The sequence below is a fragment of the Odontesthes bonariensis genome, chromosome 17, assembly GCF_027942865.1.
Source record: "Odontesthes bonariensis isolate fOdoBon6 chromosome 17, fOdoBon6.hap1, whole genome shotgun sequence".
In the NCBI taxonomy this organism is placed as follows: Eukaryota; Metazoa; Chordata; class Actinopteri; order Atheriniformes; family Atherinopsidae; genus Odontesthes; species Odontesthes bonariensis.
The window spans coordinates 29,802,072-29,866,348 of NC_134522.1; the positions used below are offsets into that span (position 1 = coordinate 29,802,072).

Genomic DNA, 64,277 nt, shown 5'->3' on the forward strand with positions numbered 1-64,277 from the left:
TTTTGTGTCTCTTTGCGTCTCCTTGATGTTGCTTTGCATCTCTTTAATGTTGTTTTGTGTCCCTTTGATGTTGTTTTGCATCTCTTTGATGTTGTTTTGTGTCTCTTTGCGTCTCCTTGATGTTGCTTTGCATCTCTTTAATGTTGTTTTGTGTCTCTTTGATGTTGTTTTGCGTCTCTTTGATGTTGTTTTGTGTCTCTTTGCGTCTCCTTGATGTTGCTCTGCATCTCTTTAATGTTGTTTTTTGTCTCTTTGATGTTGTTTTGTGTCTCTCTGCATCTCTTTGATGTTGCTTTGCGTCTCTTTGATGTTGTTTTGTGTCTCTTTGATGTTGTTTTGTGTTCTTTTGATGTTGTTTTGTGTCTCTGTGTTTTGTCTCTTTGATGTTGTTTTGTGTCTCTCTGCATCTTTTTGATGTTGCTTTGTGTCCCTTTGGTGTTTTTTGTGTCTCTTTGAAGTTGTTTTGTGTACCTTTGATGTTGTTTTGTGTCCCTTTGATGTTGTTTTGTGTCTCTTTGATGATGTTTTGTGTCTCTTTGATGTTGTTTTGTGTCTCTGTGTCTCTTTGAAGTTGTTTTGTGTCCTTTTGATGTTGTTTTGCTTCTCGTTGATGTTGTTTTGTGTCCCTTTTGTGTTTTTGGTGTCTCTTTGATGTTGTTTTGTTTCTATATGATGTTGTTTTGTGTCTCTTTGCGACTTTTTGATGTTGTTTTAAGTATCTTTGATGTTGTTTTTTGTCCCTTTCATGTCGTTTTATGTCCCTTTGATGTTGTTTTTTCTCTTAGCGTCTCTTTGATGTTGTTTTTTGTCCCTTTGATGTTGTTTTGTGTCTCTTTGAAGTTGTTTTGTGTCCCTTTCGTGTTTTTGGTGTCTCTTTGATGTTGTTTTGTTTCTTTTTGATGTTGTTTTGTGTCTCTTTGCGACTTTTTGATGTTGTTTTGCGTGTCTTTGATGTTGTTTTGTGTCTCTTTGAAGTTGTTTTGTGTCTCTTTGCGTCTCTTGGATGTTGCTTTGCGTCCCTTTGATGTTGTTTTATAATAATATAATAATAATCAATTACATTTGTAAAGCACTTTTCATTTCATATGGAATCTCAAAGTGCTATGCTGATGGTGGCAGACTACTGGATTGTAGCCACAGCTGCCCTGGGGCACACTGTATTGTCTCTTTGAACTTTTTTTGTGTCCCTTTGATGTTGTTTTGCGTCTCTTTGATGTTGTTTTGTGTCTCTTTGCGTCTCTTTGATGTTGTTTTGTGTCTCTTTGATGTTACTTTGCATCTCTTTCATGTTGCTTTGCGTCTCTTTGATGTTGTTTTGTGTCCCTTTGATGTTGTTTTGTGTCTCTTTGAAGTTGTTTTGTGTCCCTTTGATGTTGTTTTGTGTCTCTTTGCGTCTCTTTGATGTTGCTTTGCGTCTCTTTGATGTTTTTTTGTGTCCCTTTGATGTTGTTTTGTGTCTCTTTGAAGTTGGTTTGTGATGTTTTTTTGTGTCTCTTTGCGTCCCTTTGATGTTGTTAGGTGTCCCCTTGATGTTGCTTTGCGTCTCTTTAATGTTGTTTTGCGTCTCTTTGATGTTGTTTTGTGTCCCTTTGATGTTGTTTTGTGTCTCTTTGAAGTTTTTTTGCGTCCCTTTGATGTTGTTTTGCATCTCTTTGATGTTGTTTTGTGTCTCTTTGCGTCTCTTTGATATTGCTTTGCATATCTTTGATGTTGTTAGGTGTCCCTTTGATGTTGTTTTGTGTCCCTTTCATGTTGTTTTGTGTCCCTTTCATGTTTTTTTGTGTCCCTTTCATGTTGTTTTGTGTCTCTTTGCATCTCTTTGATGTTGTTTTGTGTCCCTTTGATGTTGTTTTGTGTCTCTTTGAAGTTGTTTTGTGTCTCTTTGATGTTGTTTTGTGTCCCTTTCATGTTGTTTTGTGTCCCATTGATGTTGTTTTGTGTCTCTTTGATGTTGTTTTGTGTCTTTTTGCTTCTCTTTGATGTTGTTTTGTGTCTCTTTGAAGTTGTTTTCTGTCTCTCTGCGTCTCTTTGATATTGTTTTGTGTCCCTTTCATGTTTTTAGTGTCTCTTTGAAGTTGTTTTGTGTGCCTTTGATGTTGTTTTGTGTTGTTTTGATGTTGTTTTTCGTCTCTTTAATTTTTGCTTTTTGTCTCTGATCTTGTTTTGTGTCTCTCTGCATCTCTTTGATGTTGCTTTGCATCTCTTTGATGTTGCTTTGCGTCTCTTTGATGTTGTGTTGTGTCCCTTTATGTTGTTTTGTGTCTCTTTGAAGTTGTTTTGTGTCCCTTTGATGTTTTTTTGTGTCTCTTTGCGTCCCTTTGATGTTGTTAGGTGTCCCCTTGTTTTTGTTTTGTGTCTCTTTGATGTTGTTTTGTGTCTCTCTGCATCTATTTGATGTTGTTTTGCGTCTCTTTAATGTTTTTTTGTGTCTTTTTGATGTTGTTTTTTGTCTCTCTGCATCTCTTTGATGTTGCTTTGCGTCCCTTTGATGTTGTTTTGTGTCTCTTTGATGTTGTTTTGTGTTGTTTTGTTGGTGTTTTGCGTCTCTTTAATTTTTGTTTTTTGTCTCTTTGATGTTGTTTTGTGTCTCTCTGCATCTCTTTCATGTTGCTATGCATCTCTTTCATGTTGCTTTCAGTCTCTTTGATGTTTTTTGTGTCCCTTTGATGTTGTTTTGTGTCTCTTTGATGTTGTTTTGTGTCTTTTTGCGTCTCTCTGATGTTTTTTTGTGTCACTTTGATGTTGTTTTGTGTCTCTTTGATGTTTTTTGTGTCCCTTTGATGTTGTTTTGTGTCTCTTTGATGTTGTTTTGTATCCATTTGATGTTGTTTTGTGTCTCTCTGCGTCTCTTTGATGTTGTTTCGTGTCCCTTTGATGTTTTTTGTGTCTCTGATGTTTTTTTGTGTCCCTTTGATGTTGTTTTGTGTCTCTTTGATGTTGTTTTGTGTCTCTTTGATATTGTTTTGTGTCCCTTTGATGTTTTTTTTGTGTCTCTGATGTTTTTTTGTGTCCCTTTGATATTGTTTTGTGTCTCTTTGATGTTGTTTTGTGTCTCTGCGTCTCTTTGATGTTGTTTTGTGTCCCTTTCATGTTTTCAATTCAATTCAATTAAAAAATACTTTATTTATCCCAGAGGGAAATTAAATGTTGATGTAACTCAATTAAATCAAGGAGTTATTATAGATGCTGATGGCTGTGGGCAGGAAAGATTTCCTGTAGAGGTCCGTTTTGCATCCAAATTGAAGAAGCCTTTGACTGAAGAGACTCTTTTTTCCGATAACAGTCTCATGGAGAGGATGTTCAGGGTTGTCCATAATTCTCTTGATTTTATGGAAAATCCTTATTTGCATTATTGTCTCCAGAGGTTCCACAGTCGTCCCCAGAACAGAACCAGCCTTCCTTATCAGGTTTTTGAGTCTTTTTAGGTCCCTGGTTCTGATGCTGCTGCCCCAACAGATGACGCAAGAGGAAATGACGCTCTCAACAACAGACTTGTAGAATATCTGCAACATCTTGTTGCAAACCTTGAAGGACCTTAGCTTCCTCAAGAAGTACAGTCTGCTCTGTCCTTTCTTGTAGATGGCTTCAGTGTTGTGTCTCCAGTCCAGTCTGTTGTCCACATGAACACCAAGGTATTTATATTCCTCAACCACCTCCACTTCTTCTCCCATGATGGAAACAGGGTTTGATCTGACCTTGTTTCTCCTGAAATCTACAATCATCTCCTTTGTTTTGTTAACATTCAAGATGAGATGATTGTTCCCACACCATGCCACAAAGCGGTCCACCAGCTCTCTGTACTCAGCTTCTTGTCCATCTCTGATACACCCGACAACTGCAGAGTCATCTGAACATTTCTGTAGATGACAGGAGTCTGACTTGTACTGGAAGTCTGAAGTGTACAGAGTGAAAAGGAATGGTGAAAGTACAATTCCCTGTGGTGCTCCTGTGCTGCTGATCACCTGGTTAGACACACAATTCTTTAGTCTGACAAACTGTGGTCTGTTTTTCAGGTAGTCATTAATCCAGGTGATTGTTGAGGCCTCCACCTGAGTCTTCTGGAGTTTCAGACGAAGCAGATCAGGCTGAATTGTGTTAAATGCACTGGAGAAATCAAAGAACGTGATCCTCACAGTGCTGCCTGCTTTGTCCAGATGACAGTGGGTTTGTTGAAGCAGGTGTATGATAGTGTCTTCAACTCCTACTCCATGGCGATAAGCAAACTGCAGGGGGTCCTGATATGTGCTGGTTTGCTTACACAGGTGGGTCAACAGGAGTCTCTCCAGGATCTTCATGATATGGGATGTCAGGGCAACAGGTCTGTAGTCATTGATGACTGAAGGATGAGTTTTCTTTTGTACCGGAACTAGACAGGATGTCTTCCACAACAGTGGTACCTTCTCTTGGGTCAAGCTAAGGTTGAAAAGGTGTTGCAGAATCCCACAGAGCTGCTCTGCACAGGCCTTCAGGACTCGGGGGCTGACACCATCTGGACCTGCAGCCTTGTTCCGGTTCAGTCTCTCCAACTGCCTCTTCACCTGACTTCTAGAAACAGAAAAGTGGGAGGGGGAGGCAAAGGGGACAGCAGCATCTCCTGATTTGGTTGAAGACAAACTAGTGGAAGCAGAAGAATCCATGACTGAGGTGGAGGTGGAGATGTTACAGGAAAGCTGTGGGTCAGAGGAGGGTGGGATGTCTCTTTGGCTGGGAACAGGAGGGGAGGATGGTGAGCTTGTTCCTGAACTGAACCTGTTGAAGAATGTGTTCAGCTCATTTGCTCTGTCCAGACTTCCATCCATCTGATCCTCCCTCTGCTTGAGGCCTGTTATCTTCTTCATTCCTGACCAAACATCTCTGATATTGTTCCTCTGCAGTTTACTCTCAAGCTTCTTTCTATACACCTCCTTGCTCTCTCTGATCTTGACTTTGAGCTGCTTCTGTATACTCCTCAGTAACTCCCTGTCTCGCTCCCTAAAGGCTATTTTTTTCTTGTTCAATAGTTCCTTTAGCTCACTGGTGATCCAGGGTTTGTTATTAGGGAAGCATCTCACTGTTCTGGTGGGGATGGTGTTGTCCACACAGAAGTTTATATAGTCAGTCACACACTCAGTCATGGCATTAATGTCCTCTCCCTGTGGCTTACAAAGAGAAATCCAATCGGTTGCATCAAAACAACCCTGTAAGGCTTCTTCAGCTTCATGTGACCACTTTCTAACAGTCCTTTTTGTGACAGGTAGTCTCTGGACAAGGGGTTTATATGCTGAACAGAGAAAAACAAGGTTGTGATCTGATTTAACCAGGGGAGGTCTTGATTTGGAAATGTATGAATCCTTGACATTTGTGTAAAACAAATCCAATGTCTTGTTTTCTCTGGTAGAGCAGCTGACAAACTGTTGAAAAGTTGGCAGTGTAGCAGAGAGTGAGGCATGATTAAAATCACCAGATATTGCCACAAAAGAATTGGGGTGTTGTGTCTGTATCTGAGTAACAACAGAACTGATGACATCACATGCAGTGTCGGCAACAGCTGAGGGTGGAATGTAAACAGCCACCAAAACAACACTGGTGAACTCTCTTGGCAAATGATATGGACGAAAACTTACTGCCAATAGTTCAATGTCAGGACTGCAGAGACAACTCTTCACAGTAACATGTCCTGGGTGACACCATCTGTTGTTGACAAGCACTGCCAATCCACCCCCTTTACTTTTCCTGCTACTCTTTAAATCTCGATCTGCTCGTACAGTCAGGAAGCCCGGCAGAGAGACGCTGGAGTCGGGGATATGATCCTGCAGCCATGTCTCAGTAAAACACTTTGAAATATTGGAATGAACATTTTTCTGTCTTTAACAAATATTCAAACAAGTTGAACGGAGGCGGGTTTGTGTGTGGTCGGTACAGGAGTTCGTCAGTGTCTTTGGACATGTTGACGGAGCTGATGGTGCTTTAAAGACAGAGGCAGATATACTATCTGATATACTACAGATATAGATATACTATTTGGGGTTTGTCACAGAACTTCTGAGCTTTTTGTCTATTTTGTTCGTTTCACTGTCTGCACATTCACCAGTTTTCTTCACCGTGAAGTTAAGTTTGTGAATGACTCACCGTTGGTGTAGAAGACATCTTAATTCACAATGAAACAATCGCTACCTGTGAGGAAATGATAAATAAGAAATATGATGATCCTGTAAAAGTCTGACATGAGTGCAGTCACTCTGACGTCAGCAATGAAACACAGGAGTGAAATCATGACAGGGTTTCTCCTTTTAACTGAACTGAGAGTGATTTTATGAGCCAACCGATGTGATGTCAAGAGAGGAGTGGCTTCCTGTGGCTGTAAACCAGACTGATGGCTCCCATTGTTGCTGCAGTTATTCATCATTTACCTGCATTCTTAAACTTTTGCTTTTTCAGAAAACATGAAAAAGGCTCATTACAGTTTTTTTAAAACCCAAAGTGCTGCCTTGTGTAGTGAGATCTTCCAAACTCGAAGATGAGGAGACGAAGAAGAAAGAAGTCATTTATGGCAACGTGTCAAAAACACGTGACATCACATTTCCAAACGGAGCGGCCAACAAACAGTAAATAAACTTCAACAATCAACAGTGCGAGACATGTGATGTGTGTCTGGTGGGAGCGTTCCAGAGGTGAGGGGCAGCTCATCTGCAGATTCTGGATGCCATAGGGTACCAACAAGGAGACTTCTGTTTAATCACTATTTCCATGAAGGAAATGACATGAAACCTAAGATTTAATTCCCCTTTTTTTTTCTTGGCAAACTTCATTACATTAGAAATTCTGTTTGTCTAAAGGATCTAGCATTTATACCCTCACACCCCATTATTATAAAACCACTTCAGCAGGTGTCCCAGGGCAGTTTTTTTCATTTTCTAAAATTCAAAACCACTGAAGTTGATAAGTCGTGTGCAGTTTTTGTAGAGTTCAGAGGGGATTTGTGTCATTGTGCATCTGGTGCAGCACAGTAGTAAACTGCACTGTGCTTTTGTTGGTTTGCTTTGTTTGTAAGAGAACTATTCTTCACTGTATCCCCGCTCAAATCTCCATAGATGTTGAATTCCTCTTTATATGGATCTTCCATTGTTTTATCTTTTAAATACAAATGTCCGATGAGTTTCATAGCTGTGTTTCCAGGTGACTGCTGGTACCAGAGCATTATCCAGTAGTCACTTTTATTGTGGCTGTAGAAAATCTGCACTGTATCACCAGGATTTGCGATGACATCAGAAGAAGACTGACGGACCTCAAGACCCAGACTAACAGCTGGAGCAAGAGCAAAAGAGAACTTTAGATCAGGATAATGCATCAGAAAAACATCCACATGATAAAGAAGGAATTCTTTTTCAAATGATTACCTGGCATGCAGCAAAAAGTGAGAAGGCAGAACATTTTCTCCTTTAACAGCACAGATGATTTGTTTAAAAGCCTTGAAAAAACAACTTATAAAACTATGTTTCACAGAGTTTTGCAGATGTTGATACAGTCAGAAAGGTCTCAGCATCTATACTTGTGTTAAGGCTCAAATCATGGCTCAAATGAGATGAGTGAGGTTTAAAGAGGAATGAAGAGGATGAAGAAACACCATCACTGTAACTGATGAAGTGGAAGGAGGGAGTGGCTTCACATATTCTTGCTGCTGTAGATTGCCTTCCTGGATGTATAAATCGTGCTAAAGTGAGACACCAAGTTAAAGTGTACAGAAACAGTGTTACTGAAGTGTGCTGCGAATGCATCAAACTGAAAGGCAACCACATAGCAGCTGCTTTGGGAGCCCCTCTAAAAAAACACCTGCAGAAAAAAAACTGTGTGCAGTTTTTGTAGAGTTCAGAGGGGATTTCTGTCATTGTGCTTCTGGTGCTGCACAGTAGTATCAGAATCAGAATCAGAATAACTTTATTAATCCCTTGCGGGAAATTCTTTTGTTGCAGTGCTCTTATTTACAGGAAAATAAAGATTAATAAAAATAAGATAGGGAAAAAAATAAAATAAAAATAAAATAAGAATAAAAATATCGATATGTACAAAAATAGAATAAACAGTATTTACAATGCTACTCAGTAGCTAATTATTATTGTTATGACCGGGTTATTGCACATGGTGAAGTGATGTCAGAGACTGGAATTATACAGTTTGATGGCCACAGGCAGGAATGACTTCCTGTGGCGCTCTGTGGTGCAGCGTGGTGCAATCAGTCTCTGGCTGAAGGTGCTTCTGTGGCTGACCAACACATTATGAAGAGGATGTGCAGGATTGTCCAGCATGGATTTGATCCTGGACAGCATCCTTCCGTCTGACACTGCTGTCAGAGAGTCCAGCTCCTCTCCGACAACGTGGCTGGCTTTGCGGATGAGTTTGTTCAGTCTGTTGGCGTCCTTCACCTTCAGTCTGCTGCCCCAGCATGCAACAGCGTAGAGGATGGCACTCGCCACCACAGACTCATAGAACATCCGCAGCATTGTCCGACAGATGTTGAAGGACCTAAGCCGCCTCAGAAAATAGAGACGGCTCTGGCCCTTCCTGTAAAGGGCGTTTGTGTTTTTTGTCCAGTCCAGTTTATGACCCAAGTGCACCCCTAAGTATTTGTAGTCCTCCACCATGTCCACGTTGACCCCACAGATGGAGACAGGGGTCACTGGGGCCTTACTCCTTCTCAAGTCCACCACCAGTTCCTTGGTCTTTGTCACGTTGAGCTGTGGATGGTTCTGCTCACACCAAGTGGCAAAGTTGTCCACCACACCCCTGTACTCCGTCTCATCACCATTACTGATGCATCCAACTACTGCAGAGTCGTCAGAAAACTTCTGAAGGTGGCAGCTTTCTGTGCAGTAGCTGAAGTCCGTGGTGTACAGGGTGAAGAGGAAGGGAGAGAGGACGGTCCCCTGCGGGGCCCCGGTGCTGCAGATCACCTTGTCTGACCCACAGTGCTGCAGGCGCACGTACTGTGGTCTGCCAGTCAGGTAATCCACAATCCAGGACACTATGGGGGCATCCACCTGCATCGCCGTCAGTTTCTCACCCAGTAGAGCCGGCCTGATGGTGTTGAATGCACTGGAGAAATCAACGAACGTGACTCTCACAGTGCTCGCTGGCTTGTCCAGGTGAGCGTAGACACGGTTGAGCAGGTAGATGATGGCGTCCTCAACTCCTAGTCGGGGCTGGTATGCGAACTGGAGGGGGTCCAGAAGTGGTCTGACCATGGGCCGGAGCTGTTCCAGGATGAGTCTCTCCAGGGTCTTCATAATGTGTGACGTCAGTGCCACGGGTCTGTAGTCCTTATGGCCGCTGGGGCGCGGCACCTTCGGCACAGGAACGATGCACGACATCTTCCACATCACGGGGACCCTGTGAAGACTCAGGCTCAGGCTGAAGATGCTGTGGAGGACTCCACATAGCTGGGGGGCACAGACTTTGAGCACCCGGGGGCTCACACCATCTGGGCCTGCAGACTTGCCTGAGTGGAGTCTGCTCAGCTGTCTCCTGACCTGATCAGGGGTGAAAGTCAGTGGAGAGGTGACAGGAGGGGGAGGGGTTGAGGTGTTATGCCGGAGAGTGCAGTCAGCCTGGGAGCCGGGGGAGGAGGTGTGAGGGGGGCCATCACTGGAAGATGAGAGGCTGTGGGACGGGGGAGGGAGAGAGTGGGGGGTGGGTGCTGGCTGCAGGTGAGCAAGGTTCACAGAGTCGAATCTGTTGAAAAACAGATTCATCTCGTTGGCCATGTCCACACTGCCATCCACTCCTCTGTTGCTGGATGGTCTGAAGCCAGTGATGGTCTTCATTCCACTCCAGACCTCTCTCATGTTGTTCTGCTGGAGTTTCGACTCCAGCTTCCTCCTGTACTTATCCTTGGACTCTCTTATCTTCACTCTCAGCTCCCTCTGGATCGTTCGCACTTCTCCGGAGTAAACAATGCGGACTCGATTCGCTGCGATACCGGAGTGAAGAAGTATCACAGCGAACAGAACAGCAAAAACTTGCACTATCCTCATGTTGAGAGTTTGAGGTTTAAGTTAAATAAATAGTGTAAAATAAAAGTATAGAAAGACACAAAAGTAACAAAAGTGGTAAAATACGCGAAAGTAAACGGGAGCGACTGCAACAGGCTGCACACGAGTTGACGCATGTGCACTGTAATTCACTCCTGCATCTGGGATGTGCAGAGATTCATTCTTTGCTGCGTCTCCACCCAAATCTCCAGCGAGACTGAAACCATCTTTATATTTGTCTTCCAATGTGACAGTTTTGTAGTTCAAATATCCAATGAGTTTCATAGCTGTGTCTCCAGGTGACTGCTGGTACCAGAGCATCACTCTGTAGTCAGTTTTATTGTGGCTGCAGAAAATCTGCATTTTGTCACCAGGATTTCTGATGAGATCAGAGGGAAACTGACGGACCTCAAGACCCAGACTAACAGCTGGAAACAGAAAGACAATAGAACATTTTAGATAATGATAAATGGTAAATGTCATGAATTTAGTGATTTCAGACAAATTATTGTAATGTACTTTAACTGGGCCGACAGTTGTCCATTACTGCAGTGATATATTTCTGTGGCTTATCTGTCATCAATGCCCACCCAAAAGAATTTTAAGACTCAAAGAGCTAATTTACAGCATCGAGCAGTTGGTTGTACTCACATCATCGTCATCATCACTGAAGGGCATCATCTTCATTCAAAACTGAGAGATGCAATGGATGTCTGCAAGCTGTATATCAACAGTGCTGAAGTTAGTTAAAGGCTTTCACAAACTACTGAAACAGGTGTTACTCTGCACCGGTCTGGTAAGGATCCCACTGCCACGGGTTTCGTATTCTGTACATTAAGGGGGTTCTGTGTGATGTCACAGGGGGCTCAGCGAATAAATTAGAACATTCTGGGGTTCTAATTCTGCACTATGAGAAAGGGTCATGGAGTAAAGAGGTTTTTAAATCAAAACAAACATTTCTGTCCAGGCTTCTCATGTGGGAAGCTGAAAATCTGCTATACTTGTACACACTCGTTCAGGTTCACAGTTCACACCAGTGAGCAGCTAACAACTACGTGAAAACAGCGTTATATAGTGGCCATCCCCCTCTATATTCTCACCATTATCTGTTGGACAACCCATAATAAAAGTGGTGGTTCTTTTGACTCCAGGGATTCATTTGATGTTGATCCAAAACCTTCTACATACATCAGTCGGGCAGAGAACTTGAAACTGTTGATGAACTTGCTTCGAGACAACAGCCGAAACATCCAGTTTGAAACCTAACCAACCCAACCTTTGTGCAACAAAGTTGTTGAATACTGATCTCTTAAATGTTAGCTCCTCTTGAGTTTGATGGCGTTAGCACGGCTGAAAAACGTTTGGGAAAGGGCCACGTGTCGCACCGTGTAGCATCCCCTCTTCTTTTGACCTCAGTCTGTAAACACCTGGGAACTGATGAGAGCCATTCTTGGACCCTTGACCCTAGTTTTTATTCCCATTTCACACACCGTACCAACACACCCACCTTCTGGAATTGGCATTGTAAAATGTCATTTTACAGTGTAATTATTTAAAGTGCTGGCTGCAGAGTCATCAAGCATAGTTGAAACCAGAGTGGTCTTTTTATAAGGCTCGGGTTGAAAGCATGTCCACAGCACAGGGAAATATTAATTCCTTTTTACACTGGGCCACTCGGTAGGCAATTTTATATGAGGCGAGCTGAGCATCTCCTGGATGCAGCTTGAGTAAAAAATGACTGTTGAGCACGTTTTTATCTGAAAACTCAACTGGTTTGTCTTCTTTTTTTCCCCCATGTCCTGTCCAGCATTATGGCAGCAGAATTGTAATCTGAATACCGTTAATGCCAAACACATTTGCTATGCCAAGGGAAGCTTTATGAATGTAAAGCTCCCCTTGATGCCCGTCAACTGCTTATTCATTTATTTTTGTTACAATACTTAACATGTGATAGTGCCGAACCGGACCGGGGGACAGGGACAGAGGGAGAGCAAAGAAAAAGAAACGGAACAGAAATAGGAAGAAACAATCAGAGAAAACAATGAAAAACCAGACAACCAGCTGCTACACCTGTAAAAACAAAACTGAAGACAATCCACGGCCTTTGTGGGGAATCCAGCCTTAGAGCCACCAGCAGCACCTGGAAGCAGACAAGCAGAGAACAAACACACAAACAAACAAACAAAAGAAACAAAAAAAAAAGCACAAGCAGCAGCAATCACATTCAACACAACTGTGGATACAGATGACCTCAAACCACAGGACAACACAACAACTGCTTTGTGGTTTGTCTTTAGCGCTTCTTCTTTTCTTTGCCATGGAAGGAAATTGCTTTGGAAGCACATTTGGCAATGCTTCATCCTCTGCTTTGCGATTACGTGGGAGCCCCATCAACAACTTGTCCATGTTATGCTAGCAGTGTCATTTATTTTCAATCATTTCCATCATCAAAGACCACACACACCCCCAGCACGGACTGTTCTCACTTCTGCCCTCAGGACGCAGGTTCAGGAGTGTGAAATGCAAAACTACCCGATTCAAAAACTCTTTTTTTCCCACTGCCATCAGATCACTGAACTCTGCCAAAGACTGAAATTTGGATCACCTACTGCAACTGTCTTTTACTCACCGTGACTACCTGAATGTACTTTCAATTTTGCACAACACTTTACTGCTGACTACTGCACAAAGACAGCTAATGTAGCGCACTACTGCACATTATGTTCACAGGCCAGATTTCTATATTTTTACTTGTATATTTCTATTTTATTTAAGAATCCTGTTACAATATTGTTGTTGCATGCTTATTTTATCTTTATCTTATCTTTTATTATTATATATTTGGACATCCAGTGCGGGCAACAATGCAAAGATTTTCATTGTTCAGGGAAACACGTTTCTAACTGCACACATGACAATAAACCTTTGAATCTTGAATATGTTGATTCATTCATTCATGCATTCCACCAGCGCAATTGCTCTGCGCCCCCCAGTTTGGGAACCACTACAGTAAGAACCTCCCATTTTATTCTAGGAGTATAATCAGAGGAGAAGTTGGAGTCAACCCTCCAACAGCATCACCAAACATACATGAAATCATCAGATGGGTGGTGTCACAGTTGTTCCTCCTCTCAGTTTGTAGATTAGCATGAAGGTCTGATGCTGCCACCTAATGGATATAAGTTACATATGTGGAGGCATCTGAGTTGTAATACACACATGGAAAATGCACATGAGGTTTTTGTATTGAGCAGCAGTGATATGTTACACTGTGGTAACTAGCAGCACAGAAGTAAACTGCACTGCTGTTCAGGCTTAGTCCTTCAATTGTTAATGTGCAGGTTTCTCCTTTATTTGCACCTCCTTTAATCTACACATTCACAGGGCTCTCAAGTTTTCAAGTTTGCTTGGAGTGAGATTCGGGTGGGGCAGGGGCCGGCCGTGTGCGCGGGGGGTTTCTTTCGTTTTTTTTTGGGGGGGGGGGGGTGGTCCCTTGCAGTATCCCATCGCCATAAACTAGCTACTTAAAGAACAAAGAAATTGTTTTATTTATACCAAAATCACAAATCTTCACTTTTACACTAAATTCTGCTATATTTTAAAATAAATTGTTTTAGGTATGCAAAGTCTTAACAAACAAAAAAACAGACAAATTAAATTAAGAAAAACAAACATAACCCCAAATGGGCCCCTTGAGCAGTCCCTCTCTGTGTGTGTTTGTTTATGAGCGTTGTAAGTGTTTGTGGCAGATTTTGATGCTTGATGACTGATATTGGGGGCTCCCATTTAAAGCACTGTGGCTCAATGTCAGTCATTTTCACAGTCATGATGGATGACAGAGTTCCATTCAGAGCCAACGTGTTCCTGGTCTTGGTTTTATTGAGCCCCACCATGGAAAAAACCCTCTCTGCATCAGCTTTTCAGTGCGGCAGAACTAATACCAGTTTGGCAATTGTAGATAGCCTTGGGAATCTGCTCATACCAGTCACCTTAACCACGGAAGCCTAATTACACTCCTACATATTTTTCATTTTTCATTAAGTTCCTCATGTCAAAGGGTGTGTGCTGAATATTTAGACCTACTACTCCAACGAACACTTTAATCGGCAGGTATTGGTCTTTTACAAAGAGTAGGAATACTATAGTAACTAATAAAAGATTCAAATAAATGAAAATGTGACCTGCTGATGATCCTGACGGTTCTCTTCCACCTCCAGCTCGTCTACAACTTCTGCACGCATTCAGAGCATAATAGGTTATGTCCGCTGTGCATTCATGAAACGCGTGCTTGCAGCTGAAAGCTATTTCAGACCTCACCCAGCAACAAGAAATTCTGTTTTCTGATTGGCTGAGAAATTCTATTTTGTGATTTGCCGATGGGTTGCTAAATCAAGACAGCTGTACCAGAGCTATCATTCTGAGCTGTACGAGCGCACAGTAACCTGCCATTGACTCGTTTATAGTATAGGCCATTAGAATTTCTGTGCGACGAAGTTGATCATTTCTCAGCGTAAGAAATGGCATGTGTGGCGTGTGAGCGTGTGAACTTGTTGAAATGCGTGTGTTTCACGCTCATTGCGTGAGACTTGAGAGCCCTGCATTCACTCCTTTCTCTACATTTACAGCGCCTACAAAACAAGTATCCAAGGAGCTGCAGGTGTGTGTTTGATTGCTTGTACCAGAGGATTGTATCATAGTTGTCAATAGAGTGTGAGCAGTGGATTTTAGCTGTTTGTTCTCTTCTTTGTACAGATCAGGTGGAGTCTGGCTGACTTTGTCACTGAGTGAGGAACCTGTGGAAAAGCACAAACAGCAAACACATAACAATATACAGTGAAGGATAAATCAAAGATTTAGAATAGAACTAAGTATAATTTAAAAAAATCATAAAAATAAGCTTAGTTCATTATCTGAGACCCACACAACATGAAAGGTTATGCAGAAGCCTGTGATGATCATGTGGTGTTTCATGGCTGAATCTAAGGACATCCTTGTTATTGCTGCCTTGTTTGCAGTTCAGCTGATTATTCAGCTTTCATGTCAGGGCTCTTATCCATCAGGAAATGTGTTTTTAGGTGGGTGGGGCCTGCATGCATTGTTCTCTTCATAAACTGTTGCAGTACTCTGCAGCCATCAGCACGGATTCCGGGCCCATACAACAAAAATAAACCTTCAACCTGCCTCATGACCCATTCACCAACAGGCAAAAACAAAAGGATGTTTCTGTGTCCAGGGTCCTTAGTACTAAACCGCCATGTTCAAATACAGTGCCAGAATCTTATTTTGAAAGGAAGGCTACTTTTTTGCGTAAAGCACAAGTCTGAAGACTACTGCACACATTTATAATCAGCAAGCAAGATAATTGTAGCTCTTTTTCTGTTCTACTTAAGAAATAAATTCAGTCAGTTACAATGAATCCAGACTGCTAAAAGGGAGCACTATTTAGACGATTTATAAAGTCTTTACAGTCGTCCCTGATATCTTCTTTCTCTTGTTTTTTAGGTGTCTCAAAAGGCTGACTGAAACCTTTTTTTGATTAAACTCTTTTGACAACAGTCTGTGAAAGTCTGGCAGAGGAATATTGTCCCATTCTTCTTCAGATATAGGATTAGTTCAGAGGACATGGTGCCAAAGATTTTCAAAATTCACTTCAAATTTTGATTCAATTGACCGTAAAGTAGTTTTCTGCTTTGAGTCAATCCATTTTAGAATGAGCTTCTTTCACAGAGACGTCTCCAGATTTTCCAAATCATTGATGATGTTATGTACTGTAGATGGTGGAATGTTAAAAATGGAACAATTCAATGTTGAGTAACATTATTACAAAATTGCTGGATCATTTCTAGAGTTTTTTGCAGATTGCCAAACCTCTGCTCACCTTTACCTCTGAGAGACGCTGCTTCTCTAATGTTCTTTTTTAATTCCCTGTCGTTTTACAGATCTGTTACCAGTTAACCCAATGAGCTGCAACCTGTTCCTCCAGCTGTTTCTTTTTGCTTGGCTTGCTTTTCCAGCCTTTTACTGCCACCGCCCCAACTCTCTCTTTAAAGAATTTGGCTAAGTGATTATTTCTGATCACATTTTTTGGCATGTATCAAGGCTCCGTACTCGGACCTATTTTATTCGATTTTTTTTGCAACATTGTAATTCAGACCACATCCCTGCACCAAGTTAGCCACTTACATGGCTTCTGGTATCCCTGCTATGCAGATGATATCCAACTGTCACACTCAATCTTGACCCATAACAACACGATTACAGCACAAACCTCAGCTTGTCTCTCTGACATCACCACATTAATGAAGGAACTCCCACCTTCAACTAAAACTCTCTGACACTGATCTATTGGTCATAGGCCAGATAATCATTTGTCCAGTGGAACATCTGATAAAAAAACTCTAATTCAACTATTTTCCAACAAACATGGTGAGAAACCCGGAAAAACGAGGCTGTGCTGGATTTAGTGGTACGGCCCATGGTCATCTCTCACCTGGACTGTTGCAGTTCTACTCCAGCAGGTGTCTCAGCATGCACAGGGAAACACCTACACATGGTACAGAACCTGGTCAACATCAAAATAGAAAATGACACTCCACTGCTCACTGAATTCCACTGGCTACCCATGGCAGCCCACATCACATTCAAGTTTTTAATGCTTCCTACAGTGTTCCTAGACTCAATGTTTTCCTAATCCCTTGCCTGTGAAATCTGACTCAGAGGTCGTCTGTCTGATTTTGACTCCTGCCTTGAGCACAAAGAGGTCTAGAGCTCCCCCTACAGATAGATAAAGACAGTGATTTCCTCAGTGTGCCATGTGACACCAACAGCTGGGTTTTTGTGCAGCTCTTTGAGTCACCTGCATAACTGTGCTGGCTCACAGCACAAAAATACACTTCGCTGTCCTGAGGATGCAGCTTCTTTACTGTCAGAGATCCAGTCTGAGCATCCTTCTTCTCTGCTGGAAAGGATGTCCTCACTGAAGCCGCTTTCATATCCATGTGGAGGAGATGGAGTGGTGAAAACTATCTGCCTCATTCCCTCCCCTGGCAGCTGTTGGTACCAGTACATCTGGTAATAGCCTCCACCCTTTGTGTGGTTACAGTGTATTGTTGCATTTTCACCCTGCTTCTCCCACAGTATGGGAGTCTGTAGACATCACTTCCATCAACATGACCTGTGAGTACAACAGAGAGAGTTTCCAGAAGTGCACATCTTAATCGTTGACAGTTTCAGAAATATTTTCTTCTTCTAACTGCTGAATACAATCTGCTGATGTCCCTGTACTTTACCTTGTATCCAGAGTACAAGCACCAACAAGTTGAGGAGACCCTGTCTGATAGTGGTCATGTTCTAAAGATGAGAGTCTCAGTTATCTTTCAGTGCAGTCACACAGATATGAAGAGATGCAGGAAGGTGTGTCACTGCAGCAGTGACGTCTAATTGTGTCATCTGAGCAGGAGGCTACATTTCTCATCTGTGATGGGTTGAGCTGTTGAATTGTGAGGGATGAGGATGAACATGAAACATCAGTCAGCTCCTTAAAAAATTTGGTTAAGTGATTATTTCTGATCACATTTTTTGGCATGTATCAAGGCTCCGTACTCGGACCTATTTTATTAGATTTTTTTGCAACATTGTAATTCAGACCACATCCCTGCACCAAGTTAGCCACTTACATGGCTTCTGGTATCCCTGCTATGCAGATGATATTCAACTGTCACACTCAATCTTGACCCATAACAACACGATTACAGCACAAACCTCAGCTTGTCTCTCTGACATCACCACATTGATGAAGGAACTCCATCTTCAACTAAAACTCTCTGACACTGATCTGTTGGTCATAGGTCAGCTAATCATTTGTCCAGTGGAACATCTGATAAAAAACTCCAATTCAACTATTTTCCAACAAACATGGTAAGAAACCCTGGAAAAACGAGGCTGTGCTTGATTTAGTGGTACGGCCCATGGTCATCTCTCACCTCGACTGTTGCAGTTCTACTCCAGCAGGTGTCTCAGCATGCACAGGGAAACACCTACACATGGTACAGAACCTGGTCAACATCAAAATAGAAAATGCCACTCCACTGCTCACTGAATTCCACTGGCTACCCATGGCAGCCCACATCACATTCAAGTTTTTAATGCTTCCTACAGTGTTCCTAGACTCAATGTTTTCCTAATCCCTAGCCTGCGAAATCTGACTCAAAGGTTGTCTGTCTGATTTTGACTCCTGCCTTGAGCACAAAGAGGTCTAGAGCTCCCCCTACAGATAGATAAAGACAATGATTTCCTCAGTGTGCTATGTGACCAACAGCTGGGTTTTTGTGCAGCTCTTTGAGTCACCTGCATCACTGTGTTGGCTCACAGCACAGAAATACACTCCGCTGTCCTGAGGCTGCAGCTTCTTTACTGTCAGAGATCCAGTCAGAGCATCCTTCTTCTCTGCTGGAAATTTGTCCTCACTGAAGCTGCTTTCATATCTATGTGGAGGAGATGGAGTGGTGAAAACTATCTGCCTCATTCCCTCCCCTGGCAGCTGTTGGTACCAGTACATCTGGAACTAAGAAGCACCCTTAGTGTGGCTGCAGTTCATCGTGGCAGACTGACCCTCGTTCTTCCACAGCAGAAGAGTCTGGGTCACATCAGTCCCGTCAGTTAGACCTGCAGGAGTCAAAGTCACATTGTGTTACAGAAGCTCCAACAACTCTTCTGTATGCAAAAGAAAAAGAACAACATGAAATTATGATTAGAAGAATAGAATAGAAAAATACTTTATTTATCCCCCAATGGGGGAAATTCAAATTCGTCAAGTAGCTCAACATTTTATTTTATTTTTTTAATATTTGCAATGATTGAATTAACAACAATAAAACAACAATAATAATACTACTACTAACTAAATAATAATAAATGAAAAAAATGGCAAAATAAACAAATAAATAAAAATCAATCAATCAATTTGAGAAGAACTCAGCAGTCACTGTTATAAAGCCTTATGGCTGTGGGAACAAAGGACCTTTACTGTACTTTACTTTACTTTTATTTTTCAGGACATTGCACATTAATGAACATATACATAGTGTACATACATGTAAATGTGCCAGATTTTAGCACAAATGCTCATTTCCATCTGGTGTCCAAATAGGCAGGCTAGGTGGAGCAAAGAAATTAAAATCAAAGACAAGCATTACAAACAAGAACACTGTTCGTAACAAAAGAAATGGTACAAATACAAAAGCAATAAGCATGTTAATAGAAACAAAGAGACCCCAAAATAGGGCTATGTATTAGTGATGTGCGTGTGTGCGGGTTCAAACTAGTGGTGTGTACATGTTTGTTGAGCTCGAAGCCACGTTTTAATCTGGCTCTTGACGGTGGCTAAAGAGGGACATTCCCTTATGTGCAATGGTATTGAGTTCCATAATTCCTTTAAGAGATAGTGCATTATGGCTAAAAGCGAAACCGCTTTTAAAAGGAACCTCCACATCTTTGTTAGTCACTGCTCGGGTAACCCGTGTCTGACGATATTTAAAAAAATCCTGTAAACAGGGTGGCGCCAGGCCATGCAAAGTTTTATAAAATAAGCAGCTGTAAGAAAATTTATAGAAATTGTCAAAGCTCAGTAGATTGTACTTATCTAAAATGTTACAATGGTGGTAAGAAAGAGGTTTTTTATCTAAGATTTTGAGAGCTTTTTTAAATACAATCTCCACTGGCTTGAGTGTGGTAGACCCCACCATAGTCCAGCTTGTGATGCAATAACTTAGGTGAGAAAAAATCATTGCATGTAAATATGTCAGGGCAGCACTATCTGACATAGCACCTCTAATGTGCTTAAAATTATGAAGGTGAAATTTAATTTTATTAGTTATCATTTTTATATGTTTTTTAAAAGAAAGATTGGAGTCTAGAATGACTCCTAGATATTTAAAATCCGTGACCACTTCTAGTTTTTCCGTACCTAAAGTGACACCAGGCAGAGCCATAAGAGGGGAAGGTTGCTTGGACAGATACATGCAGACAGTTATTTTTGCATTCAATATGAGATATGATCTGTTTAGCCATGTTTGTTCACCTTCTGAACCTCTCAGTCCTGCAAGTCAAGTCAAGTCAAGTCAAAGTTTATTTATATAGCACATTTCATATTGTTACATAGAGTCAATGCGCTTTAGTAAAAGAAAGAACAGTTAAAAATAAAAAAAAAACACTTAAATATACTTAAAACTCAATGAAATAAAATAGTACAATACAAAAATCACTTAAAAATCGAAGTAAAAAAAAGAAGTCATTAATCATAAGCTGAAGAAAATAAAAATGTTTTAAGACCCTTTTTAAAAGATATCAGAGATTGAAGTGACCTAAGTTCCAACGGTAATTTGTTCCAGAGAACTGGTGCACAATAGCTAAATGCGCCATGACCTGTTTGCGTGTGAATTCTGGGAACTGTGAGAAGATATTTATTGGAGGGCCTTAAGTGATGGGTTGGATTATGTAGAGATAGTAAATCGGAAATATAGGGAGGAGCTAGGTTATTTAATGACTTGTGGACGAGAAGTAGTAATTTGAATTCAATTCTTAGTTTTACTGGGAGCCAATGAAGAGATTTAAGAATAGGGGTGATATGGTTAAATTTGGAAATTGTAGTGAGTATTCTAGCAGCTGTGTTTTGGATAAGTTGTAATTTGTGTAGCATTTGCTTAGTTAAGCCTGGATAAAGTGCGTTGCAGTAGTCTAAGCGACTGTAAACGAGTGCATGTACTAATATTTCAGAGTCATGAAAGGACAGAATGCCACGGACTTTAGAAATGTTTCTGATATGGTAAAAAGATGTCTTTGAAATGTTGGAAATGTGCTTCTGAAAATTAAGGTCAGCATCAAGGATCACTCCTAAGTTTTTAACCTCCTCACAAGGTGTTATGAGGAGAGAAGTAAGAATTGGATTAAAATCATTTCTAAGGGCTTTAGGGCCTACCAACAGAATCTCTGTCTTTGCATTGTTTAACATTAAAAAATTATGGGCCATCCAGGTCTCTATGGCAGAGATGCATTTAGTGAGAGCATCCATAGGACTGGGATCATCAGAGGAAAAAGATATATACAATTGGGTATCGTCAGCATATGAATGGTATGAGATGTTGTGTTGTCGGATTATAGACCCAAGAGGTAGCATGTACAAGTTAAAAAGTAAAGGTCCAAGAATTGACCCCTGAGGCACCCCGTATAAAATGGGCATGGCATCAGAAAAAAGATTATCCATAGAAACAGTAAAAGACCTCCCGCTTAAATAGGATGAGATCCAGGCAAGCGCTGTACCTTGAAGGCCAACCAAATGCTCAAGACGTTGAAGAAGAATAGTATGATCAACCGTATCAAATGCAGCACTTAGATCAAGAAGAACAAGAACTGACAGATTATGATTATTATTAGCAATTCTAAGGTCGTTAACAACTCTAACTAGAGCAGTTTCTGTGCTGTGATTTACACGGAAACCTGAAAGGGATCAAAAATGGCGTTCTGAGACAGATAGGAACAAAGTTGCTTATAGACAACCTTCTCAAGAATTTTGCCAAGAAAAGGCAAGTTCGATATGGGTCTATAACTGTCACATTTCAGGGGGTCAAGGCTTGGTTTTTTTAACAGTGGTCTAACAATGGCGTGTTTCAGACAGACAGGAAAAGTACCAGATAGTAAGGATGTATTAACAATTTTAAGTATGTAAGCAGCTAAGCAGCTGAAAACTTGCTTGAACAGCTTAGTAGGTACAGGGTCAAGGGAGCAGGTAGCTGAGCCTAATTTCTGGACCACTTCTTCAAGTTCAGTTAGGTGTATTACCGAAAATTTTTGGAGAGTGGCTGTGCTAATGGGCAAAGGTCGGATAAAAGGTACATGACTGAGACCGTCAGTAATGGATGATGTAATGTTGTTTCTGATAGAAGAAATTTTTTCACTGAAAAATGATGCAAAAAGATTGCACTTTTCTTTCGTACGGAGCTCATCAGGTATCAGACGAGGAGGATTGATTAGTTTGTCAATGGTGTTAAGCAGGACATTAGAGTTGTTTGAATTATCTGATATAATCTGCGAAAAGTACTGTTGGCGAGCTTTTTTCACTTCACAATTATAGATAAGCAGATGACTCTTATAGTTCTGAAAGTCATCCTGGGCTTTGCTCTTGCGCCATTTGCGTTCAAATTTACGACAAGTTCTTTTAAGAGTACTTATGATTTCAGAAGTCCTCCATGGGGTTTTACGTTTTCTTGAGACAGACTTCAGTTGAATTGGAGCAATATTGTCCATAATTTGAGTAACAGAGACATTAAAAAACCTGACTAATTCCTCACACTCAGAAGAGAGGTCGATATTATTAAAGATACTTTCAGTAGAAAAATTCACATTTGCAACAGTGTGAGACCCAATACCATTATAAGCAGTGATAAAATCGTTCGGAGTATCTACCCCAATGTACTGTCTCAAAACTGTTTTTGGCCAGATGTACATAAAGTTGGCCAGGCAACATTGAAGAAGATACAGAGATGGTCAGAAATACCCACATCCAGGGTACCAGTTATAGAGAGGTCTATGCCTTTGGATATAACAAGATCTAAGGTGTGGCCATGATTATGAGTAGGCACAGAAATATGCTGTGTTAGCTCGAACATACATAACTGATCAGTGAACTGCATTGTATAACAGTCATCTGTATTATCAAAATGAATATTAAAGTCCCCACAGATGAGAATAGAATCATAGTTTGTTACTATAATAGACAGAAACTCTCCCAACTCAGAGATAAAACCTACTCGGTTCTGTGGTGGATGGTAGATTGTAACCATTAAACAGGGGTTAGGTTGCTTCATTGCCATTGCTAGGTATTCAAAAGTGGAGTAGGTACCAAACGAAATATTTTTACAAGCTAGAGCATTAGAAAACAGGGCAGCTACGCCACCCCCTTTTCGGTTGGAGCGGGAGCAGTGTGAAAAAGAAAAATCAGATGGAGATGCTTCAAGAAGTTCATAATTGCCTGAGGCATCCAGCCATGTTTCAGTGAGAAACATACAGTTCAATTTTTGGGATGTTATAATGTCCTTTACAATAAATGTCTTCTTAGATAGTGATCTGACATTAAAGAGTGCCATCTGTAGGCAGGGTTGAGGATAAGAGGTATTCCCTTTATCTACATGTGAGCCTACATGAGAAGGGGGACAAGGATCAGCAGGGCCCGTGCTATTAAAACTGGATAGATTAACTGACTGACTTGGGTCATGCTGAGCTGTTGGTCAGACAGAGTTAAATGCAATATAGTTTATGAAATTAGATGTCAGCATCTTGATCCCTTTTGAGTTAAGATGCAGGCTATCAGATTTGTACAGGTTATGTCTTGTCCAAAACGCATCAAAGTTGCTGATAAAACCATAGCCTGTTGTTATAGAGAAGGATTTCAACCATTCATGGAGGCTAAAAAGGCGGCTAAAGCGCTCAGGTTTGTTAGATGCGGTGGGAATGGGACCAGAAAAGAGGCAGTGTTTACCCCGGCTCTCAATAGTTACTGCGAGAGATTCAATCTCGTACTGGAGTTTGATTGACTGCCGGGACATGACGTCATTTGTCCCACAATGCAGTATGATGGTATGTGCAGAGGGGTGAAGATCTATCAAAGTTGGTGTGAGTTCAATAAAGTCCGCAACTTTGCCACCAGAGAGGCAGTAGGTTAAGGCACCAGGGAGGTCCACGAATCTTACAATGGAATCCCCTAGAACCAGAATGTCGGGGTTGTTGTTGCTAGTGTCGCCGTACACGGAGAGTTTCGTTGGGAGCTGGTGATTCACCGGGCTAGCTGATCTAGCCACATTAGCATTTCTGGAGGAAGTGAGTTCACGGCCGCTCAGCTGTGTGGAGAAGGGAGCGGGGGGGGGGGGGGGGGGGGGGTGTCAGCGGTGCTGCCAGGAGAGCGATATGAATTATTCGGGGGGACTATGGACGGGTCCTGGGTCTAAAGCCTGATTTATACTCGGAAACCAGGTCGTCTGCGTGTGTGTCGCAGTTAACGCAGACATGCCCCCCCCCCCTACGCAGACACTACGCAGACACTCTGGTGCACCTCCTCAAAATTGTAACTCACCGCAGACAGTGCCGCAGACATCGCCGCAGGGAGGAGAGAAAGGAGGCCTCTGATTGGTCAACTCTACATCCGCTCTACACTATGCGTATTTCCGGTTTGCTAACCGGCTGACGCTAACCGTGCTAACCGTGACGATTCTTTCCCTCTCTGCCAGCTCCAGTAGTAGCAATATTTCTTCTATTTCTAGATCGATGAGCTGCATCTCAATCAAAGTGCGCATTCGTCCAGTCGCCATTGTTGTTGAATGACCTCCGTAACCGTAACACCCACAATCCTAGCTTGTTCGTGATTGTCCCTCTTGCGTTGTGGCGTGGGATTAACATAGCGCAGACAGCGCTTCAAGGCATAAATCAAAAATAACTGCGTCGTGTCTGCGACAAGCTCACTGCGACACACTGCTGCGAAGTATACACGAGCCTTAAGAGACGAGGACGTTTGACACCAGGAGGACCATCTGGAGAACCGTCTCGGGATTTGGAGAAGCCTGACGAGTGACGTCTCTTGGATGATGCTGTGGCCTGTTTGGTTTTCTGCGGGGAGACAGGATCGTCGGGGTCATCCTCGGCCAGCAGTGTGAAGTGGTTGAAGAGCTGGAGGGAGTTATCTTCTCCATTAGGATCGTAGAGAGGGAGGGAGAGCTTCCTTTTTCCTTTCACCACCGTTGCCCAGGAGGAGCAGCCGGGAGCCGTGGAGTCCCAGTCCGGTTGTTCCAGGCAGGCCAGCCGGGAACATAGTGCTGACTGCCGCTGGAGGAGGTCCTCGATGAGCTGTTCAATAGACCGGAGCTCACTCCGTAACTCAGTGATCTCGGAAGCCGGAGCCATCAGTAAAACTGTAAAAATGGTAGAAGACCACAGCCAGAAAAGAATGCCAAGACGAGATAGACAGATGTGCGGGACTTTTGGCAGCAGTATGGATATCAGAGGAGCGGTGGGGAAACTTACTCGCCCGGGCTCCGATAGGAGCCCACAGCGGTGAAATGGCAGATTTCCAACCCGGAAAGAAGTGGAGAAACTTACCATCGAGGGCCCGAAAAACCGGGCCCGCTGCGATGTGTCGACACTCAGTAAGTTTCAGTGCCTTTCCATCCGGTTTTCTCTTTTCCTTCTGTTTGTAGTGACAGCTCGTGGGGGTTTGTTCTCACGCTGTCAGACTGAGGCCGGCATTGATGGGATGTTTAAAAGCGATAATTATTACTTAAAACATCCGAATGACTAAAAGATAAAACCCAGTAGAGTGGATAATAAGCAATAACTGGGGTTCAGGATAGAAGCCCAAAAGTTGCTGAAAACTTAAAATAAAACAGGTAAAAGTCGGAGTGTCGGGAGAGCACAGACGAGCCAAAGGGTGCAAAGGGTGTGGCCCTGTCTCATGTCACATGAGCCTCTCACTGCAGCTGCTCCTCTGTCCTGTCAGGATGCTGTGGAGAGGATGTTTATTGTTCTCCATCACAGAATCTAACTTCCTCCTCATCCGTTTCTCCACCACAGCACTGAGAGGGTCCAGCCTTCTGCCTACAACAGAACCAGCCTTTTTCACAAGTTTGTCCAGGCGCCTACAGTTCCTGTCTGTAGTGCAACTCCCCCAGCAGACAGCAGCATAGAACAGTGCACTCTCAATGATAGTGTGATAAAACATGCACATCATATCACTGCAGACATTGAAGGACCCGAGCCGTCTCAGGAAAAAGAGACGGCTCTGGCCCACTGGCACACTGCGTCTATGTTGGAGTGTCACATGACTGAGACATTGTCAGCTTGTACTTGAGCTCCCCCTACAGGAGAGCAGATAAATACAGATGGGAACAGTGTGCAGAGGTTTTTGTTCAGTGTTCACACGTGTTTGGATCACTGTGTTGACTCACAGCACAGAAATACCAGCCTTTATCTTCTGGCTGCAGATTCTTTACTGTGAATGTTCCTCTCTCAGCTTCAGTCTTGGTGGCTGAGAATTTGTCTTTGCTGAATTCTCCAAAGTCGTGATCTGTTTTACCTGTAGTTGTGAACACGATAAGTTTCATAGTTTCTCCAGGCAGCTGTCTGTACCAGTACATCTGGAAATAGCCTCCACCCTTTGTGTGGTTACAGTGTATTGTTGCATTTTCACCCTGCTGCTCCCACAGTATGGGAGTCTGGTAGACATCACTTCCATCAACATGACCTGTGAGTACAACAGAGAAAGTTACCACAAATGAGCATTTTACCAGTTAACGGTTTCACCGGTGCAGACACCATCTAACTGCTGAAATGAATCTGCTAATAACATACTACTTTACCTTTGATCCAGTGAACAAGCACCAATAAGCTGAGGAGCCGATGTCTGATAGAGGTCATGCTGTAAAACTCAGGGTCTCAGTTACAGTATCTCACTGTGTAGTCACAGATATGAACACTGCATGAAAAGTGGGATTTTCGTCAGTATGCAGCACTGTAGATTGTCGTGAAATTTCAGGTTTACGGCTGTTTACGGCAATTTGCAGGCAATGCAGAAAACTGCCGTGAATTTGCCGGAAATTGACTTGGGCCTGGCTTGGCAGTCATCCCCCTATGACCCCCCTGCTCCTAATTCTAGGGGAGGCTATACAAATGCAAATCAGGGTTGCAGGGGGAGTTATATCCCAGGTGAGATTTTTCTAAAAGGTAAAATCTCTGGTACAAATAGATCAGGCTAAGTATAGCCTAATTATAGACTCTTACATTTTAGCTTGAATTGATTTATTTCATGAAAGTATGCTAGATTAACTACTGTGTATGTCATTAGCAATGGCAAATGTTATGTAAAAAAAGATACACAAAATCAGAATCAGAATTAGCTTTTTTTGGCCAGGTTGGCGTAAACAAACAAGGAATTTGACTGGTTAATCTTTGCTCTCAAAGTACAACTCTCAACAATAACATAAAAAAGAATAAAACATACAGAACAGTAAGAATAGAATTAAGGCTACACATACGAATAAGACACTATTGGTGGGAATGCAATTGCCTGGAGGGGGAGTGCAGCTGGGAATGTCTGCTTTCTTGTTGTCCCTGTCATCTTAGAGCTCAACCACTGTGTATAGTGGTTGACTACAGTGACCTTTTCTTTGGTCTTACTTAAATGCACAGTGGATGTATTAACATCCACAATATTAATGAATGCTTTTGGATTTTCTCTCCCAAACTCCATTTTTGAAATAGCGCCTTCTGTGGTAATAATACTATGAGAGAGTTCATAGTTGCAATGTTCAAAGAAGCGCCGAGGTCTTTCCTTCCGTCTTGGGACTTCCATCTTTCAACAAACAAGAGTTTCACAGGCACACCTTTTAGACACGAGCCAGGGCGAGCTTGTCTCGTGAGTCCTTCCGTATAACAATAACCTCGCATGTGATTGGAGGAGCCCGACGAGCCTTCTACTCCTCATCACGTGAGAGGTCATGGCCACGGCTACTTGCACGACTAGCATATACACAAACATTATCGTACCTAGCTAGTTCTCAGACCTTCATCCCCAGTTCCTGTGGTTTTGCTGCCTTGTCTACACGCTAGTAAGGATTTTTGCTACAATGACTGGACGGCGTCTCGCATTTAGCTCTCCCGCCTCAACTCCTCTGGTTGAACGCGACCAACTTCCAGCCAGTCCGCAGACCGACCACAAGAAACTGTTGGTTGCCATCAGCGGACTGTCTCGTCAGTAGAGTCGGGTTGCTACTGGCATGAACGAGCAGTTCAGTGCCGTTAACTCCAGGTTGCTGTCCAGAGGCTAACTCCAAGAAAAGAAGACGGGGGTGCACAATCCTAAGATTGCGGTAAGAATATGTTTGATGACTGCTAGCTAAGCTAAACGTACTATAAAACCACGCCTTTGTTGGTAGCCCAAGCTAAAAGTAGCCTAGTAGCCTTGCAAAAGAACAACAGAAGCAGTGTAAGTTTCTTTATTAAAGTGTATTTTTTGTCTTGTAATTTACAGGAAGCCGTACGCCGAGTTCACAACTCGAAAACCAATACTAGGCGCTGCGATCCGGAGCAAGGGTAACTTGAAATAATATGCTTTCATTCTTCTGTATAAGGAAATTGACACGTTAATAGATATCGATCTTAACTGTATAATTTGTTTTCACAGGCGAAACTCTCCTCACAACGAGGCCGTCACTTCTTTTTTGTCCAGATTTACACAATGCTGATAATGACGAAATTGTGTGTAAGTAACTTCTTTTTTTTTTTTTTTTACTGGTTCTCCTTCCTTGCTTGATGTTACTGTGACTTACGTTTGATTTTCATTAATACCACCCTCATTTAATTTTTTTTCCAGCGGCCTGTAAGACGTCCTTTGAAAGCATACGCCAGAGTTTCCCATATAACCAGCCAGGACTTTCAGAGCAGGCGGAAGCTGCAAAGATTTCAGCTTGGAGTAGGTCGAGAAAAAGAGGGTAAGACGTTTTTGTTGACAATTTTTCAGATCCATTGATAGATGCGTTGTGTCCATACGCAGTGCATAGCACAGTGCTGATTGCCTTTATTTATTTGTTTTTTACAGCTGTTGGACGCGAGACAGAGTGTGCTAGAAGCGGCCGAGGAGGAACTCTGGAAGTCCGCTACAGTCGACCTGATGTCCGATGAGGAAGACGGCACTGTTGGCGGGGTGTCTGGATGGATAGTTCGTTCTCCCTCCTTCCGTAGCCAGGACCTCTCCAAACTGTGTACTATGTTGCAGTCGCGATTGGAGTGGACTCAGAAGTACAGAGCGACCCACCATAAGCGTCTGCAACACGGCCAGCCCTCGCACAGAACGCCGCCTACTGCTCCGAGGCTGCAGAGCGGCAGTTCACACAGTTGTACCCAGGATTTTGGGTACTCTTTTTTTGACTCTTTGTCAGCTACCTATACATGTTGTGTGGGCAGATCTCCTGTGTGTGTGTGTGTGTGTGTGTTTGTTTAAATAAAGCTCTTTCTTTGCATAAACGTGTTTCTGGTAAATGTTCCTTGCCTCAATAAATTCAATCATGTCGTGTAGTAGCCTACATAAGAGAACAATGATATACAGCATAATAGCATATAAATTAAATAATAAATATATAATAATAAATATATATATTATAATAATAAATATAATTTATTATTGGGGTTTACATTTGAGCCTGCCTACTGGTAGCTCTACCAACCAATCACGAGTGATTTTACTTGTTTGAAAAGTAGTGGTTTCATCCAATCCTGAGTAAGGAAATTCAGCGCCAGGCGTGCGGTTTCTGTATTCATATGCTAATTAGAGCCGTGAGCATGGTTCGTTCCCGACAATTTGTGGCACCGACAAACGCCACGTTCGCAGCCTGTGAATTGTCGTTAACTGCCGAAAATTAGGGAGATTTTCGGGAGTTTACAGGGACGAAAATCCCACTTTTCATGCAGTGGAAGAGATGCAGGGAGGTGTGTCACTTCAAGGTGTGACCTCTGATCCTGTGAAGCAACAGGCCACGTTTGTTATGTGGGATAAGCTTAAAGGAGAATTCCAGCATTTTTACAAACATATCCCATCTGTTGGAGACCCAGGAAAGTTGGCCAAAGGGAAAAACGCGAGAAATTTTCATGCCCGCTGCGCAAAGTTGTCCAATTGCGCTGATTTCCATGAAAGCGGGCTCTATCGGGCAAGCTTTTAACCTTTCCTGAGGCTCTTAACGTGTATCAAAATACTTTTTACCGAATTGGCCGTGGTGTCAGTAGCAATACAATTCAACCCAGGGGCTAACCATACCATTAGCTAGCACAGACATTATACATTTTGAGATTTCAAAAACTGCGCACCTACCTCTCTCAGCTTCCGTGTTCCACAGGCGTGCGCACAAATCGATCGCCGAAGTCATACACTATAGTATTCCAAAATTGTCTTTTGCCTGAGTGCAGGTGGTGATACAGGATTTGGTGTTTGGGGATGGGGACTAGCAGGTCTACTGAAATCAGGTTCTCCTCTTTCCGATGGTATCCGAGGCAACATGATCCACTCTCCTTCGTCCGAGTCATCCTCCACATCTGGCAGTGCATCTGAGACTGTGAGTGACAACATTTTGATCTGGAACATCAGACACTAATACTTTTCTCATTTGTGAGCGGTGGATTTGCCGGACTGGGCCATCTTGATATGTAGGAATGACAGAATACACCACTCCTTTCTCCTCCGGACGTTTGACCACCCTGTCGATACGGGGATCCCAGTGGTCCTGAATTTTATTTCGTCCAAGCACCTGATGGTTTCTGAGGTATACCAGTGTACCTACATCAAAGCCAGCATCTCTGACTTGGTCATTGTTGGCCTGGTTCCTCTGCTCTGCTTTCCTGGCAATTTGTTGTCTGACATACTCCTGTGTTGTCTTCAGCTGGTCCTGATGTTGTTGGACCCAGTCCTCGGTCACAACCACTTCAGCATCTGTGCCAAGCAAAAAGTCGACTGGCAGCTTAGGTTCACAGCCAAACATGAGATAATATGGTGTCAGGCCTGTGGTTTGATGAGCAGTGGTGTTATATGCATATGTTACCTGTGGCAGGTGCTGGGGCCAGCGTCTCTTTTTCTCTGGGGGCAGTGTTCTGAGTAAGTCGTGTAAAGTACGATTAAAACGTTCGCATTGACCGTTACCTTGCGGATGGTATGGTGTTGTGCGGCTCTTCTGAACCCCATACACTTTGCAGAGCTCTTGAAGGAGTTTACTCTCAAAGTTTTTTTCCTGGTCAGAGTGGATCCGGGCGGGCACTCCAAAGAGGTAGAACCAGTGTCGCACCAAGTTTTCAGCTACTGTGCTGGCCCGCTGGTCTTTGGTCGGGATGGCCTGGGTATACTTGGAGAAAATATCAGTAAGGATTAACACATTTTTCCTACCGTCATTTGCCGATGGCCAATGGCCAATATTTCATGGGGCCGGGAGGCGTGGATACTGCCTAAGTAGGAGCGCACTTTAGGCTGTATAGCTTTAGCAAGAATACATCTCTCACAATTACAACACCATGCTTCAATGTCTTTTGCCATACCTGGCCAGAAGCAGCGGCTGCGTGTGAGTTGCAATGTCCTGTCCACGCCCTGGTGGTCATGGGCATCGTGCACACTTGAAAGAACTTCCCTCTGGAGAGTCTGGGGCAGCAATAGCTGGAATATTTCCCGGTTAGTTCCAGGGTGACGACTGGATCGATAGAGGGCCCTGTTTCGCTCTACTAGGCTCTCCCACTGACTGAGCACCTTTTTGCACGGGGCAGACAGCTTGGCTCTCTCTTCAGGATTTGGTGCGTGGCCGAGGCTTCATGCCTCCCAGACAGGGCCAAGGACGGAGTCCTTCTTTTGCAGCAGTCCCAGGTCAGCCTGTGTGCGTCCAGACAAGAACACAATTACGTCGTCTCGGTACAACAAAACAGACTGGTTTCTCTGGTCTCCAAACATCCTTTCCATTAGACGCTGGAATGTGCAAGGGGCGTTACACAACCCGAATGGCATCCTATTCCATTCGAAAAGGCCGAATGGGGTGCAAAAAGCGGTCTTAGCCTTGTCGTTTTCTGCCACTGCCACCTGGTTGTATCCACTGGCTAAATCAAGTGTGGAAAAGTACTTTGCACCACTGAGAGCATCCAGAGACTCTTCGATTCTTGGAAGCGGATAAGCATCCCTGCGCGTTTTGGCATTTAACTGACGGTAGTCTACACATAGTCTCAGTGTTCCGTCTTTCTTCATTACAACCACTATCGGTGATGAGTATGGACTGCTACTTTCTCTGATTATCTTAGAATCAAGGAGTTGTTTAACATGAGTTTTCACAGTCTCATACTGGGAGGGTGGAAGTCTTCGATAGGGCTGTCTTACTGGTGTGTGTTCGGTCAAAGAGATTTCGTGTGTGATCAGATTAGTACATCCCAAGTCTCCCTCCCCCTTAGAAAACAGGGACTGATACTTTAAGAGAAGAGCTTTAGCTTCCATTGTCTCTGCGTCAGAGAGACCCTCAGAGTCAGGCAATGTAAAGGTGACTTGTTCTGCTAACTGTGATGAAACCAAGGCCAAATGTTGTGGGCATGTCTCTTGGGGTTCTGGAGCGGCGGTTACAGAGTTTGTCATCTCGACCCACTGTACTGTAGCTACCACTTGATATGGGTGTAAGGTGACATCAGTAGTGCCTACGTTGGTGACTGGGGCAAACAGGCCACCTTCAGTTGCTGTTACGAGGCATGGGGACACTAAAAGTGTGTGTGTTTGACCTTCTGGAGGAGCTGTGGACTTCTTGATTCATCCAGAATTCGTAAGCTACATTTATCTTGTGTACCATTTAGCTTTTTGCTAGATTTTTGCTAAATCTTTGCTAAATCTTTGCTAGATTTTGACTGCTAAAAAGTAAATTTGCTGTAGGCTTGTTTTTCACTGTGTGATAACAGCCCCATTGAAACTAGCTTCAGGCCTGAGTGGCCACTTGTCTTTTAATCTGTGGGAGGGGTTTGCATGACCCTAGCCCCTATTTTGTCAGCTCAGATCATATTGTGACTGTTTGAGTGTGTTTGACCTTCTGGAGGAGCTGGACTTCTTGATTCATCCAGAATTCGTAAGCTACATTTATCTTGTGTACCATTTAGCTTTTTGCTAGATTTTTGCTAAATCTTTGCTAAATCTTTGCTAGATTTTGACTGCTAAAAAGTAAATTTGCTGTAGGCTTGTTTTTCACTGTGTGATAACAGCCCCATTGAAACTAGCTTCAGGCCTGAGTGGCCACTTGTCTTTTAATCTGTGGGAGGGGTTTGCATGACCCTAGCCCCTATTTAGTCAGCTCAGATCATATTGTGACTGTTTGAGTGTGTTTGACCTTCTGGAGGAGCTGTGGACTTCTTGATTCATCCAGAATTCGTAAGCTACATTTATCTTGTGTACCATTTAGCTTTTTGCTAGATTTTTGCTAAATCTTTGCTAAATCTTTGCTAAATCTTTGCTAGATTTTGACTGCTAAAAAGTTACTTTGCTGTAGGCTTGTTTTTCACTGTGTGATAACAGCCCCATTGAAACTAGCTTCAGGCCTGAGTGGCCACTTGGCTTTTAATCTGTGGGAGGGGTCTGCACTCCTGCAGACAATCAGCAATTAGTGAATCAGTACAAAGCAACTCCTGTTGTTGGAAGCGTCAGCTTTCAAACGAAGGCTGTCATACAAAGGCACTTGACTTTTTCAAGTCCGACTTGGTGGTGGCAGGGGGGCTGTGGAACTGCCAGTCTGCTGTGCAGAAGGCTGAGTTTATCTCAGGTTATGCATCCATGCTCTTCCTTAACTTTCTTGCTCTTACAGAGACCTGGATCACCCCAGAAAACACTGCCACACCCGCAGCTCTGTCTAATGTGTACTCTTTCTCTCACACTCCCAGAGCTGCGAGGCGGGGCGGTGGTACTGGCCTGCTGATTTCCAAGGACTGGAAATACTCTCTTTGTTCCCTCTTGCAATTCTCTCCCTCTTCCTTTGAATTTCATGCTGTCACTGTCTCTCACCCAGTCAAGCTCACCATCGCTGTAGTTTATCGCCCACCAGGCCCTATTGGGGACTTCCTGGAAGAGCTGGAGACTCTTGTCTCTCACTTCCCTGATGATGGCTCAGGCCTCACCCTTCTCGGTGAGTTCAACATCCAGACAGAGAAGCTTCACCCTCTTGTTTCTCTTCTCTCCTCCTTCGACCTAGCTCTCTCCCCATCTCCTCCTACCCACAAGGCTGGCAACACACTGGACCTTATCTTCACCAGACACTGTTCTAGCGCCAACCTCTCTGTCACTCCTCTTCATCTCTCTGACCACTACTTCATGTCCTACACCCTCTCCCTCTCTTCTCCTCCCTCCCGACCTTCCCTCTTCTCGTCCCAATCTCCGCTCTCTCTCCCCCACTGACTTCTCCTCTTCTGTTCTCTATGCTCTGCCTGCCCCTGAATCTTTTTCTCTTCTTTCCCCTGACACTTCTACTGATCTTCTTCTCTCCACCCTGTCCTCCTCTCTGGACAAACTCTGTCCCCTCACCTCCAGGCCTGCACGCTCAGCTCCACCTGCCCCATGGCTGTCGGACTCAGTGCGTACTGAGAGGCGGAGCGTGAGGGCGGCCGAGCGCAAATGGAGGAAAAGTAAACTTCCTGAAGACCTTCTTGCCTTCCAGTCCTTGCTTTCCACTTTTTCCTCCTCTCTCTCTGCTGCAAAAACTGCCTTCTTCTGTAACAAAATTCAAACTTCTGCTTCCAACCCCAAAAAACTCTTCCAAACTTTCTCATCCCTCCTCCAACCCCCATCCCCTCTTCCCTCCTCCTCCCTCCTCCCTGACGATTTCGCCGACTTCTTTGACAAGAAGGTTAACGATATCCGATCTTCCTTCCCTCACCTCCCAGCTGTCCACACCACCCACACCTGTCGCCCTCCCACTCCTCCCTCCCTACCACCTTCTCCCTCACCTCCCTCTCTGTCCCACTTCTCTCCCCTCTCTGCAAATGAGGTCCTCCACCTTGTAACATCCAGCCACCCCACCACATGTTCCCTTGACCCAGTCCCTTCCCCTCTCCTTCATTCTGCTGCACCTGATCTTCTTCCTTACCTGACCCACCTCATTAACACATCTTTGACATCAGGCTCTTTTCCTTCTGCTTTCAGGACTGCCAGAGTCACTCCTCTTCTAAAGAAACCAGCTCTTGACCCTTCAGAGATCAAGAGCTACAGACCGGTATCCCTTCTACCCTTTCTGTCCAAAACCCTTGAACGTGCTGTCTTCAAACAACTGTCCTCTTACCTCCACCAGAACAACCTCTTGTATCCCTACCAGTCCGGGTTCAAGGTGGGCCACTCAACTGAGACGGCCCTCCTAGCAGTAACTGAGTCACTCCAAACTGCTCGGGCTAACTCTCTCTCCTCTGTCCTGATTCTCCTGGACCTGTCTGCAGCATTTGACACAGTGAACCACGACATCCTTCTCTCTACCCTGGAGGGAATGGGGGTTTCTGGCTCTGCACTCTCCATGTTCTCATCCTACCTGACAGATCGCTTCTACCAGGTCACACTGAGAGGGTCTGTGTCGAAGCCACGTAGGCTCACCACCGGGGTTCCCCAAGGTTCGGTCCTGGGTCCTCTTCTTTTCTCCCTCTACACATCATCTCTTGGTTCTGTCATCCACTCCCATAACTTTTCCTACCACTGCTATGCAGACGACACCCAGCTGATTCTGTCTTTTCCCCCTTCTGACACCCAAGTGGAAGCACGCATTGCTGCGTGCCTGGCAGACATCTCGGGGTGGATGTCGATGCACCACCTTAAGCTCAACCTGGACAAGACTGAGCTGGTGTTTCTCCCGGGGAAGGCCTGCCCATTCAGAGACCTGGCCATCACCATGGATGACTCTGTGGTGACATCAACCCGGACCGCGAGGAATCTGGGTGTGACCCTGGACGACGAACTGTCGTTCTCGCCAAACATCGCATCAGTGACCCGTTCCTGCCGATTCCTCCTCTACAACATCCGGAGGATTCGCCCCTTCCTCACCGACAAGGCAGCACAGGTGCTCATCCAGGCTCTTGTCATCTCCCGCCTGGACTACTGCAACTCCCTCCTTGCTGGCGCCCCGGCTTCTGCCATCAGACCTCTGGAGCTGGTTCAGAAAGCTGCTGCTCGTCTGGTGTTCAACCTCCCAAAGTTCTCCCACACCACTCCCCTTCTCCGCTCTCTACACTGGCTCCCTGTAGCTGCTCGCATCCAGTTTAAGACTCTGGTGCTGGCCTACAGGGCAGTGGAAGGAACAGCTCCTTCATACCTCAAGGCTATGGTCAAGCCCTACACCCCCGCCCGACCACTTCGCTCTGCGGCCACCAGGCGCCTGGCTGCCCCGTCACTCAGGGGTTTCTGCGCACGATCGACACGGTCACGGCTTTTCTCTGTTCTGGCACCCCGATGGTGGAACAATCTCCCGACTGATATCAGGACAGCTGAGTCGCTGCCCATCTTTCGCCGTTGGCTGAAAACCCACCTCTTCAGGAAAAACTACCCTGATCCGCCCTCTTAGGACAGCATCTGCGCCGTCCTAGTTCCTTACGCACTTATTGTTTCCTCCACCACTGGCACCCTCTATATTTTCATTACCCCCTACCCGAACCAGGGTTTGAATCCCAGTCCTGCTTTTCTTACCTGTTTTATTTCTTCCCCTACCCGAACCAGGGTTTGCATCCCCACCCCGCTGTGACTGGTGTGCAGTTGGTGAGAGGCTGGTTGGTTATCGCACTTACTCTAGCACTAGTTTGGCTCTTAGCTGTTTGGTATTAGAAGGAAATGCACTTATGATTTCTTGTGACCTGAAGTTCTTTTGCCTACCGATGTTGAACGCACTTATTGTAAGTCGCTTTGGTTAAAATGACCGTAATGTAATGTAACGTAATGTAAAAGGCCATCAGGGAGAACTCCTCCATCAGGTCCAAGTGGCTCCAGCAGCCAACAAACTGGGTCACTTAATGGTACTTGGGGACAGGTCACTGGAATCCAGGATAACATACCTGCAGAAACCCTTATCTGGGACTCCCCTTGTATTCGAACTGGAAACGGTGATGGGGCGTTGATGACAGCTTTCATCTTTTCACATGCACGCAGGGCTTGCTGCCATGCTGGGCTGGCTGCTAGCACCTGAGGGGACTGGAAAAGTGTGGGACCATATTCTTCATACAGTTCTTTAAAGCAATATGTGATGATATTCATGCCCAGTACACAATTTTGTTAATTTAGAACTGTACTAACAGGATCTTTAACAATCAGGATGCCACGTTTAGGTACAATTTTCTCAAGAACCTCAATATCTAGTTCAAGGTAACCTAAATATGGTAGCTCCAACCCATTTGCAGCTGTGAGCCCCAACCAATTGCAATCCCTTAGACCCCTGGTCCCTTTGTTAGCAAAATGTGAAAAGAAAAAACTTTCTGTGATGGTAGTAACCATTGAACCAGAGTCTAGCAGGCAAGCCACATTTACACCATTCATCTTCACATTTACTATCGGGCATGTGCCAACCAACTTAAAAAATTCTTCAGAGCCTACAGTTCCCCCTTCCAATGTGCGACTCGACCCACCGGAGGGCTCTAGTTTTCCGGCTGGTTATTTTGTATCACTTGAGTCAGGTTACTTGGCTCCCCATTTACCCATGAGTAACTGGGTGAGGTTTGATTAAAATCATGGTCAACCTCTGCTTGCAGAGAGTTAACCTGGGGCTGCCAATAATGAGGTTATGAAGAATTTACATTGGATTGGCGATAACTATTCGGTGGAGGGTGAGTCCTTTCACAATAACGAGCAATATGGCCTGGTTGATTGCATTTCAGACAAATAGGTTGACCATTGGGCGTACGTTTATACCGATTACTCCCTTTCAGCTGCCTAGTCTCTTGACTATAGCTGGGAGTGAAGTGGTTAGTAAACTGGTCTAGTTGGGCCTGTTGTTTCAGTACGGGGGCTTTAAGTTCTGTTAAATCAGACAGTTTGGCTGTGACCGCTTCACTACTAGCTGTGACTTGAGCTTCACAGGTCCGAACGGCATGTCGGGTGTACCTTTCCGGGGCAGGTTGGCCCGCCTCAACCCATCGAAGAGCTTCACGGCGAACATCAAGGAGGGACAGACCTCCATCTTGTCGCACCAACCTCATAAGCTCTCGACGCAGGCCCTGGTCACGCACATTTTCACAAAACTGGTCTCTTAACACATCCTGGGGTCTTGGCACGCCCGATGGTCTAACCTGTGAAATTTGGTCCATGAGAGCCATCAAAGCATGAGAAAATTCCTGTAAAGACTCACCCTCCTGTTGTTTCCTGTCAAAAAACTTTTGTTTCAATGTTTCAAAGGATTGTGAACGCCCATAGACTTCTCTCAATGCCTTAAAAATCTCCCCTGGGTCTTCTCTCACAGTAGTAGCCCTATATTTGATCTCATTGCGGGCTTCACCGTCCAAATGATCGTATACAAACAATGCTTTATCTACAGTTGACATGTGTCTGCCCCTTCTACAGGTTTCAACCTCTTCAACCCAGTCTTCTAAACTCAAAGAACCTTTAACATGAGCAGCAGAGAATTTAGAGCATTTACGCTCTCTGGGGAGATATAATGGTCGCTCCCACCTAGCCTCATGATTAGGAGCTGAAACCGAACTCTCAGCAGGGGTTACCCCTTGTTGCAACAGTCTGTCATTCTCGGCTCTGAGAGCCTGTATTTGTTCACGCAGGGACTGTAGGTCCTCCATTTTGTGTCCAGAAAAGTCTTAAACAGTTCAAACGTTGAGGACCTTTTTAGCCCCAGTCAGACCTCTGCAGATAATCCTGCTCCTCACTCCGTGGTCCTCTTCGGGTTGCCAGCCGTTGTCTAATACCACTAAAAAAACTGAGCACACACCATCACCAATGCATGCCAAAAAAACTCTAACCTTATGGGCTACCAGGCCTAGCTAAACGCCTTGGTAAGGCCCATAACCATGAAGACGACAGTTGGAGAGTAAAATGTTTTTGTTTTATTTACAACAGTGTTAACATTCTGTAGGTGGTTGGCAGAACCTAAATCAGACAACTGAGCAGTAGGACAATAAAAAACACCAGATGACACACTAGATGACACACATGCAATTAAAACACTGTCAGTAAAACCATGCAAATAAAAGTCCACGTGCCCAGCCTCTGTCTCCCGATACTACCACCACAGCTACGAGGTGCTTTGGCTCAGGGTTACAGTTGCTAAATAAAATCAATAAAACCAAAAGAAAATACTACTGTAACCCCTTCTTACGAGTGGCCTAGCTTAATAAGACGCCTATGGCTATCACTACGTAAAGGTTTTACAGTTAAACACGTTTTTGGCGCAACAAACAGATCCTGAGTCCTCAGCAGTTGATGGTGAGCTGGCCGATCCTCCCGTGCAAACAAGTAGGTGGCGCCTTTAATGCTGAGAGTCCTGCCATAATGCACCCAATTAACCAGTCTACTCTACAACAAACGATGCAGTGCCTCCACTGGGGACATACTACACTTCCCTAGGGCTAGTGCATGCAAACTCCTCAGATCCAAAATATATCATCTAATGAGGTTGGGGGTGCATGCAGGGCTAACCTACATGTGTGTGTGGGTGTGTGTGAGTGTCAATGTCCCAGCCAGCCTTTCTTAACCATGCCTACCTAGGCCATAGAATCAGCAACCCAGCAATGTATACGTTTAGCGTATTTATTTTTCTGTGGTGCAACAAAGGTAGAAAAGGAAAAGAAAGACAAGAAAGCGAAAGAGAGGAAACAACAGAGAGTATTTACAACCGTTACAGTATACCCATGGCAGGACAACTTGTTCCCAAAAGCAAACAGACAAAACAAAACAATCATCTCTAATCAGAGAGTCTGTGGTAGCCCTGGTACCAAAAAGGAAAAAAGAGAAAAAGAGTTCTGGGCCAGTCAGTGACCCACTGCTAGCCGGAGGAGGAGATAACCCTTAAAACATACCCTGAGGTCCCCGGGGAGGAGCAGTTGGGGGGGGTAGAGAGTCGACTTGTCGCTCTGGAGGGGATCCCCAGCAGTGACGTCAGCCACCTGCCAATACGAGCGCTTGGAGGGAGGGATGGCACCGGAGTATTCCCCCGCAACAGCTGAGATGCAGGCTGGATGCACCGGTTCCCCGTCCGCTGCAGACACGAGCCTGGCCCCCCCGCTCTGGAGAGGAGGAAATGCCTTCTGCAGAAGAGGAGACGCCGTCCTTAGAGCCCAACACCGGCGCGATAGCGTCCTGAACCTCCCGGAAACAGCTGAGATGCGTCGGCTGATGCTGGATGTAGCCACGAGATAATCGCCTAGCTCTGGTGAAGAAGAAGCTCCCTTGGGGCCCCGCACCGGAGACACCACGACCAGAGTCCTCCGTAGAACCAGCAGAGACGAGTGAAACAACTCCCCAAACGCTCAGTCTCAGGCAACCAGCACAGTCGGTACCAGCAGCAGAACAAAAAAAGTCCCGGTCTCTGTCTCTCGGCGTGCTTGGCTGCAGCATCAACAAACATTTCTCAAGCAAGTGGCCCACCCCCTAATGTAAGCTGTCACTCACTCATTGCCGGGCTGTGATTGGCCAGCAGGGCTGCAAAGCAGTCTGGGAATTGTAGTTCCGGGGCTCCATAGGGTCTCTGACACAGTATCTCCACCAGGTACACAGGGTACTACACACATATTTTACAGGGTATTACACTACTAACACAACGGCTGACAACGGCACCATGCACCGGTCTCCCAAATGTAGGGATGGCCCGTTTGACACGGACGCTTCGGCGCTTGTTTCATCTTCGTGAAGCAGAGTGGTTCGGCACAATGTTCCGGGGCATGTATCAGATGGCGCTGATCACGTGATTGATGACGTCCGAAGCGCCGAATGCATTGTTTGGTCGAACCACGGTTCAGAGGTCTCTCATCGTTTGAATACTTGGGCGCGCTATTCTCGATAAAAGGAGAATGAATCCCAAACGACGTTTCCCAACCAGTTCTGTTGCCCTGTCAGAATTGAATTGAATTCATTGCTCTTTTCCATGGCTTCTGGCAAGAAACGTTTTGTGGCTTGGGATCACTTCACCTTGGTTTCTCCTAATAAGGTGATACTATTGTACAATATACTATTGTGTGATGTAAGATGTTTGCTTGTTTTTGTTTTTCAACTGTAAATATAAGCTTTATTATTATTATGGGTATGCATGCTAATATACTTCTCTTCTTAAAATAAGGGGGCAGCACATTTAAGAATCTAAGTTATGTAGGACAATACATTAATTTTGGACTTGTTTATTTAGCGCATATCACAAACAAAGCGCTTACGGCCATTATTACACAGCTGTGTCCCGTGTACTAAACACCTCTCTGTCTGTGTTCTGACAGAAAGGTGTGTTTATTACGCAAAGGGTCTCTGAATTATTTAAAACAACTAAAGTGTACTATTATTCTTAGCAATGGATGATGTCTTTAACTAGAGATAATGTAGATGGTGGGTGCAAGAAGTCACTTAACTGATAGCTCAGTGATTAGCTTAGTGGTTTTTGCATCCAAAGGTTATAAGTTCAAATCCAGCATTTTACAAGTTTGCCCTGCGTTATTTTCTTGATATGCAGAATTTTATTTTGGTAGTGTCAAGGAAGAAAAAGCTTGATTCTGTGTTGGTGGATATGATTGTATTGGATGCGCAACCATCCATTGTGGAAGATAAAGGTTTCAAGGTACGGTGGCTAGTAGTTCTATAGCATTTATAGTATCAATGCATGTTTACCTAATGAGCTGTATTTCATTTAATGTCATCATAAGCACACCCCCCTCTCACTTTATACTTATTATTCACAATGTAACACAAGCACTTCTCATATAAATCACAAATTTTTTTCTTTGACGCTTTTTATTTTGTACATATTAAAGTATAACAAGGACAACGAGGCTGGTTGAAGCAGATGATACTTGCAGTGCACCACCAGATGTCGCTGTTCTGTGTGGTTTCAAAGCCCCAAAACTTTGGTTCATTTTCTGGCACAATCAGATGAACCCTTTGGAAGCTTCATGAGGCTTCACCGGCCATCCCTACCCAAATGTTTGGTGGCCAACTCCTGCTGTCACCTCTGTCTGACGGTACACTACGCCACCGTCACCCTGGCTCGTGGCTTTTCTGCTCACCAGCGAATAAAGGACAACCACACACCTTGCTGTCTGTGCAGCACAGCTCCTACTGGCTTTTTGTCTTGGGAATTGGCCACACCTTGCCTTAATTACCCACTACCCCTGTCACACATTGAATAAATCAATGCATTTACCTGCACTTTTTCCTCCTCCTCCGTAAGCAGTGAAGCTATACGATACCTGCCGAATCTTAGCTTCCAGTCAGGCCATGCTTCTTGCTTTGAGAAGTCAAACTGCTCCGGTGGGGTAGCCTAAACTTCGCCATGGTGATGCACACTCCGGTTCTTCCCACTCACGTCCGACGTTTCTCAGCTCAAATCCAGTTGACTCCTGACACCATGTGGCGTTTACATCTCCAAGTAACGCGAGGCGGACGACATTATATTTCTAATGCGTTTGTTTATTTAACATATACACGACCAACACGCTTACATGACATTCACAGCTGATAGACTGACTGATTGATATAACTTGCCCAGCTGTGTGCATAGAACTCAGGGCCGCGTCACACATGCACAGTATGCCATATTATGCACTTAAACATTTACTCTACATGACAACATATTAGTTAAAACATCAAAGCCACACATTAACGCGGACACTAACAGATGGAGGCAGCGGTAGAACAACAGCAACAGGGTTCTGCAAAGTTTGACACATATTGACAGATTCACACTTGCTGAATAAATACCTCCAAAATAATGCGTCGTTCCAGATCAAATCACACCTCTCTCCATCTGTGGCGAGATAAACATTTGAATCCAAATAAGCTGTCCTTGGTGCAGGAACAGGGCTCTCAAGTCTCACGCAATGAGCGTGAAACACACGCATTTCAACAAGTTCACACGCTCACACGCCACACATGCCATTTCTTACGCTGAGAAATGATCAACTTCGTCGCACAGAAATTCTAATGGCCTATACTATAAACGAGTCAATGGCAGGTTACTGTGCGCTCGTACAGCTCAGAATGATAGCTCTGGTACAGCTGTCTTGATTTAGCAACCCATCGGCAAATCACAAAATAGAATTTCTCAGCCAATCAGAAAACAGAATTTCTTGTTGCTGGGTGAGGTCTGAAATAGCTTTCAGCTGCAAGCACGCGTTTCATGAATGCACAGCGGACATAACCTATTATGCTCTGAATGCGTGCAGAAGTTGTAGACGAGCTGGAGGTGGAAGAGAACCGTCAGGATCATCAGCAGGTCATATTTTCATTTATTTGAATCTTTTATTAGTTACTATAGTATTCCTACTCTTTGTAAAAGACCAATACCTGCCGATTAAAGTGTTCGTTGGAGTAGTAGGTCTAAATATTCAGCACACACCCTTTGACATGAGGAACTTAATGAAAAATGAAAAATATGTAGGAGTGTAATTAGGCTTCCGTGGTTAAGGTGACTGGTATGAGCAGATTCCCAAGGCTATCTACAATTGCCAAACTGGTATTAGTTCTGCCGCACTGAAATGCTGATGCAGAGAGGGTTTTTTCCATGGTGGGGCTCAATAAAACCAAGACCAGGAACACGTTGGCTCTGAATGGAACTCTGTCATCCATCATGACTGTGAAAATGACTGACATTGAGCCACAGTGCTTTAAATGGGAGCCCCCAATATCAGTCATCAAGCATCAAAATCTGCCACAAACACTTACAAACACACACAGAGAGGGACTGCTCAAGGGGCCCATTTGGGGTTATGTTTGTTTTTCTTAATTTAATTTGTCTGTTTTTTGTTTGTTAAGACTTTGCATACCTAAAACAATTTATTTTAAAATATAGCAGAATTTAGTGTAAAAGTGAAGATTTGTGATTTTGGTATAAATAAAACAATTTCTTTGTTCTTTAAGTAGCTAGTTTATGGCGATGGGATACTGCAAGGGACCCCCCCCCCCCAAAAAAAAAAACGAAAGAAACCCCCCGCGCACACGGCCGGCCCCTGCCCCACCCGAATCTCACTCCAAGCAAACTTGAAAACTTGAGAGCCCTGTGCAGGAAAATAACATTAGTCTCCATGTGCAGTAGGCGCAGAGGCGAGGGCCAAGGGACCGTCTACAAAGTGCAACACCTGCTACAGAAATATTCAATAACTCCGCTCTAATGAGTCTTAATGCCACTAAAATCACTGCAGACATCAAAGGCCTCCTGTTGGTTCTACAAACACAGCTTGTGCTTAATTTGGTGCGTGTGTGAGTGTGAGTATGTTGTTCTGAACAATTGACCAACATCTGCATTCCAGACTGTGGTGTCACCTCAGAAGCCTCTGATATCCTGCTGCTTATCCTACAACAGGTGTGTGCAGCAGGAACAGGGAAAGGATGGATGAGCTCTTTATGATATGATGGAGGTTGGAGCTTCAAAAAGAAGATGAGAAAAGTCTATATATTTCCACATTTATTTTCTTCACGGAGTTTCTGCATCATGAAACTGACATCATGCAGTTTATCTTTACACCACAAGAGGGCAAAAAAGTCCCCTTCCGTCCCAGTTCCAGCAGATATTAGTTACATTAGAGCTGAACTGAACATGGATTAGTAACATTTATTCAGTCCTGATTATCTGTGTTTGTCCAGTTATGGTAATAAAGACAAACTGGAGACATGTGGCACCATTAAAGATGATTTACAGCCCTTAAATGAACTCTCCGTCTCCTCTGTAACTGATGAGTTCAACATGTTGAAGAGCTGTTTGAACCAACTCTGAACTCATTCATTCATTCATATCGTCTCACACTGATTCTCCACACTTTGATGGAAACGTGTCCCACAAAGAAAAGTGATCATTCATTTCTTTAGATCTAAAATAATCAGTGTTGATAATCTGATGCTCTTTTGTACAAATCTAACATGTTTTTAATCAATAAATGATGTGATCATGTGACCAGCACTAAATCAGCTGTCTTCAGATCAGAGGTTATCGTTTTATTTGAATAAAATACTTTATAAAGAATCATTTCAGATGTAGAATATTTAAGTTACACAAAGAGCAGAGAGACCTCGATAAAATGACAAACTGACTTCAACAACATTTCTTCTTCATTTGTGGAGACTCAGAATGTGTCCAAAGTTTTGGTGGACTTTCTTTAAAAAGTGATACATCCGCTATATTCCTGAGGAGCCCTCTCCACATCTGCTGAATACAGAAAGTTTGGACGTGTTTGTGGCTGCTGCTGCTGTCCCAGCCATGATGTGTCCACACTGGGTGTTGTGTTCAGAAAGAAGCATGCACATGCACATGCACATGCACATGCTAAAACAAGGGCACGGATAGAAATGACCTTTGGCCAAATTAAATACAGGTTCATTGCTTAAAGTTCTCAGGCACCATGGCTGACTTCTGACAGAGCTATCTTAAATTAATAGTATACTTCATATTTTATACATTTTGTCTTGTGGACAACTTTTCAGGCTGAAGTCTTTTCTTCGTTGAGTCCCTGCAGGTTCGAGTGCCTGAAAGGACTCAGTTTCTCCTGACACAGTGAGGGACCTATACAGGGACACATATTTCCTTTGATCCTTATTGTTGTGACCTTTGAGTTAGAACTTCTTTTCATAATTTAGCATTGACACAGTAGCAGTTTAAGTCAGAGCAAGTGTAAGAAGGCTAAATGGACAGAGATGATTTATAACTTTCCACACGTTTTGGTCATGGCACCCCACTGTGAATATAAATGTAAAAAACAAATTTCTAACACGTTGCATGAACCGTACTATAATGACAAGTTTGAGTTCAAGTTGTGTTGAATTGTTTAATTATTATTACATGTTTCTCAAGCTGTGGAGAGAAAACAGAATTAAATACAGTTCACAACACGAAATTCTCCTTTATCTGAATTTATACTAACGTCCATCTCCAGTTTCATAATCTCCAGCTTGATCTTTTTTATTTTCAGTTTCTTGTATTCCATATCTAGTTTGGCGCTCTCTTTATTGGACAAACACATTTCTTCAAAGGCTACTTACCACTGAAATATTTTCCTGTACTTTACCTTCACCTGCTGCCAGGTACGCTTTTGGCTGTTAAGATTGCTCCTGTTGAGATGTAACAGTGAAAAAATAATATGTGGGTCACACACTCAGGATAATATGGTCACAAAGTATGATGATGCGTGTCGATTATTGGGTTATTAATAAACTGAGCAGGGCCAGTATATTTGTGCTGTACATCTCATACAGAGACAATTCAGCATGCTTTATGTAAACACATTATAACACAAAGAGGAGAGCATAAATACATGAGGACAGTAAAATAAATGTTTAACAATTGACAATGGTATGAAACTTTCATAACTTACGCATTTAGTCTGTCTGCAGTTGTTTGCCATGCCGTTTCTTCGCTTTATTGATCACAGCTGTATTACCATTTCTGGTGATGACACTTTTAAAATCCTCATGCAGCTCCATAAGCATTATTTGTTCAGCTGCCGAAAAAATAAAAGCGCTTGTCTTGCTCTCCTTTTCTGCCATCTCCGTTTTTCCACAATCCACTCGTCAGGGCTTCTTACGTTCCTCGTACACTCGCACTTAGCCAGGCTATGTAAGCCTCGCTTGGATCAGCCTCACTGAGATGCAGCTGAGCTGGCTTCATGGAACGACTTGAGGCTTAATTGGGAGATGGTGTTAGTTCAAGCGACGCTTTCCGGCTACAGCCTGGCTTTCTTTAGCTACTTTCTAGGAAAACCCCCCTTGAGTGGCTATGAAAGGTGCCTATAAATAAAATGTATTATTATTATTATTAATTCTGATGTGCGATGAGGCAGTTCTCCTGCAACATTAAGCTCTTTTCCACTAGTATTTACTCACAACCACCTCAATGTTGGTGGGGTCGTTATAGCAAGGAGGTCCAAAAGTCCTGTGATGTCAGTTTTATGTGACACAAACATGACACAACAATTTAGGACATTGAGGCATAGGTATACTTGCTGCTTGGTCTATGTCTTTGCGTCTAGCAATCCACCTCGTTGACGATCACAGAATACATAAAATCCAACTGTTGCTGTTGCCGGTTCTTGTTAAGGAGCGGCTTTCATGACTCATCCAGTGACATCACTCCCTGGCCAATCAGTTGCCTGCAGTCTGTAGATGTCACATTTTCGGCTCGACTCAACTCGACCCCGACCGAGTAGGTGCTAAAAATGTACCACCTGGTGCCAGGTGGTATTACCTCATGGAAAACACTAACAGCTGAGTGGGATCCAGTCGAGTGGAGTAGGTAGAGGTAGAAAAGGGAGGAATGTGTTCCGATGTCATTCTAAATCTCAGAAAGCTTACAAAAGCCCCTTTCACACTGCGACCCGCTATCTTAGCGGGTCCAAATTGCACCTTCGACCCGCGTCGATTAATGTGAACGCTTGGGGTGTCAGGGTGACCCGTGTCGCCTGAAGCCGAGTTCAGGGGGAGTTGCCCAGTGGCAGAGCGTCACACGAAACACATGAAATGCTGGGCGTGTACAATGACGTAGTCACAAGCCATGCGCCGGAGGTAGGGTGAAATACACCTGTCTGCATCAAATTTTTCAAACAAACGATGGCGGGACACCTTGAGAACTCATTTTTGCAATGCAGTTCATGGAGATGTTACTTTACGGTGCGTCTTGCTGCGTGGGAAACCGCGCTCTCCCATCTTTCTCGCCAGCCCTTCCAGCAGAGGTCCATCTTTCACCGTCCCCGAAATGTGGCGGAAAATAACGTCCTCTGCTCGGGGGCTGAGGAGCTCGCGGACCTCCTTGTCTCCCCAGTTGGCCATATTAAAAAATGTCTCCAACTTGATGTAGGCTAGAAAAGAGTAAAACTTGTCCTCACCTGTCGCTGTTGTTCTGAATCAGTTGTCCATTCTGTCTTTTAGCCTAAACTCCTCACGTCACGCACACGTCCGACCCGCGTCGATTGTGTTCACATCAAACTCGGCTCGGCAAAAAGACTAGGGTCCGACGCGGGTCGAAAGGCGAGTCGAGTTGACGCGGCAGCCCGGGTCGGCAGTGTGAACACAACAACGGACACGCTAAATTCGCGAATTAAACGTGGGTTATTCGGCAGTGTGAAAGGGGCTTTAGGCTTGTTTTATCTCTTCTTTTTTTTTCGGAAGGCATGTTTTATAACATGTGAATAGCCTGGCTAGCTCAGTCGGTAGAGCATGAGACTCTTAATCTCAGGGTCGTGGGTTCGAGCCCCACGTTGGGCGTAGCAGTTTTAATAATCAACAGATGTTTGATCCAGCACTTAAAGTCAAAGTTCAGCTCTGTTACCACCATCACAGCGTCCTCACTGGTGCCTCTTTGAATGATCACAAACCTCCTGAAATGCACAATATGAATCAAAAACATTCAAAATTGCGCAAGGGCATTACGTTTACCTTTCTTTGGGCTCATGTCATTTCTGTATTCCCTTTTTGCTCAAGTATGATCATTCACTTTAAAACAAAATAAGGAAAATCTGAATAACGACCCATGGCCTCTGGCCCTCTCTTGCTTTCATTACTCATCCAGTGACATCACTCCCTGGCCAATCAGTGGCCTGCAGTCTGTAGATGTCACATTTTCGGCTCGACTCAACTCGAATCCCTGCTGTGTAGGTGCTAAAAATGTACCTGCTACCAGCTGTTACTCCCTCATGGAAAACCCTAAAACTTGAGTCGAATGTAGTCAAGTGGAGTAGCGTTTTGCATTTTGGTTCACGTTTGTCGTATTTTACACAGTCAGGGACATAATGGTGTCAGGATGGCCGAGCGGTCTAAGGCGCCAGACTCAAGGCTTCATTCCTTCCTCAGCACAGGGACTTCTGGTCTCCCAAAGGAGATATGGGTTCAAATCCCACTTCTGACATTAATTTCATGCTTAAATCTTACTTGCATATTCGAAGACCATGAAGAAAGCCATGTCAGGCCATGGTGAAAAAGGGCATTTATCTCTGAAGACGGGCCTTCAGTTCCTCCCATTAACATACACGATTCTGATGTACGATGAGGCAGTTCTCCTGCAACATTAAGCTCTTTTCCACTAGTACTTACTCACAACCACCTCAATGTGGGTGGGGTCGTTTAGCAAGGAGGTCCAAACGTCCTGTGATGTCAGTTTTATGTGACACAAACATGACACAACAAATTAGGACATCAAGGCAAAGGTTTACCTGCTGCTTGGTCTATGTCTTTGCGTCTAGCAATCCACCTCGTTGACGATCACAGAATACATAAAATCCAACTGTTGCTGTTGCCGGTTCTTGTTAAGGAGTGGCTTTCATGACTAATCCAGTGACATCAGTCCCTGGTCAATCAGTTGCCTGCAGTCTGTAGATGTCACATTTTCGGCTCAACTCAACTCGACCCCGACCGAGTAGGTGCTAAAAATGTACCACCTGGTGCCAGGTGGTATTACCTCATGGAAAACCCTAACAGCTGAGTGGGATCCAGTCGAGTGGAGTAGGTAGAGGTTGAAAAGGGAGGAATGTGTTCCGATGTCATTCTAAATCTCTGAAAGTTTACTTAGGCTTGTGTTATCTCTTCTTTTTTATCGGAAGGCATGTTTTATAACATGTGAATAGCCCAGCTAGCTCAGTCGGTAGAGCATGAGACTCTTAATCTTAATCTTAAAAGCCACAGATTCCTCTCTCAGTGACAGAGTCAGCCAGACTCCACCTGATCTGTACAAAGAAGAGAAGCAAACAGTCGAAATGAGCTACTTTTTTTGTACTTTACGTTTAACAGACACTGAGGGTGGGGGTATTTCTATATGCATTCACTTCTTTTACATTACATTTAGCAGACGCTTTTACAAATTAGGATAATCAGGAAATGATGACAGACAGTCATCAGTTGAATTGAATTGAATTTGAATTGAATTTGAATTGAATGACAGACAGTCATCATTGAAAAAAATAAACGTGCACAATCGGCCTCCTATAATGCAATCTATGCAGTTTCCAAGTATAGAATCGAGTGTAGGAGCGAGTGAAATTAAAGAATTCCCGATTTCCATGTCTTTTTTTATAATTTAAAGAAAAAAAATGTAATTTTAAAACATTTTTTTATTTTTTTTTATTTTCCCGGTTTGGAATGTCTCGCGGACCGGTACTGATTTAAGAGATCAGTATTTAACAACTTTGTTGCACAAAGGCTGGGTGGCCTCTTGCGGCCCAGTTTCCCTTTTTTGGTTGAACATCAAACATTTAGATACAAACCTTGAAGACGTAGAACGTTTCAAACTGGATGTTTCGGCTGTTGTCTCGAAGCAAGTTCATCAACAGTTTCAAGTTCTCTGCCCGACTGATGTACTTAGAAGGTTTTGGATCAACATCAAATGAATCCCTGGAGTCAAAGAACCACCACTTTTATTATGGGTTGTCCAACAGATAATGGTGAGAATATAGAGGGGGATGGTCACTATAACGCTCTTTTCACGTAGTTGTTAGCTGCTCACTGGTGTGAACTGTGAACCTGAACGAGTGTGTACAAGTATAGCAGATTTTCAGCTTCCCACATGAGAAGCCTGGACAGAAATGTTTGTTTTGATTTAAAAACCTCTTTACTCCATGACCCTTTCTCATAGTGCAGAATTAGAACCCCAGAATGTTCTAATTTATTTGCTGAGCCCCCTGTGACATCACACAGAACCCCCCTTAATGTACAGAATACGGAACCCGTGGCAGTCGGATCCTTACCAGACCGGTGCAGAGTAACACCTGTTTCAGTAGTTTGTGAAAGCCTTTAACTAACTTCAACACTGTTGATATACAGCTTGCAGATAGCCATTGCATCTCTCAGTTTTGAATGAAGATGATGCCCTTCAGTGATGATGACATAATGTGAGTACAACCAACTGCTCGATGCTGTAAATTGTCTCTTTGGGTCTTAAAATTCTTTTGGGTCTATCATAAAGGAACATAAACTCGAGTAATATTACAGTTCTTAAATGATGCGCCTATGACTCAGAGTTTACACCTAATAAGTTGGACTCTAGATTCAAAGATTGGATAGCTAAGGGTATAACAGCCTTATGCAGGGTAATGAAAGATGGGAAAATGCTCAGTTTTGAAACGCTTAAAAGGACACATTTATTAGAAAAACAAGACTTCTATCGATATCTGCAGCTGCAGCACTACGTTGATACGAAGATGAAAAATGTAACAAAGACTGGCACATGTTTGATTGAACTGTTTACAAAAGCCTATAATTCAGAAACTATTGATAGAACTGTTTCATGTTTATATAAGAGTCTGTCGAATTTGAAATCACATTCAACTTCATATATTAAAACAAAATGGGAGAAGGAAGGAGGAATAAATATATCTGAAGAAGAATGGACAACAATATGGAGGTATCAATGGATGTGTACCAGCTCACAGAAGTGGAGGGAGTTTGGCTGGAAAAGCCTGATTAGGTACTTTATTACACCCTCCCAGAAATCTCACTATTACAATAACTGTGGAAATCAAAATGCAAACCATTATCACATTTTCTGGGACTGCCCGGTCATGAAGGACTATTGGAAAAAGATACACAATGCCCTACAGGACATCTTCAAATGTGAAATACCCCTCGACATTAAGACTATGTTTTTCGGACACATACCTGAGGGATGGCTGAAAAGAGATAAGCACCTCATAAATATCCTGCTAATGGCTTGCAAAAAGAATATTACCAAGAAATGGCTATCACAAGAGAGCCCAACTGTCAACATCTGGATGGACATCACAATGGACATATATAAAATGGAGAGAATAACAGCATTTGTTCATTTTAAACTGGAGAAATTCACCTCATACTGGGAAAACTGGGTCAACTATGTCACGCCCCATAGGCCTGATTTTATTTTTACAAATCAATAACTATGCCATATAAAAAGGATCAGTCCCCACTTTGTACACATTCTTGTGTGTTTTTGTTGTTGTTTGGTTCTTTTTTTTTTGTTATCCTTTAGACATAAAATAAAAATACCACTTTGGCATTTAGGACAGACAAGAGATGTAAGATATATGCACATGTACCGGATGTGAATGTTTGTTTCTGAATGTCAATAAAAAAATAAAAAGAATAAATAATTCTTTTGGGTGGGCATTGATGACAGATAAGCCACAGAAATGTATCACTGCAGTAATGGACAACTGTCGGCCCAGTTAAAGTACATTACAATAATTTGTCTGAAATCACTAAATTCATGACATTTACCATTTATCATTATCTAAAATGTTCTATTGTCTTTCTGTTTCCAGCTGTTAGTCTGGGTCTTGAGGTCCATCAGTCTCCCTCTGATCTCATCAGAAATCCTGGTGACAAAATGCAGATTTTCTGCAGCCACAATAAAACTGACTACAGAGTGATGCTCTGGTACCAGCAGTCACCTGGAGACACAGCAATGAAACTCATTGGATATTTGAACTACAAAGCTGTCACAATGGAAGACAAATATAAAGATGGTTTCAATCTCACTGGAGATTTGGGTGGAGACGCAGCAACGAATGGATCTCTGCACATCCCAGATGCAGGAGTGAATTACAGTGCTGTTTACTACTGTGCAGCACCAGAAGCACAATGACAGAAATCCCCTCTGAACTCTACAAAAACTGCACACCAGTTTTTTTCTGCAGGTGTTTTTTTAGAGGGGCTCCCAAAGCAGCTGCTATGTGGTTGCCTTTCAGTTTGATGCATTCGCAGCACACTTCAGTAACACTGTTTCTGTACACTTTAACTTGGTGTCTCACTTTAGCACGATTTATACATCCAGGAAGGCAATCTACAGCAGCAAGAATATGTGAAGCCACTCCCTCCTTCCACTTCATCAGTTACAGTGATGGTGTTTCTTCATCCTCTTCATTCCTCTTTAAACCTCACTCATCTCATTTGAGCCATGATTTGAGCCTTAACACAAGTATAGATGCTGAGACTTTTCTGACTGTATCAACATCTGCAAAACTCTGTGAAACATAGTTTTAGAAGTTTTTATTTTCAAGGCTTCTAAACAAATCATCTGTGTTGTTAAAGGAGAAAATGTTCTGCCTTCTCATTTTTTGCTGCATGACAGGTAATCATTTTAAAAAGTATTCCTTCTTTATCATGTGGAAGTTTTTCTGATGCATTATCCTGATCTAAAGTTCTCTTTTGCTCTTGCTCCAGCTGTTAGTCTGGGTCTTGAGGTCCGTCAGTCTTCTTCTGATGTCATCACAAATCCTGGTGATACAGTGCAGATTTTCTGCAGCCACAATAAAAGTGACTACTGGATAATGCTCTGGTACCAGCAGTCACCTGGAAACACAGCTATGAAACTCATCGGACATTAGTATTTAAAAGATAAAACAATGGAAGATCCATATAAAGAGGACTTACACATCTATGGAGATTTGAGCGGGGATACAGTGAAGAATAGTTCTCTTACAAACAAAGCAGCCCAACAAAAGCACAGTGCAGTTTACTACTGTGCTGCACCAGATGCACAATGACACAAATCCCCTCTGAACTCTACAAAAACTGCACACGACTTATCAACTTCAGTGGTTTTGACTTTTAAAAAATGAAAAAAACTGCTCTGGGACACCTGCTGAAGTGGTTTTATTATAATGGGGTGTGAGGGTATAAATGCTAGATCCTTTAGACAAACAGAATTTCTACTGTAATGAAGTTTGCCAAGAAAAAAAAAAGGGGAATTAAATCTTAGGTTTCATGTCATTTCCTTCATGGAAATAGTGATTAAACAGAAGTCTCCTTGTTGGTACCCTATGGCATCCAGAATCTGCAGATGAGCTGCCCCTCACCTCTGGAACGCTCCCACCAGACACACATCACATGTCTCGCACTGTTGATTGTTGAAGTTGATTTACTGTTTGTTGGCCGCTCCGTTTGGAAATGTGATGTCACGTGTTTTTGACACGTTGCCATAAATCAAATGACTTTTTTCTTCTTCCTCTCCTCATCTTCCAGTTTGGAAGATCTCACTACACAAGGCAGCACTTGTGTTTTAAAAAACTGTAATGGGCCTTTTTCATGTTTTCTGAAAAAGCAAAAGTTTAAGAATGCAGGTAAATGATGAATAACTGCAGCAACAATGGGAGCCATCAGTCTGGTTTACAGCCACAGGAAGCCACTCCTCTCTTGACATCACATCGGTTGGCTCATAAAATCACTCTCAGTTCAGTTAAAAGGAGAAACCCTGTCATGATTTCACTCCTGTGTTTCATTGCTGACTTCAGAGTGACTGCACTCATGTCAGACTTCTACAGGATCATCATATTTCTTATTTATCATTTCCTCACAGGTAGCGATTGTTTCATTGTGAATTAAGATGTCTTCTACACCAACGGTGAGTCATTCACAAACTTAACTTCATGGTGAAGAAAACTGGTGAATGTGCAGACAGTGAAACGAACAAAATAGACAAAAAGCTCAGAAGTTCTGTGATAAAAAACCCAAATAGTATATCTATATCTGTAGTCTATCAAATAGTATATCTGCCTCTGTCTTTAAAGCACCATCAGCTCCGTCAACATGTCCAAAGACACTGACGAACTCCTGTACCGACCACACACAAACCCGCCTCCGTTTAACTTGTTTGAATATTTCTTAAGGACAGAAAAATGTTCATTCCATTATATTTCAAAGTGTTACAAGTGTGCACGTCAATATCAGAACAGATCACATGGTGGAACTTCTCCATCAGCTGATTCATACTTCACACAGTCTAATCTTCCTGGTTTCACAGCTGTGTTCACTTCAGTTAAGCTTATCCCACATAACAAACGTGGCCTCCTGTTGGTTCACAGGATCAGAGAAGGTCACACCTTGCAGTGACACACCTCCCTGCATCTCTTCATATCTGTGACTACACAGTGAGATACTGTAACTGAGACCCTGAGTTTTACAGCATGACCTCTATCAGACATCGGCTCCTCAGCTTATTGGTGCTTGCTCACTGGATCAAAGGTAAAGTAGTATGTTATTAGCAGATTCATTTCAGCAGTTAGATGGTGTCTGCACCGGTGAAACCGTTAACTGGTAAAATGCTCATTTGTGGTAACTTTCTCTGTTGTACTCACAGGTCATGTTGATGGAAGTGATGTCTACCAGACTCCCGTACTGTGGGAGCAGCAGGGTGAAAATGCAACAATACACTGTAACCACACAAAAGGTGGAGGCTATTACCAGATGTACTGGTACAGACAGCTGCCTGGAGAAACTATGAAACTTATCGTGTTCACAACTACAGGTAAAATAGATCACGACTTTGGAGAATTCAGCAAAGACAAATTCTCAGCCACCAAGACTGAAGCTGGGAGAGGAACATTCACAATAAAGAATCTGCAGCCAGAAGATAAAGGCTTGTATTTCTGTGCTGTGAGTCAACACAGTGATCCAAACACATGTGAACACTGAACAAAAACCTCTGCACACTGTTACCATCTGTATTTATCTGCTCTCCTGTAGGGGGAGCTCAAGTACAAGCTAACAATGTCTCACAGTCATGTGACACTCACATATGCAAGTCTTCATATCTGTGCTGTGATGTCAGAGCTGCCATCACACACACTGACAGTGACTGTGGTCTCCAAGTTCAGTCTTCTCCCAACACAATAATGATCCCAGCTGCTCTGATCAAACTCTCTGCAGCTCTGCTCTGTATTGCAGGTACTTTATGCACATGATGATACTGAGGACTGAAATGAGAAGAAGTTCTCTTCTCTTTTAGTTCATAATCATAATTTCATCTTGTTCTTTTTCATTTGCACACAGAAGAGTTGTTGGAGCTTCTGTAACACAATGTGACTTTGACTCCTGCAGGTCTAACTGACGGGAGTGATGTGACCCAGACTCTTCTGCTGTGGAAGAACGAGGGTCAGTCTGCCACGATGAACTGCAGCCACACTAAGGATGCTGCTTACTTCCAGATGTACTGGTACCAACAGCTGCCAGGGGAGGGAATGAGGCAGATAGTTTTCACCACTCCATCTCCTCCACATGGATATGAAAGCGGCTTCAGTGAGGACAAATTTCCAGCAGAGAAGAAGGATGCTCAGACTGGATCTCTGACAGTAAAGAAGCTGCAGCCTCAGGACAGCGGAGTGTATTTCTGTGCTGTGAGCCAACACAGTGATGCAGGTGACTCAAAGAGCTGCACAAAAACCCAGCTGTTGGTCACATGGCAAACTGAGGAAATCACTGTCTTTATCTATCTGTAGGGGGAGCTCTAGACCTCTTTGTGCTCAAGGCAGGAGTCAAAATCAGACAATCTGTGAGTTAGATTACAAAAGCTAGGGATTGGGGAAACATTGAGTCTAGGAACACTGTAGGAAGCTGTAACGAAATGCGACTGAGTCCAGTGCCTGCGTAATAATAACTGATTTATTTTGAGAGACAGCACCGGATATATACATTGCAGCTTGAGTTATGCGGCGGCGCCCTCTAGCGCCGTGGTATATCATTACATCTCCCTTTTTCTGAATTAAAAGATTCAATTACAGAGTGGTATGAAAAATCAACACAGTTAACTTAGAACAACCGTAGCAAACATTTAAGTAGTGGCAAGTAGTTAAACAATTTAAAATAGTGCATACTTTGAAGATCTCAGGACCACAGTTTAAAATATAATTAGGATCACAATAGCACTAGAAGCATTTCATTTAAGTCATTTCATTAAGATCAACACCATATGAATTTACATCAGTCCAACCTGAAAGGGAATTAATGTTAGCGTGTCAGGTGAATCCCGCGACCCGATCGACGGATTCAGCGGTATAGATAATGGATGGATGGATGGGTGTCAGGTGAATTCATTTCAGTTCTTCTCTCTCTTTTTTTTCTTTTCTTTTTTTTTAACATTCATTAGTGTCTTTGTTAATTCAGTCTCTTGTGTTGTCGCGCTCCCCTTCGGCAGGGGTGTCCTCTGCGCGAGCATCTTCCGCCGTTTTGATGAGTTCCCTTCTATTTCGCCTGTACTGGTGTCCTTCTGCTTCCACTATGTATGACCGTGGCTCGGGTGTTGGTTGTATAACTTTAGCTGGTCTCCACTGCTTGCCGTCTCTCAGTCTCACCGTGTCTCCGGGGGTGAGGGCTGGTAGCGTGCGTGACCCTCGGTCGTAGAAGTGCTTTTCTCTGTCTTGGTTGATCTGCATTCTGTCCCGAACTCCTTCCAGTGTTTTCGGTTTCAGTAGATGTTGTGCTGTGGGTAGTCGTGTCTTCGTTCTGCGTCCCATTAGCAGCTGTGCAGGTGAGGGTAGGCCATCCAGGGGTGTGTTTCTGTAATCCAAAAGGGCGAGGTGAGGGTCATGTTTGTCAGCTTTGGCCTTCTTCAGGAGATTTTTGACTATTTGCACTGCCTTCTCTGCTTTGCCGTTGGATTGAGGATATGTGGGTGACGATGTGGTGTGTTTGAATCCGTACTCCTCGCTGATTGTTTTGAATTCAGTGGAGGAATACTGAGTGCCGTTGTCGGAACAGACTTCATCAGTTATGCCGTGTCGGGAGAACTGTTGTTTGCAGGGGCCCGTTGCACAAAAGTAGGATTTAGACATCCAGGATGAGTTACTTAGCCAGGTTCAAGGAATCCAAAACATGGGCGCCCAGGCTTAGTTGGTTGCACAAAGGCCAATCCAGGATGAGCAGACACGGATTCATTAAGCCAGGTGAAAGCGATCCTGGATAAGTGCAGCACACGGCTTTCTTAAATAGACCCCACGATCGATCATAGATTCACTGATTCACCATGGCAACAAGGGCGGCGTATTTCTCCCCAGCGGAGCAATAATCATTAATGGAAGCATATGAAGAGGTGACGGAGAAAATAAAACAAAAAGGAAATACTGCCACAGTTAAAAAACAAAGGGAGCAAGCGTGGCAAACCATTGCTGACCGCCTCAATGCGTAAGTAGTGCACAAATACACACTCACCACTCCACTGAAATGATCACAATTAGGCAGTGTTCGAATTACGGGGGACTCGGGGGATCCGAGACCCCCTGAAACTGACACGAGACCCCTCCGAAAACATGATTTGGGAAATGTTGGGGGGTCTCTAAAATATTGGCAAAATGTGATTTCCCCTGATGAGTTATGATTGCAGATGCGATGCGCGTGGAGGTGTGGAGCCTGTGTGCATAATTGGCATAAAGCTGTGCTGTCCGCCGCGTATGATTCTGTATAGCTTCTCATGTGTTTTCGAGATCCGCGCTCTGAGTCAAGTGCAAGCAAGCAACCAAAATGGACATGGCAGCAACTTTTTATTAAGAATGTGCCTGCCCACACATTGCCTGTACTGTTTTAGCAGTGAAATAAAAAACGCAATTAAAGGACTTGCAAGCATCTTCATCTCCTTCCCTGGGCATAGAAGACTCTGTGACATCAAGGAGGAGTTCTAAAGGATTGCAGGTAAGAATTTTTTTTTAAAAAAATTACAGTTACAATTACAATGTTAACATTCAGAGTAAGATACTCATTGCATCATATTACAGGTTTCCCCAATGTCATTGGTGCAGTGGACTGCACACACATCAAAATAAAATCCCCCTCAAGTGGCCATGAGGGGGATTTTGTGAACAGGAAAAATTTCCACAGCATCAATGTACAGGTGAACATGACTTTTGATAAAGTTAATTAATGAACACTGTACATTGCCTGTGATGTGCATTAATTGGTTTAACATCTTATCATTTCAGATGGTCTGCAATGCTGACTATTTGATCAGTAATGTTGTGGCAAAGTGGCCCGGCTCGGTCCACGACTCCCAAGTGTTTCGGAACTCAGAGATCTATCGGCGCCTATTACAAGGTGAGCCACAGAACCTCTATTGATAACCACTTTTAACATCATGCCTGTGTTAAGACTGTCACTACTTATGAGGTTGTGATTGTAACATTTTGTATTCACAGGTGAATTCCTGGGTGTATTGCTGGGTGACAGAGGGTATGCCTGCCAGCCTTTTCTGCTCACTCCATTTGCAGACCCTCTGGAGGCACAACTGGCACATAACCATGCCCATGCCAGAACAAGGGCCCGGATCGAAATGACATTTGGCCTACTGAAGGCACGCTTTCAGTGTCTGAACCACCTGAGAGTCAGCCCAGACAGGGCATGTGATATCATTGTGGCCTGTGCTGTCCTCCACAATGTGGCCTGCCTGAGAAAGGAGAGGGCCCCCAGAGTGCCAGCTCTCATAGACTGGGACATTCCTGCCATCTTCCCGGATGACGACTGTGGTCGGCTGGTCAGAGACCAATATGTGTTAAATTATTTTAATTAATATGCATGTTGATTTAAGTTGGGCCTGCAATGGCAGAGGAATTTTTGTTAGGTTTTTGTGCCGTATAGGCAAGGCAATTTTATTTGTATAGCCCATTTTTACAAACAGTTTGTCTCAAACTGCATGTTTTGATTCTGTGCTTTTTGTCTTGTAGAGCACTGTGTGACTTCAGTTTTGAAAGGAGCTGATGGTTTACTTGCTTTGATTCATCCTTGTTCAATAAAGGAACATCATGGTACTCTCTAATGTGTATTTATATTTATATGGTGATGTACTTTATGTGTAGTCTGTGGGAAACTAAATTATCTAGTGGTTCATCTAAAATCATCAGTTATCTAAAATGATTGTGATTAATGATCACAAATGTTTCAATAATGATAGTGGGTATAGTTAAATGTTTTAACAATATGTTCTAGGCAGTGGAATAAATATTGGTTTCCAATTGTGGCGACCGCTGACTGAGATAAGGAATGAGATTAAATAGATCCTGGAACTTAGCCTGGTCTGGAGCAGGCTAGCTTCACAGAATAAATCTCCATGGTAACTTACGTCTGAACATATCCCACTTCCCTTATCCTACTTTTGTGCAACCGGATCACGGATAAGTTGATCCAGGATAGCCAACATATCCCCGCTTAATCCCTTATCCTACTTTTGTGCAACGGGCCCCAGATGTTGATGACTGGTTGGCTTGTTGTGGTGTTCAGTTTGTTTATTTCGATGAAGTTCGAGTAGTAGTCAACCAGGACGAGGTAGTGTTCTCCATCAAGTTCGAAGATGTCGGTGGCGACTTTTTGCCATGGTCTTTCGGGTATGTCATGTCCGATCATGGGTTCCTTTCTGCTCTGCCTCCTGTATGTGTTGCATATGGCGCATTTTGAGACCGCGTCTGTGATCTGTGCTTGCATCCCCGGCCAGAATAGGACGTCTCTTGCGAATCTTTTTGTTTTCTCGATCCCTTGGTGACTGGAGTGTACTTTCTTCAATATCATCCTTCTCTGTGTGTTTGGTATGACTAGTTTGTTGCCCTTGAATATCAGTCCATCTTCTACTGTCATTTCGCTCTTGTAGTCCCAGTACAGCTTGGCCTCATCTGGCGTATCAGATTTTTTGTTTGACCAGCCTTGGAGAATGAATTGCTTCACCGCTGTGAGTGTTGGATCCTTCTCGGTTTCTGTGCGTATTTCCTGGAGTCTCTCGGGTGCTATGGGTAGGCACATTACTGCGGACACTTGTATGTCATCGTTATTTTCATTTTCGTCAGTTTCTTTCAAAAAGTTCCTGCTCAGCGCATCAGCTACGTACAGCTCCTTTCCTCTTTTGTATTTCACAGTCATGTTGTACTTCTGAAGCCTGAGCAGCATTTTCTGGAGTCGCAGTGGGGTCTCGGCCAGTGGTTTCTTCATAATTACCTCCAGAGGTTTGTGGTCAGTTTTGACTTCGAATGTGCGCCCGAACAGGTATTGGTAGAATTTTTCACATCCAAACATGATGGTAGCCAGCTCCTTTTCTATTTGTGCATATCTTTTTTGGGTGTCGGTGAAGGCTTTTGAGGCGTACGCTATGGGGCAACCGTCTTGGAAGAGTACGGCTCCTATTCCGCAACTGGAGGCGTCCACGCTTAGTATGACTGGCTTCGATGCATCGTAGTATCTCAGCACTGGAGCCTCCGTGACCATTTCCTGCAGTTTTTTGAAGCTCCTGTCATGTTCCTCCATCCAGCTCCATTCTGTGCTCTTCTCCAGCAGCGTCCGGAGTGGGGCGGTGACGGTGGATAACTGTGGTATGAATTTTCCCAAGTACGTGATCATCCCAAGGTAAGTCTGTAATTCGGTCTTGTTTGTGGGTTTTTGCATTTTGTTGACTGCTTCCGCTTTTTTGGGGTCTGGTTTAAGTCCTTCTGCTGTCAGGATGTGTCCCATGTATTTCACTTCTTGTGCCCCAAATGTGCATTTTTCTGGGTTGAGTTTGATGTTCCTTTCTCTCACTCGGTCCAGCACTTTTTTCAGTCTTTGGTTGTGTTGCTCTTTGTTTGTTCCCCATACGAGGATGTCATCGACGATTACTTCCACTCCCTCCATGTCCTCAAACATTTCTGTCATCAGTCTTTGGAATATTTGTCCGGCAGTGTTTATTCCGAATGGCAGTCTTTTGTATGCGTATCGTCTGAAGGGAGTGTTGAACGTGCACAGCGCTGAGCTTTCCTTGTCCAACTTCACCTGCCAGTATCCACATTGTGCGTCGAGTGTGCTGAATACCTTGGCTCCTGGCATCCGGGCCATCACCTCTTCGATCGTCCTCATGGGGTAGTGTTCCCTTTCGATAGCGTCGTTTAAGTCCAGGCCCGCCGCTCCGCATATGCAGAGTACGCAGAGCGCGTAAGGCCCCAAGTACTTGGCGGGGCCCCTCCCCTAAATTAAGGTTGTTAAAAAAATTTCATGATAGTTATTATATTATTACATTGAAGAAATTATATAAATTAGTCATGAACAGGCCCAGCGTTGTTTTTCTTAATTGTGTGCCCTATTACTCGATTCGGGCAAATTAGATGTGTTTACCTTTTCTATACCCCCCTCCCCTTCCTGAAATGGTACAATGGTTCCTGAATGGTACAGTCTTCAAAGTTACCGCATCCGAGGTGGTGGAGCATCCTCCTGCCTGACGTTTTCCGAGTTATGCCTGTTAACAGTGAAGCAGATTTAGAATGTCAAGTAAAAGGCCACATGATTCTGGCGCTGACAAAAGAAAGAAAAGAAAACGGAGAGATGACGCTCGTGCATCCCTTGCTGGTAAGTTCGTGTTTTTGGTGTAATTGTTTTGCTAACCTAACGTTCAGTGATATTGCTGCCAGCTAACGTCAGCAACCTAGGCTTGGTTAGCAATTGGATTTGACGAAAAGTTTGGAGTTACGAACAAAATCTACGAATGCTGGCGACCGTGTGTAGAGTTTATGTAAAGTACAGCACTGTCACACGTTGAGTGGCGTAGCAGGTCGCCAACAGGTGTGACGGGAATGATTGACATCTACCCATCATTCCCCTAAAAAGCGAGAAAAGTTAACAACACAAACGCCGTAATGGCATCATAAAGAAGTTATATTAGTGGCGTGGAAAAACGGAGGAAGAAAAACGGCCCGAGGATAAAGGTAAGGCATGTGTTGGATGATGTGGGCTGGATAGCTCGAGGTGGGACGTTTTTTGTGTTTATTTGTCCTGCTAGCTAGCCTCGGATAAATGTTATGTAGCTGGCTGGGATTTGTTCGTTATAAACTCGGCTTCAGTGTTTGCCTCATGAAAGTTTGCGTATATAAGATGAGTATGTCACACGTGAATGAACAGTCAGTCCTGCCACAGGAATGACTGACTGACTCCAGACCCGTTTATTCAGATTCTAGCAGGGAGGCATGTTGTTGTCCTGCTCTGTCATTGTTCAGTGGAAGTTGTCTCTCAGGTATTTGACACGATTTTGGCATTACTTAGGATTCATTTACTAAGTTTGGCGTATTATTTATAGGCCTCTAATTAAAAGTGTTCTACTGTTAGTTTTTTAAGTGATATACAAATATTAGGCATCCTGTTGATTATTTTAGAATATTGTGGCAGTGGATAAGTTTTCTTAGTTTTATTACTTTAACTAGTACAATGTGTAGATAAATGCAGAAACTTCTTAAAAGTGACAAATCCAAAAGCTCTTTTGTTCTGAAGTGTATGGACCCACAGGCAAAATGGGGCCCAAGGCACATGAGGAAATCTGAACTGAGTTCATTGAGTCCACAGACAAAATGGACGAACCAGAGTTTAATGAGTCCACAGCTGGTTAATTTCAAGACGCCTCCGCGCGTCTCCGTGCAAGACACTGAGATACACTGAAAAACAAGCCCTTGCATTACCAAATAAGATTTGATATGAGACATTCGTACAGTCAGACCATATCGTTTGGCTTTACGCCTGGACCAGTGGCCTTGAATCTTCTTTAAAAGTAAGGGACTTTCTCTTCCCGGGAGAGAGTTTTTCGATTTGACCACTGACTCTCCCAGAGGATGCATTTTCTGTAACTGAGACGGACCTGATGACAGAAATAAAGATTTCTTTTGTTCGACTACGTCCGTTTCAGCAGCTTTCTTCATCACTCATTTTTTACACCGGTTTTTGAAGACGACCTCTCTCAGAATTTACTACAGTTCCTCTGGCCATCAGGATGTACAACAGCTTTAAGTGATGGCGCTTCTGTATTTCACTGGTCACTTTATATTTCACTTTGGTCTTATTTCACTGGGCACTTTAGATTTTTAAACTGTTTTTTAAATAGTTTTTTAAATTCCTAGATTGTTTTTAAAATGTTTATAATTGTATAAACATTTTTTATTGCTTCATGTCTTGCTACTGGATGCTTGAATTTCCTTCGGGATCAATAAAGTATCTATCTACTTTGTAATTGGGTACAATCTTTAAAGGGACGCTGTACATTACAGTTTAATATTTTAAAAAAACTTTTATTTATTGTTTTCTTTGTATTATATATTCTTATTAGTTTAACTTGCCTGAGTGGTTCAACTTAAGATGTTTAATTTAAACTCTAGCCTGTTTTGCTCATAAAGTGTAATAGATCTTAGTGTTTCATCTAAATCAGAGGTCTTCAACAGGGGGTCCGCGACCCCCAGGGGGTCCGCGGAGGTACTGCAGGGGGGTCGCGAAATATTTGGTTGTTTAGACGATTTAAAAAAAAAAAAAAAAGATTTTTTTTTTTAAATTAAATTTTTTTTTTTTTTTTAAACAGTTTTTTCTCACAAATTGTGTGCAAACGTGTGCCATCCACACAGGGCCGGCCCAAGCATTTATGGGGCCTTAAGCAGAATTTCATTTGGCTGCCCTACCATCACCTCAGCTCCAGATGCCTCATTATTCCATAGGCTACACTGTTATGTGTGTAACGGACCCACAATCATTAGCATTATTTGTAATCATTTAACATTATAGGCCTACAGGTGTCAGCAAACTCATAAATATGGTTTAATTAACTTCTACATAAAGAGTGATGTATAAGTATGGCTCATTAATTTAACTATTTGAAAGTAACATCAGCAGGCTGGAGACTGCATTTATAGTAAACACGTTAAATAGTTTAATTTCTTTCAGAAGTGCAATGGTGTGCAAAATGTTCAAAATCCAAATACAAAATAGAATCAAATGACATTCACATTATCTTACAGAAAAATAAAGTTGTAATTAAAATTAAATTCAAAATTGTTCTCGGGGCCCCCTGGTGGCTTGGGGGCCCTAAGCGACCGCATAGTTGGCATATGCATCCA

The 64,277-nt window shown here is 43.4% G+C and overlaps 2 non-coding genes and 1 pseudogene across 2 annotated transcripts; all 3 read left to right on the top strand.

Annotated features, from left to right (window-relative positions):
• Nucleotides 1-31,099: 31,099 nt before the first annotated feature.
• On the top strand, nt 31,100-36,220 carry LOC142402519 (uncharacterized; annotated as a pseudogene).
• Nucleotides 36,221-47,864: 11,644 nt separating this feature from the next.
• On the top strand, nt 47,865-47,937 carry trnak-cuu (transfer RNA lysine (anticodon CUU)). The gene has a single exon. It is a non-coding gene; the product is annotated as a tRNA-Lys (tRNA).
• A 529-nt stretch (nt 47,938-48,466) lies between these two features.
• trnal-caa (transfer RNA leucine (anticodon CAA)) lies at nt 48,467-48,577 on the top strand. The gene is made up of 2 exons: nt 48,467-48,504; nt 48,532-48,577. It is a non-coding gene; the product is annotated as a tRNA-Leu (tRNA).
• Nucleotides 48,578-64,277: the final 15,700 nt, after the last annotated feature.